We start from the raw sequence: 59,482 nt of genomic DNA, 5'->3' as shown, positions 1-59,482 counted from the left end.
ATCAGGCCACACCTGGCCCTATAAAAGGCCAGTGAGCTTTTAAGAGGGAAGGACCTGGCTGCTTGGGAGCTGAATAGGGACTTGAGGTAGGGCAGCATTAGGGGAAAGGCAAGAGGGGCTGGGGAGCTCCAGCCTGACAATCCCCCAGGCTGCAGGGCCTAAACCAGGTGCTGGGGCTGCAAAGGGGCAGCCCGGGGCGAGGCAGCGGCAGCAGGTCCTACCCACCCCTTGCCAATGATGAGTGGCTATTACAGACTGCAGTTGGCCCCAGTGAGTGGGGGTTAAATGATGACTGGCAGTGAGGCAAAGTGGGATTAGGGGGTTGGGGGCTCTCTGGGGAAGGGAGGTGAGGCCCAGAGACTGAGGGGATACTGCTGGGGCAGAACCCCCAGACAAAGGGGCACCAGGGTCTGGAAGGGACACAGTGGCCTGCAGAAGGTGCTCCAGAGCTGGAAAATGAGCTAATTCCCAGACAGCTAGCAGGAGGTGCTGCAGGGGTGAGTCATGCATCATTACTCTACTGTATTTCAATAGCCTTCCTGGACTTTGCATGACTTTGCCATCTTTAAAAAAGGGAAGAAGGAGGATCCTGGGAACTACAGGCCGGTCAGCCTCACCTCAGTCCCTGGAAAAATCATGGAGCAGGTCCTCAAAGAATCAATCCTGAAGCACTTAGAGGAGAGGAAAGTGATCAGGAACAGTCAGCATGGATTCACCAAGGGAAGGTCATGCCTGACTAATCTAATCGCCTTTTATGATGAGATTACTGGTTCTGTGGATGAAGGGAAAGCAGTGGATGTATTGTTTCTTGACTTTAGCAAAGCTTTTGACATGGTCTCCCACAGCATTCTTGTCAGCAAGTTAAGGAAGTATGGGCTGGATGAATGCACTATAAGGTGGGTAGAAAGCTGGCTAGATTGTCGGGCTCAACGGGTAGTGATCAATGGCTCCATGTCTAGTTGGCAGCCGGTGTCAAGTGGAGTGCCCCAGGGGTCGGTCCTGGGGCCCGTTTTGTTCAATATCTTCCTAAATGATCTGGAGGATGGTGTGGATTGCACTCTCAGCAAATTTGCGGATGATACTAAACTGGGAGGAGTGGTAGATACGCTGGAGGGGAGGGATAGGATACAGAAGGACCTAGACAAATTGGAAGATTGGGCCAAAAGAAATCTAATGAGGTTCAATAAGGATAAATGCAGGGTCCTGCACTTAGGATGGAAGAATCCAGTGCACCGCTACAGACTAGGGACCGAATGGCTCGGCAGCAGTTCTGCGGAAAAGGACCTAGGGGTGACAGTGGACGAGAAGCTGGATATGAGTCAGCAGTGTGCCCTTGTTGCCAAGAAGGCCAATGGCATTTTGGGTTGTATAAGTAGGGGCATAGCGAGCAGATCGAGGGACGTGATCGTTCCCCTCTATTCGACACTGGTGAGGCCTCATCTGGAGTACTGTGTCCAGTTTTGGGCCCCACACTACAGGAAGGATGTGGATAAATTGGAAAGAGTACAACGAAGGGCAACAAAAATGATTAGGGGTCTAGAGCACATGACTTATGAGGAGAGGCTGAGGGAGCTGGGATTGTTTAGTCTGCAGAAGAGAAGAATGAGGGGGGATTTGATAGCTGCTTTCAACTACCTGAAAGGGGGTTTCAAAGAGGATGGCTCTAGACTGTTCTCAATGGTAGCAGATGACAGAACGAGGAGTAATGGTCTCAAGTTGCAATGGGGGAGGTTTAGATTGGATATTAGGAAAAACTTTTTCACTAAGAGGGTGGTGAAACACTGGAATGCGTTACCTAGGGAGGTGGTAGAATCTCCTTCCTTAGAGGTTTTTAAGGTCAGGCTTGACAAAGCCCTGGCTGGGATGATTTAACTGGGACTTGGTCCTGCTTTGAGCAGGGGGTTGGACTAGATGACCTTCTGGGGTCCCTTCCAACCCTGATATTCTATGATTCTATGACTTTTAGCCCCATACAAAGCCTCTATTTCTTCTCTGGAGTCCCAGAATCTCCTGACATGCAACACAGGATGTATATGTTTATCTTTGCTGTTATACTGTCAATGCGCATCCAGCATTCCCACCCCCAACAGTTATTTTCTGTGTGTCTGTTGGAACTTCACTTTCACTCTGAGCCCTTGCATGTTTTAACACCTGTTTAGCAATTCTCTTTTGGAAATCCATCAAGTTTTTCCTATGTCTTCTAGAGTCTTTCAGTCTCTTCCTTTTCACTCTGCAGCTGTTTGAAGTTATGATTCTGCTTTGTCATGGTGTCTTCCAGCTGCTCTGAGTTGGCTGACAGTTGTCTCTTCACAGCCTCACTCTTTAGCCTCTGCTTTTGCAGAAATGTATTCCAAAACAATGTTGATCGCAAACCATGAAAGATCTCTCTTCCAGTTCTGCTTTCAAAGCACTGCAGTTTGGACAGGTATAAGCTCTCTTCTAATCATGTAAATAAGTTTAGCTTCCTCTTAGACAGCAGTGTCTTCCCTATAGCCACTGGATGACCAACCTGCAGTTCTTGCATGAAGGGGCCTATGAATGTTTAGCATATCTGGCACATAAATATCTTGCATTGCCAGCAACAAAAGTGCATGTGAATGTCTGGTCTCACTTTCTGGTGATCTTGTAAATAAGAGCAGCATTATCTCCTGTAAATGTAAACAAACTTGTTTGTCTTTGCGATTAGCTGAACAAGAGGAAGGACTGAGTGGATTTACAGGCTCTGAACTTTGTTACATAACTGCACTCAAAAAACAATCTACATTTGTAAATTGCACTTTCAAGACAAAGATTACACTACAGTACTTGTCTGAGGTGAATTGAAAGATGCTACTTGTTTTATACTGCAAATATTTTTTAATCAAATATATACACTTTGAATTAAATTACAATACAGAATACTATATGAAAATGTAGAAAAACATCCAAAATAGTTAATGTCAATTGGTATTCTATTAACAGTGATTAAAACTAATCACTTGAGTTAATTGTGTAAATTAACAGCCCTAGTTTTATTACATATATTAATTGTATGTTAATTAGTTTGTAGGATTATAAAAGTATAAGATCAGGATTTAGATGAATCAAGCATTGAATATGAGTAAGACAAGCTGAAAGACAAGAACCCATATGTTGAGCTCTGCAAGACTTTAGCTTAGCTATTTTAGACCTTGGAGATGAGAAATGATTTAAGTCAATGACTGAGAAATAACCCAATGCCCTAAGATTATGGGAAAAGAGGTACCAAGTGGTAATACTGTGCAAAATTACCCAGATTAATATTACATCATAAAAATACTGTAAAGGAGTATCTGTCTCAGACATACATCTTAAGCCATAGGATACAGATTGTGCATAATGCTAATGAGAACAAAGGGAACGTACACAGCCTATAGAAAATTGGGGTCCCTTAGGTTTCCAGGGGACAGAGGCCAATAAGAGAAAAGAGTTGACACTTATGGACACGTGCAGAATGTAGGTATAGACAGAATCACATTATAAAAAGGGGTTGCCCAAAATGGAAAAATCCAGCAGGAACCATCCCTCTACTGATCAAGCCATGAGAGACCCATCAGACTAACATTATTATTAAAGATGTGAGTAACTATATATTTTGTAATTTGTGCATAGGTCTGCATAGAATTTCTATATGCTTGTGTAATTTTAATTCTAACTTATAAAATAGACTAGACTTTGTACTGGTAAATGTAAGCATGGCCACTACTCCTGGTCTTTGTGTTCCTAGAGACTCTAACTCTAAAGAAAGTGGCCGAGGTGACTTTCACTCTGTTAAAGCTTTAAACTGTAGCTACCAGAGCTGAACCCACGGTGCTATACCACCATATTAGAAAATTCACTTGAAATAAAATAAAAGGCTACAACTGACTTAAGATGGAATTCTTACATCTGATATAGGCTGTTGTGCAAGACTTTTTTAATTTCTCATATTTGACACTCATTTCCAGATGCTGGACATACTGCGTATCATCCTGGATATGACCCATCCTTCTGTGAATGTTTTGTAATCTAGCCTCACTTCCTGAGGCTCAGCTTGCAGAAAGAACAGGCTTGCATGCCTCTAGCACACACAGGTTGTACATAGTTTTCCATAGTCGGAGGCAATAATTGTGAGCACATCACCCCTGTATGCCAAGCTCTCCACTTGCTCCCTACCTGCTTCAATTCTAGACTAGGACCAAGGCCATGAACGACAAAGTTAGGAAAGGTCAAGACGACTGCACTCCCCTGCAACAGTGCAAGTCACAAAGCTCAGCTGTGAAACAAGCTTTCTGAGCAGGCCAGCTTAATTTAGAATTGCATCTTCTTTAGGACACAGGGCAATACTCTCCTCTTTGAGAAAGCATTCCCACCTTAACCCAGGATGGAGAATAGCCTATAAATATCTGTCCCACGAACAACCCTTGGACCAAGGAATAGAGAAAAGCAAGAGTCCTTGAAGCCCTCCACTAAGAACCTAATCATGCAAAGCTAAAGTCCTGAGGAAGTGTTTTGATATTTTAAGGGGAACTATAGAAAACAGGTAGGCAGGCTGACTGACTATGCTACTAACATCATTCTAGGCAACTTTCCCTGGGAGAAACACAAACCACAATAAGGAGGGGTAACAGTAGGGCAGTCCCCCCCCATACAATTCTTTTTGTAGACTTTTACAATTAAATGCACCACTTTATTTGTGCCAACACATTTGCAACTTATGAAAGCTACTTGACCTGCCAAAATAAAAATTTCAAACTTGCACCATATATATTGTACCAGTTTGCATATGGCAAATCAGTTTCACTTGAACATGGATTTTTTTTTTAGGTACAAATACACATTCAGTTACCTGATTTGTCCATGCAAATGCTCATAGTCATACCCCATTATGAGATTTGTGCCTGTAAAAATCTGTGTACAAGTTTACATGCTCTCAGAGTCTCTACACCTAACATTGGCACAGTTGCTCAGCTCTTCCAACAATTACAATCTTATTAGACCCAGCATTCAAAGCTGTCTCTAGCATTTAAACAAAGTAATTTAGTGCTAATAAGTGGTAGATAGACATCCTCTGTTTAGCCACAAATCACAGAGCAAGGGAAATGGCAATGCAACATTCCCTATGCTGCCAACTTGCATGTGAGTCAACCTTGACTTGGAATGACTGACTCTTACAGGTGAGCATGAAGGTCATTTTCCATAGGTGTCTCTTTTAAGACTACCAAGAAGGGTCCTAATTATTGCCAATAATTATGATTTTTCTGTAAGACCCTTTTCCACTAGGAAAAAGACTGACTCATTGCCTGACACCCACCAGACTGCCCTCAGCTGACAGCAATTTTTAGTAACTGCTGACCTGTTCTGGACTGGAATGCCAGACTAGGGGGTGAAGAACTCTGCAGCCTGTTACCAGTCAAATCATTCAGTCTATTGGGTGCTAGCCACCAGACTGAGATTACCAATTCATTTAATATAGGCCAAGCATGTAACAGTCTATCAAACTAGCAACTGCTTGAAGAATCAAAAGGTATCTGATTTTGGAGAAATACCTTATTCTGCTACTGAATTTTTTTTAAAAACTCTCCCTCTTGACAAATGAGACTTTGAAACAGCCTGGAGCTATTATTGCATCTATTTGCTTAACTGACATGCAGGATTCCTCCACTTCCAGAGGTAGGAGTCATGGCTAACCTCAAGAGAACTCCCAAAAATAAATAGCTTGCGACAGGGGCTGGGCTTACCAGCAGCATTTCCTAGAGGTTAGGCTGCTGGGCTTTCACTTCCCACTGCCCCTCACGCACCACTCCACCAATACTGGGACAGCCTGCCTTGTGGTGGGTGGTGACTCAACCCCCAGCCGGGTCAGTTTAGCTCACCCACTTCCAGGGTAGCAGTGTTCAGAGAACTGTAGAGGGGCATCCTCTGGACAGGGAAGTACCTTCAGACTCTCTCTTGGCTCCAGTAGGGGGGCTTGTCCTTGCCACAGGGTTTTCAGTATCTCTACCCTCTTTTTGTTTCTGAGAGGGTGTGGAAGCAAGACTTATACCCATCTACAGTCAGGGTGTTAGGTAATGGAGCCCAGGCCTTCCACTCCACCTGGCTCCAACCCAGGGTCCTATGAAAGGCAACAAAGTCAAGCACCCTGGAGTGCCTCCAGACTGGCTCCCTGGGCCAGTTAGGCTTGCCAGGTGTTGAGTTTTCGACCGGAATGCTCAGTCAAAAAGGGACCCTGTGGCTCTGGTCAGCACAACTGATCAGGCCACTAAGAATCCATTTGGCCATAGCGGCCGACTCTATGCGGTTCCTGGAAGTGGCCGGCATGTGTCCCTCTGACTCCTAGGTGCGGACAGGCGGCAGCTCCGTGCACTGCCTCTGCCCACGGTGCAGGCGCCACCCTGAGCGCCAGCTCTGCAGCTCCCATTGGCTGAGAACTGTGGCCAGTGGGAGCAGTGCCTGCGCACAGGGGCGGCGCGCAGAGCCCCCTGGCTGTCTGTGCACCTAGGAGTCAGAGGGATATGCCAGCCACTTCTGGGAGCCACCCAAGGGAAGCGCCACCCGGAGTCCTCACCCAAACCCCCTCCCACAGCCCACACCCCCTCCTAAACCTCTGCCTCAGCTCTGAGCCCCCTCCTGCACTCTGAACCCCTCATCCCTGGCCCTACCCCAGAACCCCTCTGCCCCACCTCCAAGCCCCCTCCTGCAGCCCAAACATCTCATCCATGGCCCCACCCCAATCCCCAGGCCAGTATAAATGAGCAAGTGTGGGGAGTGCAAGTAACAGAGGGAGGGGGGATGGAGTGAGCAGGGGACGGAGTCTCAGAGAAGGGGAAGGGCCTCAGCAAGGGTGTATGGATTTCTGCCATGAGAAAGCTGGCAACCCTAGGGCCAGTTCCTACCATTCACTCACCTCGTCTCAAAGTCCAATGCAAGAAAGAAAAATAATTAAAAAAAGAGGAGGTAACAATGTTCTGCCTAGTTAGGCTCGGCTAATAGGCCCTTCCTTACACCAGGGGCTTCTATGGCTGCTTTGTTCAGATATCTTAACATAGACCCTTTTCCTCCCGTCTGCCCCCTACTGAGCTGTCTGGCTTCTCTTTAAGATCCTTCCTCCAGCTACAGCAAGCTCTGCAGGGACAGGAGGGGTGGAGATTCTAATTTGGTGTTTACATACCTTTGATACAGCTGTGTGATGGGGTATCAAACCTTAAGAGACACATAGGGGAATAACTTGGACTTGATTGGCAGGGAGAGAATGGTGAATTAACTCTCATTAGTTCTCCCTTTGAAGTTGCTAGACTCATCTGCTGTTATGATTGGTAGTCAGAGAGTAGGCAGATGCTGGGTATTTTTCTTTTTTTCCCCCTCTGTCTCTACACTTCCCCCTTCCCCCCCACTGCAAAATGCTAAAAAGTCCCAAGACTGCTGTGAGAACTGTGGGTGGTATTTTCAAAAGCACCTAAATCACTTAGGAACAAAAGACCCTTTGGCTTTCAGTGAGACTTTGAAATTGCTTAAGCACTTTTGAAAATCATTTTCTCTGGCTTTTGTTTCTCATACAGAGGCACTGATAGTGGGTGTACTGGCCTTCTGCTCCGGCTTCTCCTGGTTTGGAATTCAGTAGCAGCAATCAGTACCAAGAGGTTTCAGAGTAGCAGCCGTGTTAGTCTGTATTTGCAAAAAGAAAAGGAGTACTTGTGGCACCTTAGAGACTAACAAATTTATTAGAGCATAAGCTTTCGTGAGCTACAGCTCACTTCATCGGATGCATTTGGTACCAAGAGTCTCATCTTTCACGTTTTTGCATGAGACCTTCAAAATCACTATTCTGTCAGGTTCACTCTGATACCTTTACTCAAATATTTTCTTTCTCTTACCCTCACACGTCCAGTTTGCAAGCTGACAACAACTTTCCATTCAAGAGTTGGAAGAGGAAGGAAGATCCTGTGGAAAAAGCGCTAGACTTGGGTTCAGGAGACATGGGTTCACTTTCTAGCTCTAGGACAAATTTCCTGTCTGACCTTGCTTTCACAACTCCATCTGTAAAACAGGAATACTGAAACTTCCTCTCTCCCACCATTGCCTGTCTATTCTATTTGGAATGTCCACACTTTGAGACTGAGACTGTCTCTGTATGTATGTACAGTGTCTAGCACAGTGGGCTCTTGATCCAAGTTGTGGCCTCTGGGCCACAGATAAAAATTATCTGTATAAATAATACACATGGCAGCATTTCAGTGGCTTAGTGAGTATATAAAGCACTTTGAGATCCTTTGGGCTTAAGGTGCTATATACATGTAAAGTATTCTTTTGAGTGTGTGTGTGTATATAATAAAATCTTAAATTCCTTCCTTGGCATGTCACTATGCATCTTAAGACACAGCAGAGCTTTATGGCACACTGTGTCTAAACAGTGCTGTGCGTTTTGCTTAATTAAAACAAAACAAATATTTTAGTACAGAAATGAAAACAAAACTTGACCTATACATGGCAGGCCTTCCTGCTATTTTTAGAATGAGTTATCCTAGACTCCATATTTCACAGACCTGTGTATAATTAATGATGTGTGTCCTATCTTCCTCTGCTAATTGCACAATCTTTTGGGAGGTGTATGTCATTATTTAATGTAATCATGCAAAAAATGTGAATAGAAAAAAATATTTAAAAAACCTGTTGTCTTATCTCAGTTGAATTGGGATTTTCCCACTCCCCCATTAAGTTTATAAGTTCAGGGCCTTATATTGTCCCTGGAATCCCCACTCATTGAATATCTTTGCTCTTAAGCAAAGTAAGCAGTCATGGGATAAGCGGGAAGGTTCTCTCATGGATTGGTAACTGGCTAAAAGACAGGAAACAAAGGGTAGGAATAAATGGTCAGTTTTTAGAATGGAGAGAGGTAAATATTGGTGTCTCCCATGGGGTCTGTACTGGGCCCAGGCCTATTTAACACATTCATAAATAATCTGGAAAAAGGGATAAGAAGTGAAGTGCCAAAATTTGCAGATGATACAAAACTACTTAAGATAGTTCAGTCCCAAGCAGACTACGAAGAGCTACAAAAGGATCTCTCAAAACTGGGTGACTGGGCAACAAAATGACAGACGAAATTCAATGTTGATAAATCCAAAGTAATGCACATTGGAAAACATAATCCCAACTATACATATAAAATGATGGGGATCTAAATTAGCCGTTGCCTCTCAAGAAAGAGATCTAGGAGTTCTTGTGGATAGTTCTCTGAAAACATTCATTCAATGTGCAGCGGCCGTCAAAAAAGCAGAACAGAATGATGGGAATCATTAAGAAAGGGATAGATAATAAGACAGAAATATCATATTGCCTCTATATAAATCCATGGTACACCCACATCTTGAATACTGCATGCAGATGTGGTCGCCCCATCTCAAAAGAGATATATTGGACTTTGAAAAGGTTCAGAAAAGGGCAACAAAAACGATGAGGGTATGGAATGACTGCCATTTGAGGAGAGAATAATAAGATTGGGACTTTTCAGCTTGGAAAAGAGATGACTAAGGGGAGTTATGATAGAGGTCTATAAACTCATGACTGGTGTGGAGAAAGTAAAGAAGTTTTATTTACCCCTCATAACACAAGAACTAGGGGCCACCAAATGAAATTAATAAGCAGCAGGTTTAAAACAAACAAAAGGAAGTATTCTTTTCATACAATGCACAGTCAACCTGTGGAACTCCTTGCCAGAGGATGTTGTGAAGGCCAAGACTATAACAAGGTTAAAAAAAAACTAGACAAATTCATGGAGGATAGGTCCATCAATGGCTATTAGCCAGGATCGGCAGGGATGGTGTCCCTAGCCTCTGTTTGCCAGAAGCTGGAAATGGGGGACAAGGGATGGATCACTTGATTAACTGTTCTGTTCATTCCCTCTGGGGCATCTGGCATTGGCCACCGTTGGAAGAGAGGATCCTGGGCCAGACAGACCTTGGTCTGACCCAGTATAGCCATTCTTTTATGTTCTTATCCTTAGCCATTAGTTCTCTAATGGCTCTAGCCCTCCTTTACTTATAATCACTTGGTTGGTAATTGACATGAAAAAAATATTTATCTCTGTAGCAATCTCCCCTTGCATCTTGGGCTGCTCCTTCAGTCTGCTCCTCCACAATCTCCGTCTTCCTATTTTGGGTTGCAGGGTAGCTCTGTTGTCATCTGGAGATCACAGATTTCTTTGATCCCTGTCAAGATTAGAGGGGATCACAATGGTCCCTTCTGGCTTTAATAACTATGAGCCTATGAATTTAGCTTTTGACCTGGGTGTGGCAAGGAGACAGTGCCTATCTCTGTAGTGGAGGGTTACTATTGGTGATGAATGGTCAAGAGTTCATGCTGACTTTTTTTAGATTTCTCAAGTTTTGGTTTTGTCAATTCTCACTTGCAGGTCTTGGCTGGGTTGGACAGGCTCACAACAGCGGCTCTGTTCTGTTGTCCTGGAGAGAACCCAAAGGATAGCGCAGGGAATGCTACAACACCCACAGGGCATCCATTCCATCATCCCTTCTGGTCAATGGACATGTTGGGCAACTGTGGCGGGGGGGGGAGTGTAGGGATTTGGGGTGTATTGCTATCAGTAGGTGGATGACAAACAGTTCTATGTCTGTTTATTATCTAACCGAAATGGCGCAGTCTGTCCACTGTTTCAGCTTCTCACTGGTTCGTACCCTACTTGTTGCTCTTCCCCTAGCAAAGCACACAGTAGATAGGTAAGATTGATAGCGAACATTAAATTGTTCCTTTAGTTGTTTTTTCCAGTGTGGCTCCTCCATCTTCAGCTAATTTAAATCATACTTAAAGTACGCCTAAAACTACGTTTAAGCAAAACCAGTTACCATAGTAACACTGGAGGCTTTCTAAATGCAGTCTATGATGTAAACAGCTAAAATGACTATCACCCCAAATAGTTGTTTATTTCTTCTGCATAGTTTTATTATTTAAATCTGTTGTAGCACACACAGATTTACTAGTTTTAAGTATATCTTAGAAGAGTTGTACATTTCAGCAGATCTGTTTCCATGTCAACAGCTCACATTGATAAAGAACTGACATTCCCACTGCATTTGGAGATATGGGATACAAGGTGACTACTAGAAGAAATTAGTATTCTTACTGATTTTAGAGTTGTGCCAAATTATTGAAATTCCCATGGACATACATAGAAGCAGCTAAAGAAACTGTTTCTTAAGTTTGCACAGAAGCGAGATGGAATTCTCATAAGAATTGACTTTCTTGCAAGACTTAATTCCTTTCTGCTTACAGATGCAGAAATATTGAAAGAACAACCTCTCTCAGTTTTGGCAAATCAGCTTCCAGTACAGATGGAACCCAGATGCGCACAGAATACACAACAATATTAAAATATGACAAGAGAACCACATTTTTGGACGCTAAAATTGTTTTGCTTCACGTTTTGAGTTTAAATTTGGTGTTAGAGTCAGGAGGTTCAAATCAGGAAAATAACCAGAATTTTACTTATGGTAAATATATTTATTCTTGAAATCACAGAGAAACAACAAATATGGAGGCCTAACATGGCATTTTCTAAACTAGAGTTGCTGTTCAGAAATGATCTGCATTTTCACATTATGTGCTTTAAGAGCAAAATGGGACAGTACTTTTATCCCTGCAAGTGTAAATGACAGTCTGCCACAGATGAGGTATTATTATTATATATTTGTATTACATTATTGCCTGCATATTGTAATGTATTACATTATTCCTGTGGGTCCAGGGACAGAATAGGCCCCCTGTTCCTCCTGCATGTCGTAAGGGGCAACTAAAAGGGAGCTGCCTGGAGAGGGAGGGGCTCCGCCAGATAAGAAATTTGCCCAAGACCCACCATATGATGAGCAAGTCAACCATGTCCATTGATTGCAGCCCGGACTAATAATGACTGCGCCATCCGTCTCCCACCAGGGTGGATTCGACAAGTATACTACTGGTGCAACCCCAACAAAGATGATCCATGGAAGAGATCACATAGCCACATGGAATGTAAAGACATTGAGACAAATAGAGAAGTTGGAAGAACTCACGTACAAAGTGGAACAATACACCTGGCACCTCCTAGGAATCTCTGAGTCAGATGGAAGAACTTTGGAGAGGTACTAATGGAAGACTGTTATGTACTCTATTACAGTGGAGAGGACAAACGTCAATGGCGTAGGAGTTCTTGTGCCTTATCTTGTAAAGATATTAAGGATTCAGTATTAGGACACCACCCAATGTCCAGCAGGTTTATTTTCATCCATCTAAGGCAGTACCATTTAATATCACATTTGTACAAGTCTACACCCTTACAACAGACTATGACAATGAGCAAACTGAAGATTTTTACAATCAACTCCAAGACATCATTGATAAGGTATACAAGAAAGATATCCTGATTGTACAGGGAGATTGGAATGCTAAAGTAGGTACTGATGCACAGGGAAATTGGCGAGATTATTGTGCCCTTTCTGTAATGCGGTAACCAATGAGAGAGGATTGAGACTTTTGGAGTTTGCCAGCTATAACAAACACATTAGGAGCACACAAAGCATCCAGATGATCATTAGGTGCATGCCATATTGATCTACCTCACAGCCAGATTGACTAGATCATGGTGCAAATCAGATTTCATTCTGGGATTAACAGAGCTAAAACAAGGCACTTCCCCGGTGCTGATATTGGAAGTTATCATGACCTTGTGATGCTAAATTTTTGGCTGCGACTAAGGAAAATCATCAGGCCAAAGTTCACCATAACCAAGTTGACTTAGACTCAGAGACTGAAACATTGCAGAGTCATTCCAAGCAACGATATGTGGAAAATTTGCCCCGCTGCTTCCTCTAGAGGAAGACATAGAAACAATGACCAACAATTTCAATGCTGTAATGAATGAAGCTGCAACGGACAGCCTTAGGAAACATCATAAGAAGATAAAACCATGGGTCACAAATGAAATACTACAAATGTGTGACATTAGAAGAGAACTTAAGAGAGACAAGAACAACGCTGAGGGAGCTGATAAATACAGAGCAATTGGCACAAAGATCAAGAAAGGAATGAAGGTGGCCAAGGAGATATGGATTGAAAAACCATGCTCTAAAATTGAAGAGTGTATCAATAATAAAAATTGCCATCTCACTACCCATGGGCAAGGTTGGTGTTAACTCCGCCATCCCTGGAACAGATAGCCAACTGCAACCGCACATCATAGTCACCAACGAGGAACAGAAGAAGATAATCATGGTGGATGTCACAGTTTCCTTTGAAAACAGGACCCTGACCTTCCATGATGCCTGATCTCAAAAGCTGGAGAAATACACCCCTCTGGCCGACACCTTGAGCGCTAGAGGCTATGAGATTCAAACTCACATGCTGATCGTTGGAGCCCTGGGCACATGGGACTCCAGCAATGAGCGAGTGTTGAGAGAATGAGGAATTGGTCAATGCTATGCTCGGCTGATGTGGTGTTGGATACCATCAGGTGGTCGAGGGACATCTACATAGAACACATCACTGAACATCGGCAATACCAGGAGAGATGAGCTGGAGTGCCGATAAGAAGCAAAGTTAGGAAAGTAACTGAAATACTTCTCTGATGGATTGTATTTTCTAAGGGACAACCTATCCTAGTTTCTCAAATACCGAGGGACAATCTTCACTCATTGCCATATTTGCTTTTTACAGCCAACTCTCTCTGTATAACTTTTCATGAGTGATGTACCCAAATATTTGGATGCTACCATCTAAACTGTATTGTTAAATTTATTAATCTTATTGGTTTTTTTCAGATTATGTACTATATGTATTTTATGACTTTTAAAAAACCTATGTGTTTTTGATTATCTAAGCACTACACCCAGATGTATAGACACTCTCTTTTCTTAACCTGTGAATTATATAATTTTAACATTTCTGCAAACCAGCCATTGGCAAAGTACCATAATCTGACAGTCCAGAACTGAGGATCTCATAACTCATGTTTTACAATTGTCACTGAGGTAGTGCAACTCAAAATAAATGTTCCAAACAGAGGATTTGCAGTCAAGTAACTCTGTTTGGGGCCTGTAATTGCTTTATTAACTGACAACACAAACAACAAAACAGCTGGATGTAGCTCCACAATTTACTAACAAGGATAATAAGTTGTTGCTCCCTCTACTGAACAAATCTATGGAGCCTCCAGACTACCTTACAAATTGTACCTTCCCTATTTCTTTACACCATTTCTTACCCCAGTGGTGCGCAAAGTGTTTGCCCCTGGAGAACTGGCTAGCTACCTGCTAAATTGCATTAAACAGCAGACAACAAAATTATATTACAGTCTTCCCTAATATTACTTTCCCCTGTAAGCAATTGCTCTCCTTACCACAGGGATGTTATTTGACTGCCAACATGGTGGGAGGTAAACTATACAGTCATGAATGGAATGGAAGATGGCCCACAAGACAATATCTCTGTGAAGAGGTGGCCCATAGAGTGAACCAGCTTTGGAAACCCAGGCCAAATCAATAGTAATAAATTTCTAAAGAATAAAAGGATGTTCCCAGACAGTTTTATATAAATGTTAACCCCAACATGACTAATATGGGACCAAACACAGAGTTCAACCAAAGAAAAGTTGTAATCTGGACCCAGAAACACTGAATTAAAGGTGAAATCATAATGTGAGAAAATGACCCCCATTCTTGAGACGTAATTGAGAAATCAATAGTCTTTGTGCAAAATAGAGAGAGCAGTGTATGAGCCATAGATGTCAAACTGTATTTGGCTATAATTGGATACATCATGAATGTGGTTAAAATGTCAGCCTAACTCTGTCCCAAGTCTAAAAACCAAATCTTGCTTTCATAACCTATTAAGATTATTCCTTCTAAGCCTAGCTGACCTGCAGGTGAGTACCAATAATTGGAAATAAAGTATAATAATAGTTCAATAAACCTTTTTGTCACCAAATGTTGTACAATAGCAGAAAGGGGAGGAGGAAGAAGACTGTTAGCTTTTCATATAAAAAGCAATTGGGTGGGAAATAAAGATAAAAGTAGGTTCTTTAATAAAACAGGTGTATAAACCAGTAATATCTTCTGCCCTGCTGAAAGAGTGACAATCTCTTGCTTTCTTCTAACAGACATCATCATCTTGTGGGGTTTTAATGGAATTAGAGAGGTTATTTCCTTGCATTTGGGGCTGATAATGTAGCAAAAATACAGGGTGTTACTCCCAGCTCCAATTGGTTTCACTTATTGTCTGACTAGCCTTCAAGTGGGGTGCAAATCCCACTGAGTGAAACAATGCTTACACTGTGCAGTGAATAGATGCCTAGAAACAGCAGCGTGCTGCCTGAGACAGTACCCCAGTGGTTAACAAAACATATAAGCATGCACATTAATAACAGTGAGTCGTGGGCCCTTTTCATGCACAAGAGTGAAGGCAGTGTTTAAGATTACTGAAAGGACATGGTAAATACATGTCAACGGTACTTTAGACCTGGTTGGAACATGCAATCTAACAAGTTTTCACTTAGTAATGAGGGGAGGGGGGCTGTTAATGGAGACATCTTCTAGTCACCCTGCACATCAGTTTGACAAACTGACCCCCCACCTTCCCCAGACATTGAGCAGGACCCTATTCTACATGCAGGAGGCCTGGGATGGGATGCGCAGCAGCTGGGGCTCCCAAAAGTGTCATCTATATCAGCCAGCATATTTTACAGGATTTCCCAGGGCAGCACTCTGGAGCAACAGTTCTGTTGACCTACTGAAGGGTTCAGGACTCAGATCCGTAAAGGTATTTAGGCTCCTAACTTCCATTGACTTCAGCCCAGATTGCTCACCACTCCCTGCCTGGCCAGTTCTGGTGCAGATAGATGGACAGACAGGTCCATAGCTTTATCTCATCCTCTTTCAGACAGCTAGGATGCCTGGGGGTGTTAGCAAAGAGCAGGCACTAATGGGCCCATGTGCTAGGACATAAGATAATTCACAAATACTCTTTATGTCCTTTTCTCCCTTTTTAGCCATACATGGATCAGACAGTATCTAGCCCTTTATTTGGAGTTCACAGCAGAAGAACCAGAGCTAGGTCATTATCCCGCTGGGTACTCTGTATATTCTCATTATCTGCATATGATTAGGGAACCCCTGGTTGGAGGTCTTCTGTGGGACTACACATTAATAATACAGGGCCAACATCTTTACTCACCCTTTAAGGCACTTTGATGGCCTGGCTGGAAGCTCCTCTGTCAGTTGTCCCCTCCACCTCAGATTTAGCAAGACTGCTGTGGCCTGAGACTGGATTGTAACTGCAGCTGTCATCTCAGTGTTAAACGGAGAGTCATAAAATATCTCCTCGCACAGCATTTATTATTTTAAACCCATCGTGGGACACTCAGCTCAACTACTCAGAAGCATAGAGGCATTCCCCTTCTATTGATTACACTAATCTAGTTTTAGGACTTAATCAAGGGAACAGTCACCGTTGTAAGCATGTACTTTCTTGATCAAAGACCACTAATTTTAATACCATGCAAAGGATAAAATGACAGTATAATAAAAGTTCTCTTTTTCAGATTAAAAATATGTGGGCTTGATTGTGCCCTCCTACAGAAATCCCATAAGAGGGATCTAGGGTGAGGAAGATCCTGGGATTGTTTCAGGATTGGGATTGTCCCCAGTTCTGCACTGGAACGCACAGGAGGCCACAGCACTGTGAAACCATGGTGTCGGCCTGTCAGACGGCAATACCCAGGAAGATCCTGTGAACGAACCAGCTCTTGGTCCCCTTTGGCCCCTCCTGCTTCCAGGCAATGTGAATCCATTGTAGCTATACTGCTGGGAAAACTCCAGCCAGTGACTCTGTCTGCCAGCAGTTGGGACTGGATAACAGGGGATGGATGACAGAGACAGAATACAGGGTTAGAAGGAACCACTGGTCTGACCCACTATGGCTGTTCTTATGATGACTCCTACCATGAAAAAGTGAATGTGCTTTCAGACCTTTTCTACAGGAGAAAGTTGCACCAATTTTACTAAAGGTGTGATTTTTAAGTCAATTTAGTAAACTGGTGCAACTGGCTGTGTGAACGCTCTCCTTACATCAAATAGGCTTATTTCAATTTTGTTCAAGTTGATTGGGAATTGGTTTAAGCTAAACTGCACTAAGCCCCTCATAAACCAAAATAAGAGTATCCACACAGGGGTACGCACCAGTTTAACTTGAAATCGATTAAAATCAATTTAAGTTAAACCAGTGCAACTTTCTTGTGTGACGAGGCCTCAACAAGCATTAACTTTTTTGTCTTTTTCACAGAACAGAGGCCCAGATGGCTCTCTTTAGCTCTGCGGGAGTTAAATTTTATAGAATAAATGAGTCACCCATTCCAGGTATTAATAAACTCTGCAGGTCCAGAAAGAACCACAGAGGGCAGGGACTAAATGGGCCAAGGAAAATGGTGAGGAAAGGGGGCTTGCGGATGTACATGCACATGTCATGAAGATGCTTCCTTGGAATGTTTGTAGGACCAGTGCTTCCTATGGACTGGGCCAGCTGGAGAACCTAGTTCACTAGACCCCCAAATGTCAATTCTTTACCAATTTTAAGAGCAAAGATGCCTTTGCCCTTACAGTCAGGGCACTTTGTGGGGCTGGAGCTTTTGGGGATAGAAGAGGCCACACCCTTGACTGTGCACATGGCTGGTGAAGGTGGACCTCTCCACCTACTCCCTTCTCCCGCTTACAAGGGGACTCCTCATTGGATGATTTGCATAATCTGTAACAGGCAATGGGATTGGCTGCCTGTGAGATGAAACAGTCTATAATAGGCCTGGCAGGGAGAAAATAGGTGATTTCCTCTTCCCCTTGTATCAATCATCTCTTCTAGCAAACTGGGAAATGGTGTTCAAAACAGCCCTTTATAGGATTCTCATGCAGAGCTAAGTGATTGTCAGGTACATGGAGAAGGATCCTTCTAGAGACATATTCTTACGTCCAACTTCACCAGGAAGTCACATGCCATATGAGGGATGGAATTTGTTTTTATCTATTCAAGAACAAGATTCTACATCTGTTCCTAATTACAGGTAGGGGTCTCAAAGGACGCCTGAGCTACAGTATATGTGGATATCAAAATGCATAACTCATTACTTGAATAGATAAATAATTTTATTCATGATTTGTGAAGGGACATAGACAGCATAGCCCAGGAGATGCTGACAATTAACTGCAGTCTAGTTTGCATTATTAGCTACTGATATCTTCGTGCCTCTTAACAGTAGTTTAATGCTGAGTAGAGACAGTTTACAGAAAAAGGGATTAATGTTTTATTTTTAAATAAAGCTTTTGTAAAATATTTCTATTTTTAACTGACAATGCATATACATTGTTATTTTCAATAGAAATGTGTATTTGTTTCATTACTTTTCTGGTGGGGATGGAATACCGAGAACCCTCTTCAAAATACTGACACCCCTTAACTCACGTTTGACTTCACTGGGAGTTGAGACTGCTCATCAACATCTTAAGATCATTTCCCACATCCGAGATACATAGACTCTCTGGAGCCACAGATTAAAGTCTTGGAAGAGTCAATTCAATTGCTCATCCTTCTGAGAGTCACAAACTGAGTTCTATACTATATATCATGAAGATCCCATGCCTCTTTTGTAACTGCAGAGATTTGATGTCCTAGGACATGTCTTTTTTGTAGAATGGATTCCTAGTCGGAATCAGGTAGACCAGTCTCCTTCAGCTACACGAGTGCCCAAGCCACTAGCCTATTACCTATGCTAGGATGGCACACACTTTTGGCACACAAAATTGTTATCAAAAAATTCCCAGTCAACAAGTGATAACTCCAGCTGTAGCCTATACCCCCCGGACAGGCCAGACAACTTAAGTTGAAGGCACCATCATACTCAAGGGTTTTGTGTGGATGGCACACAAATTAGGGTCAACACTCAAGTTAATGGTCTCCTATGTCCCAGGTAAGTGTCCCCTAATGCACAGGTTATTCTGGGGTTGATGGGTCTCTCTTCCCTTTTTCAACAAACAAAAAACAACTTGAAAAGGTCTTGATTTCATCCTGATACAGGACAGGAAAAAAATTGGAAAGCTCCAAAATTTTTGTGGGGCAGAAAACCATTTCCTACCTAGGTCTAGCTAGCACAACCTGGCAGTGGCCAATACAACCACTCTATATAGCTCAAATGTTATTGCTCTCATTCTAGCTAAGCTAACTCAAGGCAAGTTAATGCAAATGTAGGCAACTGAAGTTAACTCTGCATTGAAAATTTACCATTAGTCAGAAATTCCATGCCCACCCCAATTTGGTGTTTAAGAACCTTTAGATTTCTATCAATGTAAAATATTATTTTCATATTATTGGAATTGCTAAGTGTTTGTTGGTGCAAACAGCAATTATTTTGAAGAGGACAGAAATGGGACAGCCAGGCAATTACAGACCAGTCAGTTCAAGTTTAACATAGTACCCAGTAAGTTGTTGACGCTGTTAGTAAAATGATCAATATGGAAGCACAGAAAAATAAAGCAATAAATAGCCAGCAACAGGGTTGTGTTAAAAGTCCAAACTCATGATTTCTATCTCTGATAGGATAAAAAGCTTAGAGGAGAAGGGAAATGCACTGGAAGTAATACATCTGAACTTTGTAAGACTTTGGATACAGTTCCAAATAGGACTCTCATAGGGAAATTAAAAATGTGAATTAGACATCACTTTTATAAAATGGTTACCCTTTAAATATAAGTCTTAAATACGTGTGTGTGAAGTATATCTGAGGCACATGTCACGTTGGTGTCTACCCATATTGATGGTTCAATTTCAAATGAGAAGGGAATTGTCTTTCAGGAATCAATTCTGGGTCCAATACTAGTTAATGTGCTCTATTTTCATTAATGATTTTGGAGGTGGACTTGAGAGTTCACTAATTAGTTGTGCAGATGATACAAATCTGGCTGGGATTGCAAATATTTTTCAGGTCATAGTTATAGTTTTATTGATAGATACACCTACCATGCCCAGGGGTCACAAGGAAGCATGCAAGTGATTAGGCCACCTGGAGTTTCATCCATAAAAGGGAAATCTCTATTTGTTATATAAGCTGGTGTCAAGGAGTTGCCCCTATATCTAGAATTACATAAAAAATCTACATTAAAAGAACTTTCAGGTGGCAAAGTCAAGCAATCAAAAGTTATGTCAGATTGAGGTGACCTGTACCACCCTAATCATGTGCATGTGCATTCTGATGCAGTCTTTAACTACAAAAGCACATACTATTTTTTCCAACAGAACCCCTTGTGCTGGCCTTCTGCACAGGGGTAAATTTCACCCACAGTGAATATTTTTTCCACAAAATTTCTCAAAAAGTATTCTTTAATTTCATTCCAGGTCACTTTGCATTCCCAAAATTTCTGGGGCCCTTTTTTTTCTTTTTCTTTTTGGAGGGGGGTGGTGGAAAATGGAAGTTTTCACATGAAAAACATCCAATATATTAATCGCAACATTTTTTAAATTGTTGATAATTTTACTATAAAACCAACTAGTTTTTGAGTGGACATTTTGCGGGGTATTTGTGGAATGTGACTGTTTTTGCCAAACCACACTGAAATATAAAAATGTAAATGTTAAAGTTTTACTGTAGGTATTTTGCATGGTCCTGATTTGAAGTCACAATATATATCTGTATGCACTGTAAATTTTATTCCAATGACTTAAAGGGTTCACTATTTGCATTAGATGCACAATAATTAGTCATTTTCATTTCATTAATATTTATTTTCATAGTTTTAAATGCCTTTTTAATAGTATTCTTTAATTAGCATATATTAAAATATTGTATTCCTCTTCCCTAGAAACAATTTTCATTAATTTAACCTGGGTTTTACTATTATACTTTTGATAGGGACAAAGGAAAGTTGTTTGATTGCTAGCTTGTGGTTTTCATATGGCTATTTGTTGTACTAAGGAACCCAGTTTGAAACATGGAGCCATATTCTGTATTTATTTACACCAAGGTAAATGAAATCAGTACCTGGAAAACTATTTTCTATTATTATTATTATTGTTGTTGTTGAATACTTCTATTGCAGTAGTTCCCAGAGGTCAAAGTCAGATCCCAATGTGCTAGGTACTGTACTAACCAATAGGAAATTACAGTACATTCCCAAAAGCTTACGTTTTTGTATTATAAAGTGCTCAGTCACATCCTGCCAAATCATAGCAAAGGGCACACCAACATTCTAAGAGCTTCGTTCCAAGATATTAAAGTAGGATCAATCCTTATGCTACACAATCAATTAGGGAAGTGAAAGGAAACCTCCATCTACAGAAATGTCTTTCTGTGTGAAAGCGCTGTAGCTGTGGCATAATTACATCTATTCAGGATCCAAAATATAACTATTGGGAAACTCCAGGGTCTGATTGTTATTATGATATATGAAACTATATCTATGTATAATACAAATAATTTAATAGAATGCATACAGTGCCTGGCACAATGTGGCCTTATGCATGACTGGGTCTCTAAGGTGTTATCACAATACAAATAATAAAAAATAATAGTAAATAAATGAAGAAAACAAACATTAGTAATTTCATGGATTTAGCAGACAACATTTTTTGTGATGGTAGGTGTACTATAGTCTGAAATAGTTCTCATTTCATTAAAAAATTGGAAAAAACTTTTAAAGTATCTCATACTCAGGAATTCAAAGGCATTGTAAACAGTTGAGAAATCATTCATATTCAAATGTAGACATCACACCTACAATGGGATTTTCAGAAGTGCTCAGCATCCACTTAACTCTGCTCCCACTGAAGTCATTAGGAATTAAGCCAAAAATGGGTGCTTTTAAAAATCTCACCTCTAGAATATGCACAGCCATCCAAGTTCTAAGATACTTATCCTTCACGGGCTTCCAAGTTATTTGGGATTCCAAGTCTGTAAGGAAGATTTTCACTTGCATCTAAGGGATTTAGGAGCACAATTCAATTGGACTTTCAGAGAGACTTGTGCTTCTAAATAACTTAAGCACTTCTGAAAATCTCCTGCTAAAGCCCTATGATTCAGCTGCTGGTTGAAGCCTCAATACACGTCTCCTCAGATAAGAGTAGGTGGATTTTAGTGAGAGGCATATGATGAAATTTTTGTGCAATTAGATGATACAACCAGAGAAGAGGATGTCAAATTATCTTTAGTTACAAATCAGAGGCACTGTCACGAGGAACATTTGAACATCATGGACTATCCCACAAAAGGATGCTGCTGAAATCTTGTGAAGAGTGATGCTAAGTCAATGCCAAAGAGCGCAGCCTACCGCTCTAACTCAAATAAGAATTGCATAACTCAACAAGCAGTGCCTTGTACGCAAACAGGGCTGCTTGGGGAGTTAGGTACTATTCAATATGAATACTGGTGGGAGAATCTGACCCAGACTTAGGTATGGTCTATACACAATTCTTATAACTGTATCAGTTCAGGGTGTGATCTTTTACTGATATAGTTCAGTAGGTACAACCCCTATGGTAAGTGCAGTGATACTGATATAGATTATTTCCCTTCCCATATGAGAATAACTATACCAGTATAGGTCCTTTTATACTGGTATAACTGCATCCACACTAGGGGAGGGTTGTACCACTTTAACTATGCCAGTACAGTTAATGTGGGACAACTTTTGTATGTAGACATGCCCTCACTCTTTCTGCTGGCAAGAGATGACAAAAAAAAAAGTGCTGCTACTCTCCTGAATCTTGTGTGTGAGAGAGAGGGAATTCCATCCTTTCCCCTTGAAACTTGTAACAGTTCGGGAAAGAAAGCAGAACTGTTTGTTGGACCCATAAGTGCATTTTGTACTAGCAAATGGGGTAGAGTTTCACCTGTTCGGATGAGAAAGGGTTCAAGGTTGAGTGCTTCTCTTTGTAACATGGTGACTGATGCTACTTCCTCTCATAGCAGTTTAGCTGGAGAGATCACTAGACTCAACAGGATAGTACTGAGAAAGGGGTTTGAGGGGCAAGTGAAATTCTCTTTTTATTTTCTCCTTGCCAGTTAAGAAAAACACACACACTTCTAAAGGACATAGCTATTCAGTACTTAATATTGATAAGAGCTCCCCAGCCTGTGTCTTTCTGGAATTATAAAGGTAAATCACTCACCTGTTTGGGAAATTCCAATTGCTGCTCACCTGAAGTTCACTGATCTCGTTGTTGTTTACACAAATTGTAGCTCCAGAACCTAATAGGCAAAGGACCCTTTTAGAGAAAATACTAGGCAAATGATCTCTTCACATTTATCCATGCACCCTCTCTTGATGGCAATGGGAGCTGCAGGACTGCAATAGAATAGTATTTCTGCAGGTTTTTGAATATACCGGTCAACATTTGAAAGCTACTGTACATATGAGGGCACTCAAGGAGGTACCTAGGTATGTATCTTATCTCCACTGAAAGACATTAAAGTAGGTGAACTTTCTGGAGGATGAGAGTTGGAAAGTGACAAACATTTTGCTTTAAACCAGAGACCCTGTGCCTGCTAAACAGGGATAAATTGGTTTGTATGATTTTAATGTCTATTATGGCATGTTGAAGAAAATGCTCCGCAAGGAAAATAAATGTTAGAGTTTTAAATTATTATTACTGACAGTTGCAGCAAAATTGCTAAAAATGAAAGAGAGAGAGAGAGAGAGAGAGAGAGAGATTGCCACAACCCTTACTTAGGCTTACAGAGGGGTGGGGACAATGGAGTAAGACCTCTCTGCCCCAAGCCTCTGCCACCCTTCACTCCCCTGCTCACATTCTATTCCAGCCATAGGGAAGAGAGCAGGGACTACTTGCTTAATACTGCCCCTCCCATGAGCAACTGGAGTGGGAGGCAGAGCTGACCTTACGATGAGGTGAACTGAGGTGGCCGCCTCAAGTTCCAGAATGTGTGGGGGCATCACTAGGACCCAGAGTGTAGAAAATTGTGTCTGCTACTGGTGCATATGTAGTCTCTCTGCTCTAGATGCACAGAGATGGTGGAGTGCTGTGCTGGAGGAAGGAGGACACAAGAGACATAACAGACAGGCAGGAGAAAAGGTGAGAGGGAAAGCAGCAGCACTGTAGGGAGAGAGAGGAGGAGAAGCCTCTTATGTACCTCTCTAGCACCCCCAGGAGCCTGGACTGATTAACACCAGCTTCTCCGGGAGCTTCCTGTTTCCTGCTGCTTCCCTGAATCCACTTAAGGAGAACAGGCAGTCAACTGAAGTAGTAGGAGCCAGTTAGGCCCTTAAGACACTGATATCTTCCCTCACTCAGGGCCTGCTACCAGCCTGCTTATTTGTCCCCTTCAACTGAGTGTTGAGAGCCACTATAGTTGGCACAGAACAGCAGTCATGAGTGAAAGAAGAAAATGCCCCTCTGGGGCAGCATTCAGAAAAAAGAAAGAAAGCAAAGGAAGCTTTCCTATCTAAGCAGGAAGGAGCTCTCCTGAGATACATAAACACAAATGTTCACGGTGAGTCTTCTGGCTCCAGTGAAGATGGGAATGATGAGGAGATGCCTGATCTTCCAGTTAGTCAGAGTGCAGGTGACCTGGCAGCTACTGCAGCATCCATATCTCCATCTCAAATGGATGTAACCATGCACATTCCTGAAGAAAAGTGTAGATCAGAGAAGAGTGTGGTGGAGGCGCAAGAAACAGCTGCTACTGAATTTAGTTCCTTAAGTATAGATGATCCAGAACTGTGGATCCACTTGAGCAGTAGCCTGAGGGACCTCCTTGTACTGCATGGGCCAAGGCAAGTGAAAAACTTCATGTTCTCCAAAGACAATGAAAAAAAAAGTTTCCATCCAACACATTACTGGCATGAAATCCCCAATGGTGACAAAGTAGAGAGGTCATGGCTTATGTACTCAAACCCCCAGAATGCTGCATACTGTTTTTGTTGCAAACTCTTCCAGTCTAATGTTCCAAACACATTGGGTTCTACAGGAACAAAGGACTGGAAAAATCTGGCTAGAAATCTGGCATGCCATGAAAAGGCAGCAAATCACCAGAGAGCATTCCATAGTTGGAAAGAGCTTGAGATGAGACTAAGGTTAAAGGCCACCATAGATGATCAGTGTCAAGAGAAGATTGCATCAGAGTCTCTTTACTGGCAAAATGTTCTGAAAAGGCTCACTGCCATTGTAAGAATGCTTGCTACCAATAACCTAGCTGTGCGTGGCACTTCAGATCATCTGTAGGTGCCAAACAATGGAAACTTCCTTAAAATTGTGGAGCTGATGGCTGAATTTGATGCTGTACTCAGGAGCATCTAAGAAGAGTCACCACCCAAGAAATGTACACACCCCACTACCTTGAATTGAAAAACAATTCAAAATGAGATCGTTTAGTTCCTGGCAATAAAAGTCAAACAGAAGATTGTGGCAGATCTGAACTCAGCAAGATATTACTCTGTTATTCTGGACTACGCACCTGACATCAGGCATACAGAACAAATGACTTTAATGGTGTGTTTTGTAACAACAACAGAACCTAGTGAAAATGTCCCTGCAGTGGTGACTGTCAGAAAGCATTTTCTAGAATTTATTGACATTGATGATACTACAGGATAAATGATAAATGCGCTTCTTAAAAAGCTGACATGAGAGGTCAGGGCTGCGATAATGTTGCCAACATGAGAGGAAAGAACAGAAGAGTGCAGACATGGATCCGAGAGTTAAACCCTCAATCTTTTTTTGTCCCATGCAGTTCTCATTCATTGAACTTGGTGGTCAGTGATGCAGCATCAGCTTCTAGTGAGGCTGCTGAATTTTTTAATGTAATTCAAAGCATCTATGTATTTTTCTCTGCATCAACTTATCAATGGCAAATTTTGAAGTAACATCTGGGAACATCCTCTCTGACACTGAAACCACTAAGTGCCACACGATGGGAAAGTTGAGTGGAGGCAATAAAGCCTAACACACACCAAATTGGGAAGATAGATGTTGCCACAGTTGCCATTATGGAGGATAATGCTATGAGAGGAATTGTTTGTGGAAGAACAGTGGCAGAAGGAAATGGAATCACCAGAAACATACATAACTTCAAATGTCTGCGTGGCTTAGTGTTGTGGCATGACATATTGTTTGAAATAAATGTTGTAAGCAAGAAACTCCAAGGTGTTGACCTTGATATATCTGGAGCAATGGAACAACTGGACAAAGCAAAGTCATACCTACCGTCTTACCGGTCAGATGAGGGATTTCAAAATGTTCTGAAGAGTGCAGAGAAGTTGGCAGAGGAACTTCACACTGAAGTTATTTTCCCACCCATTCAAGAATACAAGAGTCACCAAAGAAGACAACATTTTGACTACGAGGCACAGGATAATCCCATAAGAGACCTCAAACAACAATTCAAAGCTGAATTCTTTAACCAGGTGCTAGATTGTGCAATACAGTCAGTTGAAGAATGTTTCATGCAGCAGCAGTATATTTGGGATGTTGTACGATATTCCAGTACTCCTCACTATACCTGAAGAAGACCTACACCAGCATTGCAGAGCACTAGAGTCAGTGTTGACACATGATGACATGCACGATATTGATGCGAGTGATTTAGGTGGTGAACTGAAAGCCCTTTCAAAATACATTTCAGCAGGATCAACTCCAAAGGCTGTCCTGGAATATATGTACACAAATAAGATGACCACCCTCTTTCCAAATGCTTTTGTTGCTCTGTGCATACTTTTAACACTTCCTGTAACAGTTGCCAGTGGAGAACACAGCTTCTCCAAGCTGAAGTTAATAAAAACACATCTACACTCCACAATGACACAGGAGAAGCTGGTCGGCCTTGCAACCATCTCAACAGAGCATGAGCTGGCCCAGATTGTGGACCTTCAGGAAGCAGTTCAAATCTTTGCAACCAAGAAGGCACAGAAAGCACCTCATTATTCAAACAGATAAAAATGCCAGTGTTTACTATGCAGACAAGAAAAGTTAACTTTCAAATGCCTGAACAGCAAATGTAAGTGTTAACTTAAAATTTTTGAACAAGGCATTTTAAGTTGTTAGTGCTCCTTTATTTGGGTAGGTAGCAAGCAGTACCATGAGAGGAGTAGAACAGGAAGAAGGCAGAATTGAGACCTTTCGAAATTTTGGCCCAAGCGAGGGGGCATGGGGGCGTCATTTGAGCTCCCTGCCTCAGGTGCCAAAATGTTGTGGGCCAGCCCTGGTGGGAGGAGCCCTGGCCTGGTGCATAGAATCACAGAACTGGAAGGGACCTCGAGAGGTCATCGAGTCCAGTCCCCTGCACTCAAGGCAGAACTAAGTATTATCTAGACCATCCCTGACAGGTGTTTGTCCAACCTGCTCTTAAAAATCCCCAATGATGGAGATTCCACAACCTTCCTAGGCAATTTATTCCAGTGCTTAACCACTCTTGACAGTTAGGAATTTTTTCCTAATGTTCAACCTAAACTGCCCTTCCAGCAATTTAAGCCCATTGCTTCTTGTCCTATTCTCAGAGGTTAAGAAGAACAATTTTTCTCCCTCCTCCTTGTAACAACCTTTTATGTACTTGAAACTGTTATCCTGTCCCCTTTCAGTCTTCTCTTCTCCAGACTAAACAAACCCAATTTTTTTTATCTTCCCTCATGGATCATGTTTTCTAGACCTTTAATCATTTTTGTTGCTCTTCTCTGGACTTTCTCCAATTTGTCCACATCTTTCCTGAAATGTGGCACCCAGAACTGGACACAATACTCCAGTTGAGGCCTAATCTGCGTGGAGTAGAGCAGAAGAATTACTTCTCGTGTCTTGCTTACAATACTTCTGCTAGTACATCCCAGAATGATGTTTGCTTTTGCAACAACGTTACACAGTTGATTCATATTTAGCTTATGATCCACTATGATCCCCAGATCCCTTTCCACAGTACTTCTTCATAGGCAGTCATTTCCCATTTTGTATGTGTGCAACTGACTGTTCCTTCCTAAGTGGAGTACTTTGCATTTGTTCTTATTGAATTTCATCCTATTTACTTCAGACCATTTCTCCAGTTTGTCCAGATCATTTTGATTTTAATCCTATCTGCCAAAGCACTTGTAACCCCTCACAGCGTGGTATCATCTGCAAACTTTATAAGTGTACTCTCTATGCCTTTATCTAAATCACTGATGAACATATTGAACAGATCCAGACCCAGAACCAATCCCTGCGGGACCTCACTCATTATGCCCTTCCTCGTGACTGTGAACCACTGATAACTACTCTCTGGGAACAATTTTCCAATCAGTTATGCACCCACTTTATAGTAGCTCCATCTAGGTTGTATTTCCCTAGTTTAGTATGCTGGGGAGCAAGCTGCTCCATAAAAAGAGGTGAAGTACTAATTCCCCAACCAGAATAAGGAAGGAGGTTTTGTGACTTGGAGTCACAATTCACTGTGCTCTGTTCCTAGGGCTGGGCAGATATGCATTGCCCCTTCCTCAGTGCTAATTGTAAAGTTACAGTCCAGCCCAGCCCAGAATGATCATTTGTACTGTATAAAACTTAAACAAAACCCACAAATACCAAAAATGTTTTTCCTGGCCTAGGGAAGGGAAAATAACCAGAGCATCCCTTGAGGCCATTTGCATGTTGGTGCAAATCCAGGGGCTCTAATGTTGGATCACCTTTGCACCCACCTGTTTTGAGTTGCTCTCAGCATTCTTTGTCTGGAGATGTAGATGAGGGGTACTTTGTATACATGTACTGCTAAAGGGAAATAGCGGAATAGGGTGTATTTTCAACTGTTCTCTTTCCTGACGTAATCATATACTGTTAAGTTTTACACACCAGTACACATATTTACTAGTACTTACCAGAAAGCAGGATGAACAGGCTGGCAACTGCTCTGAGGCACGAGGAATACACTGGCAATTGCTCTGGAGCACGGGGAACATAGAGGTAATTCAATTCCCAACCGGTGTCCAGGCAGGTGCTACCAATTAAAATTAAAAGAATAAAAGGCTGAAAGCTTGGAACTGATGATATGCTCTGGAGAGAGAAGTTGCCAGCAGCTAGCGCTACAAAGCTCTTTTGCTGGATTTCAAATGGTGAGAGAAACTCAGGGTAACAGATTATTCTTTTTTTCTGGTTTCCCTGATTTTGATGTACTCAGTCATGCAGCCAAAATCTCTACAAAGAGAGATGAGATTGTTCCCCTTGAATTCCAAGCAGCAAGCCAACGTTTTGAGAGCCAGCAGTCAGCTAAACCTTGGAAGTGAGGTTTGGAACTGAGCATCAGGTCTCTGAGCGCAAGCAGATGACTGCTGTAGGGTGTGCTTCCAAGCTAACACCATTCAAATGATCTATTAACGGGAGCACTGTTCACAGATTTTTAAAAATTGCGTGTTATGATGAAAAGATTTTCCTGATCCGGCATGTCTGTCATAGTCATTCCTTTGGCAGAACTCCCCTTCTGGAGGAGAAGACTGGCAAGATTATTAGATGTCTATGGGGTTTGTCCAGCCCAACGTTTATACTGTGATACCGGAGCAGTATACTGAGGAGGCAGTAATAAGTGGGAGAGTTGTAACTGCAGTCACCACAGGGCTTGGGAAGTCCTATAATCTAACCCATTATTATTTGCTAAGCCTGAGCATTCTTCCCTCATTCTCCTAAGTAGTTTAATTAATGTTAATGAGCTACTCCAGTGAGTAAGGGCTGCTGGATTTTTACATAAAGCCCAGCTGCTTGTGAATCATAAATTTGATAAAACATGAAGGAACAGAGGCCAGTCCATGCTACAAGACTTTGAAGTTACTGGAGTCTCAACGAGCTGCTACTAAAGCCCAGCAAAAATGTGTATCACCCAAACTGGTATCAACCATAATGGAAGCAATGTGAATGTGTTATCTACCAGCTGCTGGTGGAAGTGTGTGACTTTAATCAGGTCAGGAAGATTGGATTTGATGACAGGCACCAAGAACGGTTTGTATTGCGCCATGCATTTTATCCAGGGGGGAATCTGTCTTCCCAAACTTCCTATTAAGGAGAAATGCTGCAGTGACCCCCTGCCTTTCAGTTCCCTCCTAATAGGCATATTGCATGTTTATAGAATCACCAGACTAACATTCCCACCTGGTAGCAGCACTTTAAAGTAATCTTGCATCAACAAACTTCAGCAAAATATAGGTTTGCTATCTGAAGAATGCACAGTATTCCTTTCCGATCTTACAGCAGGAACTGTACTACCGGGTGAAGAATGGCATCATTCATTATTGCTTAGTTGAATAACCTTCATCTTAAATTATGATGCCAATTGCAATGTTGAATGGAAAGGCTAAGTGGGCATTATAAATCTGTGCAGAAACCAGAATTTCCATTCTACAGGAAATTCTGTGATGTTTTTGTTCTGAATCTGAACAATTTTTTTTATTTTTCCACAAAACTAAACAAAAAATAATTTTGATTTTGACTTTTTAAAAAATAAGTTTCTAAACAAAAAGTCATTTCAAAACAAAAACAGTAACATTTAGTTCTAGTGAAATCAAAACAGATTTGATGAAATCGACTTTTCTGATGAAAAAGCTTTCCATCAGGATATTTTCAACCGGCTCTAGCCATTATTGTATTTGGCATTTAGACAGTATTGTGACATTTTTACACTGATTACACAATATGTCATACTGGTTATTTTAGAACAACATTAAATACATTGTTAACTTCAGAAACACCCTGGCACTTTACTTACTTAGATTTTGAGCTAAAAAATCAAAGACACTCTGCAAAAAAGGGTTTTTGGAGTTCTCATAAGTGCTGGAAGTAGGGACAGCACCCCTGGCTTGAAGTGGTTTTCATTATATACAGGGTTTACAGTTTGATTCAATGGCTGTCAGCACCCCCACTATACAAATTGTTCCAGTACCCCTAAGTTCAGGTCAGTCTTAACATATATTTCAAAACATAATTCAACAGATACAATATGTGCAATAAAATATAATATAGCAAAAATATATTTATATCCTTGTTAACAAGTTTTACAGAATTATACTGACAAGATAAAAATGTCTTCTCTGCCCTCCTTTCCCTTCCGCCCCCCCCCACAAACAAGCAATAAAAACGTTTTTGCATAAACAAATTCCAAATTATAACTAATCATAGGAAAGCTGACAAATGTATGCTATACTACACTGTGAAAATACTAATCAAAGCAGCCTGTCAATTGTTAAAGTTAATGATTTAGATATGCAAAGCTCTGACTAAATTTTTGTGGATAATTACATAATTATGCCTGGGTTAACACAATCAAAAATAGCAATTGCACGCTCAGTCTTTAAATCATATCATGGCAGCGCACTCCTACTTTTTAAAGGCCTATATGCTCCCCCTCACAGTGTAGCGTGGAAGGAAGAAAATTGAGAGAGGAAAGGTAACAATACCAGATCCTCGCTCCTGCAAAACGTATCTGTCACTTTACCCTCTGCAAAATATTCAAATAGTCATCAGAGCACAAGTGGGGAGTAGGACCAGGAAAAGGTGGGAGCTGGTCCACAGCTACTGCAAGCAACATGTTCTCCCTCTACAATGGATTCAGAGACATTTGAAAACCATCCTTCCCTTTAGGAGGGTGGTCATATTGTTCTCATTATTTTTCTTTTCATCTTTGCTCTCCTATAGAGTTGTCCATTAAATGAACAAATTAAAGAAAAATGTACTTTGAAGAAAAATGGAATATTAAATCCATTCCAGTCGAGAGATGCATAAAAAGAGCCAAGGCCCAGCTTTTCAAAAATAGGTACCCAAATATTGGCTCCTAAATCCACACTTAGGTGCCTAAATATGCAGATTGGTTTTCAAAAGTGGTGAGCAACCAGGCACCACTTGTGTACCCAGGAACCGAACTTTAGACATCCATTCTTAAAAAATAATTGACTCAAGTTTTCAAAGTGGATTCACAGTAATTAATGTCATGGTGTCAGTTATTGTTTTGATTGCATACTCAAAAGGAAAGAAATAAATTTCCTTGGCTGGCTGATCAACATGTAATATAGGCCAAATAATGGTCACTAAATAATAGTCTATTTCAGTGTCTGGATGGGACTTAAAGTATCCTTTTTTGGAAATGTAGAAAGCACCAGAAGCTCCAATGATTGAGCCTCCATAGATGCTGGAACTAGGGGTGCTACCGCACTCCCTGCTTGAAGGGGTTTCTATCATATACAGGGTTTACAGTTTAGTTCAATGGCTCTCCGCACCCCAACTATACAAATGGTTCCAGTGCCCCGTCAGGGTCTGAAAAGCATTCCTCCAGTGTCTATTTACAGACTATTTCTGTAGTGCTGATGGAGGCAAAAACCACCAGCCGTCCTATGCCTAGGTGGATTTAAAACATTTTCATGCAAAAACACAAACCAAATGGAATATTTTCACAGCTGACACCAAATGTCACAGGTTTTATGACTCCTATGATATTGTGATTTATACAGGGATCCTCTTGTTACTTGCCACTGAAGCTTTTGAACACTGTTTGGGTCAAGGGACTGTATTTGCTGTGTGAAATGTGAAGTATCAGAGGATTTAAATGATAATTTTACAACATGCTCGTTTCTGCATCTAGACACTAAGGAAAACGTTAGTTAAAGGTACAGTGATCCAAAATGAAGGAATAAGATTTGTTATTTATGCCTCAGAAATAATCATTTGAAGAAACAAAAATTCTTCCAAAGACAATGAGCTCAAAGCAATGCCCCATTCAAGTAGTCAATAGCTTTGTTAAATAGCTCATTTTCATGCAAACCTAAATCAAGAGGACATTTTATACAAAAAGTAATACTCAGCAATTCATTTTCTCTATTCCCTTTACTATTAATTCAGATGTTTATGTCTGAATCAGACTGTTGTCTTCATCCAGCTTCTCCCGAACCTGTGGGGAAGTCACAATCTTCTGTTTTTGATACAATCCTCTGTTGCCAGAAAAATTAATGTGATGCCACATATTTATCTTTACAGTAAAATTTCCGGTGTAACTGCACTGCAGTCAATGCCAGCTCAGAGTTTGGTCCAATGACATTCCTGTAAGAGCTCACCTACACTTAAGATTTAGATCGACTGAGCTGTGCCACTCAGGGGTGTGAAAAAATTAAGATGAGCTAATCCCCAGTGTAGATGCAACTAAACTGACAGAAGAATTCTTCTATCAATTTACCTACCACTGCTGGGGGAGCCTCTATGCCAGTGGTTCCCAAACTAGGAGCGCGGCTTGTTCAGGGAAAGCCCCTGACAGGACAGGATGGTTTGTTTACCTGCCACGTCTGCAGGTTTGGCCGATCACAGCTCCCAGTGTCCGCGGTATGCCGTTCTCAGCCAATGGGGCTGCAGGAAGCAGCGCGTGCCAATGGACATGCTGGCCAGCTTCCCGCAGCCCCCGTTGGCCTGCAACGGTGAACCGCGGCCAGCGGAGCCTCAATCAGCTGAACCTGTGGATGCAGCAGGTAAACAAACCGGCCTGGCCCGCCAGGGGCTTTTCCTGAACAAGAGGTGCCTCTAGTTTGGGAACCACTGCTCTATGCTATGGTACTACACCAACGCAGCTGCAATGCTCTAGCTGTGCCTCTGTCATGTGTTTAGCATAGACATAGTTTATGATTCAGAAAGAGGACAAATGCAACTGCCTATCTGTTAAGTTGGGGTTAGCCAATGGAAACATATGACATCAGTACTTCAGAACTGCAGTGGCTTCCTATTTGCATATAATTAGGGATGCTTATTTCATTTTATACATGTGCCCTGAGGTCTATAGAAGGGCTCATGTTATAAATCAATGAGTAAATAGTGAGTCAAATCCTGGCATGACAGCTCCCTATCCTGTAGCCAGCCTAAAGAGCGTAGATGTGAAAAGAGAGTGTGTCTGGGGTTCTGTTGTGCCTTGCTTCCTTTTTGGGGTCTTTCAAAGCTTGCATAAGTTAAAGCAGCCTTCTGTCTGCTATAATTTGCACTGAGGGATGGGGCTGGCACAGTTGCCCAGGATCAGAGGAGTACTAATGTATCTCAAAGCCACCTTTGCTCAGCCACCTGTTGTGAGCTAAGGAACTCTCCAGCTGCTCAGGCATGCAGCCCCCTCTGGAGTGTAAACCCAAAATTATACCATCTTGCACTGCACAGGGAACTGTACAGCATAAGCTCATGAAATTCACCACTTCCCTCAATGTGGGGAGGAATATACCCAGCTTTCTGCCCCAAGTTATGACTCCCACACACACACCGGTTTTAGATAAAGCAAAAACAAGTTTATTAACTACAAAAGATAGACTCTAAGTGAATATAAGGGATATCAAACAGATCAAAGCAGATTACTTAGCAAATAAAGAAAACACACAAACTAAGCATATATACTAAAGAGATTGGATATGAATAGCAAATCCTCACAATAAATGATGATCCAAGTAGGCTGCAAGTTCTTAATGGGCAAGCTGTGTAGAAACCCCAGGCTAAAAATCCCTTTAGCCTGGGTCCAGCACTTCCCCCAGTTCAGTCTTTGTTCCTCAGGTGTTTCCAGGAATCTCTTTGGGCAGAGAGTTAGTGAAGAACCTCAATGATGTCACTCCCCTGCCTTAAATAGCTTTTGCATATGTCAGGAACCTTTTGTCTCAAAGCTTGGTTCCCACTCCCGGTCAGCGAAAAAACACTGGTATTCCAAGATGAGTCCAGTACCAGGTGACCTGGTAGTGTCATAAGTCATGAGTCAGAAGCTGTTTACCACATCCTCAGGAAGGTTTCCCAGAGGGAAATTAGCTGTTTCTAAAGTCTATTGTTTTCTCCTAATGGCCCATTAACATGAACGGGTCCTTCCCAGCCAACCATCTAGACTGATAGTCTTTTGCCTAATGGGAGTTCTCCAGGTGTAAACACTTTTGTAATACAGATATATAGTCACTATTCCTAACCTCAGATACAAAAAAGATACATGCATACAAATAAGATAATCATATTCAATAAATCATAACCCTTCCAATGATCTCACATGACCTAGCTTGCATAAGATACATTATGATGTCATATGCATATAATATCTCTATGAAGAATATGGGGTGCAGCGTCACAGGTTCCATCACTGGGTCAGTGGGGATCCAGCCAAAACACGCTGGCCTAGATTCAGGCAACAATACAACTGGACTATAGTCTAGTGTCCCTGGGCTACTTCACAGAACCCCTTCATTTGGTACCTCGGTTCTGTGGGTGTCCTCTGTCTCCCCAGGGTAGACAGCCAGCAGCAGTCCCAGCAGCTCCTTGGCACCTTGGTTGGCCGGCAGCTCTGGCAAGTCCTCAACAGTGGAGGGATCCTCTTTGGGCTCCACCTTTTATACTTCCTGTCCTGCCCCTCTGCTTCCGGCCGGCGGGCGTGGGTGTCCTGGCTCTGTCCACCAGGGGGTGGTGAGGATTTCTCCCTATCAATCTCTGAGGAAGGCCATGCCTCCTCGCTACAAAGATGAAACAGCAAAATGTAGAAGTATTTCCATATCTCTGTGGTTTTTATTACCAAAATAGTGTAATATAATCTATTGATGTCTCCAAAACCCACTTTAGTTCTAGTGGCTTCTATTAGAAATTAGCATTCAGACAAAACAATCAGTGATAACATATGTAAAGAATTGGGGGAGAGAATTACAGTTTTGAATTTTTTGTACATATTTATAGTCTAGATTTGAACAGGGTGAAAAGCTGACAGTATGTTAAATAAAAAGATGGTAATTCTCTAATTTTTTTCCCCTTTGACTTTTTTTAAACCATCTGCTCTGTGTACAAGAAATCAGTCAGTAGATTTCAATAGTATATTTGTCATCTTGTTTATGCCCTAAATTCAACAGTTTTAAAAAGCAGAATGTAGATTTGATATTAAGATTAGCTTGTGCTATTTGAAATAAATCCACGTTCCACTAATTTCAAAATCCCATTAGCTCAGAAAGATTTTGGAATTTGTGCTAATCGATTCTCACTTACCATGCAGGAGCAGGAGACTAATATTCAGTCCTTCCTCCTACCAACAAGACAGCAGATGAAATTCAGGAAATCTATTTTAAATATACTGCAGCATTGTTGTCACAGGCTGGGCAAATGTAGCCTGATCCTGCAAGGTGCTTCCATAAATTTCAGTGGAAGACAGTTCTCACTAGGCATTTATACCCTAATTTGGCACAGTGCACAGGGACATGCTGAAATTTAACCACATGCATAGTCCATTTGAAGTCAAAGGGATTACTTTCATGTTTACATGCTTTGCTGGTTTGGAGCCTTATATTGGTCTTCTAACATTTGAAGGCACTCACAGCACCTTGTACAACAGGGCTGCTTATTTTGGGCCTGATCCAGTCCCACAAGGGTGACCAGATGTCCTGATTTTATAGGGACAGTCCCAATATTTGGGGCTTTGTTTTATATATATGTTTTATATGTCCTGATTTTTCACACTTGCAAAATGGTCACCCTAAGTGCCACTGAAGTCAATAACAAAACTCCCATTGATTTCCATGCTGCTAGATCAAGTCCTAACTGAAAGCCACAGCAGAAATCTGAATCTGCTGTCCTTGTTCAGGCACAAGTCAGGCTGGAGTCAAAAATAGGAGTTATGCATGAAATAAAGGATGTCAATATCTGACCCATAGCCCATTGGGATTTGGGATCCAATCTGGCTCACTGTATTTTAGTAAACAGTCTCACTAGCTCGTGTGAGTAAGGCAGGCCAGTTTTGACTCAGCGTATTGATTTTTACAGACTAAACAGATTGCTGAGCTATCACTTCATGGGGATTAATGAATTCTTGTGCCACAAAATTTATTCCTCTGGGCTGTATCTGATTATTTGATAAAAATAAATGATCAGTTTAAAGAATAAATTACGTGAATCTTGTTTTCTTCTTTTGTTGATCACCTTTGGTGCTTCTTTTTGTTCTGGTTCCGTGTCATAGTTTGGACTTCAGCATCATATTTTATATTTTTTCACACTTCTCTGGGACCTTAGAAAAGTTAATTGAAGAGCCTGGTTACAAGATAGGTGCCTTTTCATTCACAACAAAGTTGCTTCAAAGTCTTTTAACCATTGTCAAATGTTCTGTCTTATCACTATTGAATTTGGGAGCAATTTATTGTACATAAATTAAAACTCTCCATGCTGCTGCTAATATATTGTATTTACAGGAGTCTTATGTTGTTTTATTTTCCATAGATGATCCATTTTAATTGCTGGTTTTTTTTGCACAATGCTGTTATAAATACGATCTTCTAGTTAAATTATACCACCAATTAATGCAAAGAGTCTATAACCTAAGCTATCACTTTGAGATGTGCAATAAGAGGCTAGGCTAAAAGTAATGGCAATATCCTTTATCATTTCATGGGGTCTTCTAAGGAAATGTGCCAATTTTATGGGGACTCCTAGGGAAAAATTCTGATTTAATGTGAATTCAGATGAAAAAGTTAATTTCATGGGATTTCTAAAAATGGCTGGATTTCCCTGAATCCCTGAAATCTATGACAGCCATAGAAAAATGCACAGTTGTTGTCATGGAGTAAATTTTCATTGCAGTCAGCAAAACTTTATTTTCTATGTACATCCATTCTTCTGACACACAGTATACATTTTGGACCCTTTCCTCATCTTGTAGGCTCTTCCAATGAGTCTTCTACACTCTTCTATGGGTGCATAGTGCTCGGATATTCAGATTATAGATTTCTATGACTGCCTACTAACATAGCAGCAGTAGGTTTGTTGTGAGCATGGAAAAGAGGAGAATTTATTATGATCCTGGGGATTCTATTTTTTATGATGACAATGCCATCTTATTTTATGCAATCCAGGAGAAAATAGATCAGGAACAAGGAATGTGACTGGATTTCCCATGCATTGTATTTAGTGTGATATTTAAGTAGTGTACTCCCAAAACTAACAAACTCACTATGAGTGAAATTCACTCCTATGGAGAGGGCCCAGCACAAGGCCTAAATACCATGTAAGTTCCACTTAAGCCTTCAAAATAGGATGATTCTATTGTGGCTTCTCAACATCTCTTGTAAGTTATATGTTCTCTGGTAAGACAGTCCTGTGACGTCTGCACGCTCACCCTGCTCTCTGCCTTGAGAGAGGCAGCCATGCTGTCATGCACCACACTTTTTCAAGGAGAGAAAAATGAAGATGCAAAGGCAAATGAGAAAAGAGAAAATTGAAGGTGAGATGAGGTAGGGTTATACAAGAAGGCTGCTCCAGGAGATGCTGAGAAATGACAAATAAGAATCAGTACTAGACGAATGGAGGGAAGAGAGAAGGGGAAGAAAGTGTGTGAGATAGATTAAGCTAAATCTATGGACAGTTTTAAAAAGGAAGAGAACAATTTTGGACTCCATATTGAAATGAATGGGGAATGAACTGATTGGCTTAGAAGGAGGGTGATATTTGTTGACCTTCTTTCTATATCTGAGAAGTGGCAGCATTCGGAACAGGCCACTGAGAAGGGAAACATAGTGGCCAGAGTGAGAAAAGATGAAAGCATGTGGGAAGATGTCACCACCATGCAAGCTAAGGCTGTAGCGTGCCCGGGTTTTGTTGCAGAGGCAGAGACAGGCATGCTTGTAGACACAGGAGAAGGAAAGCTGAGGTTCAAGGATGATGCCATGTAATATTATTCTACATATTATTTAATTTGGGCAGCATAATGATGAATTTTAGGCTATATGTTAGAGGGAATAACATGCTTGCCTTGGACTGTGTTGAGAGAACACAGTGGTGTTCTCAGAGGCCGCATGAGTAGTGAATAGGAACATCTGGTGTAAGTGAGATTGCAAAAGTGAGAGCTTGCCAGTTAACTTCAATGTACACAAGAGACTTTTATTATGTGTTGCATTGCTCTTTATTACCCATTACCATCTTTTTTGCTTGAACCTAATATTTTACTGGCGTGTGCATTCCCTCTGGCTCTGTTTTGTAACTGCCAAAAACATTTCTGGTATGTGAAAACTTTTTCAAAGGAAGTATCATCATTTTTCATTTTACTATTTTGACGGAGTGTTGCAGGGCCTACTGGCATCCTCCTTTTCTCCCCTTCAGAGGTTCTGCATCACACCCATACTCCTCCGCAGCGAGAAGGACTAGCTGCAGAGTCTGTCAACACCACAAGTAGGAACCAGACGGGGTCACTCAAGAGCGATTCAAAACATGCCCCCCTCCATCCCAGGCTTGAGGGAGCAAGGGAATTTGAGATTAATCATCTTGTGGTTGGATTCTCAGAACAGCAGTATATGGTTGACCCCTCATGTAACTTTCATTACAAATCTGTGAACTGTATATGTTGCTTTGTCTTCACGAAAGATTTAACTCATTGTGAATCATGAGTTTGCTTGTTAATATGCTTTGCATTCAGAAACTAACCTCCTTAGTTGTACCATTATTGTACAGGACCACAAATTAGCTCTGAGGTACAAGGTAGCTTTTTGGGGGTTTTGCTAACTTGAGGTGTCTGTAATGGAAATGCACAGCCACAACCCTTTGATGGGAGATGGTATGCCAATCTCTTCTCACAAGCCTCCAGGGCACCCAGTTCTGTGTTCTATCTTGTCATCTGTGAGGGGTGTCCACCCCACACTCACCCTGAAGAGGTTAATGGAAGCCAGGATGGGCTAATTAACTTACTCGGTTGAAAGGAAAACCTTCACTAGAAGAAGCTCACCTGGGCACAAGTCTATACAGGCCGGGAAGCTGGCAACAGAAGGGGCTGCTGGGAAAGGAGGCAGTCACTCCCTGGGAAGAGGCAGGTGTGTTTGGAGATTGCAGAGACATGTAGCCTGCAGTTGCTCCCTGGGAGGAGGGAGCAGTGAAACTGGCAGACCCAGATGAGGAAGGGAGAAGAGCCAGAAGGTTAGGAAAGGGCTCAGGGAAATGCATCAAGGTATGGTGCAACAGACCTTGACTGCTGACTAGAGCATCCCTGAGCTAGAACTTGGAGTAGAGGGAGCGCCTGGGTTCCCCAACCAGCCATTGCTGAAGTGGCAATGGCAGGGCAGTGCATAGGAAGACTGCCTGAGCCTGACTGGGTGAAGAGATTCCCTTTGCCTTGGAAGGGGAAACCACAATCGTGACCTAGCCAGAGGACTAAGTCACAAAGAGGTAGCAGAAGCTCCTGGAGTGAGAGAGAGTGGCAGCAGACAAAGAAACAGAGGTGGAGGGATGGCTTGCAACCACAGGCAGAGGCGCTGACCTGGTGGAGCTATTCCTCAGAAAGTCCAGCAGGCATCATATCTGCGGTGAGCAGAGCACCCGTCACATCATCTATCTGTGCTCTGTCACCTGACTGGAAGTCATCTTCCTTCATGTGCCTCCGCTCATCTTCCTCAGTCCCACACTGCGTTAGTAACTTGAGCTTCAATAATTTCTGGTCTCTAATACAGCAGTAAGAAGAATGCCTGGTATAAAGCTCATGTATCAGCATGCAGCCAGAGGCTGACACCAAAGCTCTGGTTGACCTTTCAGCTAACATGAGCAAAATGCATGACTTTGGGATCCAGAAGAGGAATTTTCAGCAGAATGACAATATAGCTCAGAAACTGGTTTATCATAGGATTGACCAGACTGGGTAGCAATGCAAGGAGAAGATAAAGGGGTTCAAGGTAAGCAGGTGGAGGGCCAAGGGAAACCATTCCAAGTCTGGCATACTCCAATGAGCTGCCCATTTTACAAGAAACAAGAAGCTGGACTCCATGCTGAGCAGTGCCCTGGGCAAAGAGCCCCATTTCAGCCTGTGCTCATCTATGAAGTCAAGATGGGTGCAGGTCCACAACATGGATGTCTTCAAGGACAGATGCTATGTAAGGTCTGGGAAAATCCCTGCTACCATTTCATCTGTAAGGTCAGAATAGTACCTCTCTCTACAGCTATTTTTGAATTCCTCACAATTTTCTTTTACTATACTGACTTTGGAATTTTCCTGCTTTGTTTGTTTGGTTTTTGTTTGTTTGAGAGGGATAAGAATGAAGAGAGTTAGTTCCCTGGTATGTTTTGGAATACTGTTCTCTTATTTCTCAGAAAAAGTTCATGTGACATTTTATCTCACTTCCTCTACCAACTGAATATTTTGGGACGTATTCTACAATCTTTACTTACATTGAGTAGTTCTCACTCATTAAAAAGCCTCAGCAATGTCAAGGTTTCAGAGTCTGGCCATATATTAGTGCATTAACACATTAAATAAAGAATACAGAATTTGGAGATGCGCAGTACAAGGGCATGTACTGGATGATATGAGAGAGAGAGAGAGTGTGTGTGTATGTGTATGTGTGTGTGTGTGTGATGGATTAGTGTCATCACATAATCATATAATCTTACCTCTCAACTCCTTTGCCAGAGTTTCAGGAATGGAATCCCAGAAGATCCACAAAGAATCACCAGAATTTGGGATGCCTTATTTGCATATACAAATATGCAAATTACATTTGAAGTTGTTGTTGTTTCCCTTAATGAGGAATTAAATAGCAACACGGGTATTTTATGTGCGGTCCATGACTTTCAAAATAGACAAATTCAACTGGATTTGATGAGCTTCTGATGCCCTGCTGTTTTCATTTTTCTGATATCATAATTTCATCAGCAACAGTACCTGGCAAAATTAAATTAATTTAAAAGAAATGAAGCATTTAGACTGAACCTGACATTTTCAGGATTCCAGGACATTGCGTTCCCAGATCAATATGTTGATTTAGTAACATAACTTATACATAGGCAGGCCATGTTACCTTCTACATCCATCCATCTTTCTAACTAGCATTTGCATTGGAGCTGTGCAAAATCCTTTTCCATGTGGTTTAAAACAGATCTGAGAATGTTCCCCATTAGAAACAGATCATGTGGATTTAAAAACCCTGAAGTTAAAAAAAAGTGGATTGAAAAAACTTGTTTCTTCGTATGAAAGTCTCCTTTCAAGCTCTTAGACAAGGTTTGCTCCGTATTGTGCATAGTTTCTTACAGTTTTGCAAGCACTCAAACATATTTTTGCATGTCAGCACAGGTTTTCAGAAGGAATTGCTATACTAGGCTACAGCCTGCGCAAAACAGACACACACATAAATGGCAGGCCTGTCTAGGTATAGCTAGACTATAGATTTTGCTCCTGTTTGAATTGCCAATTAAATTCAGTTAGCTAACACCTTGGCAAAATGCTAATTTAGACACTCCATATGCATTTATTCCAGGATACTGTAGGAATGCATGGCCATCCCTCCCTGCCAGTCTTGGAGGGAGGCCATACCCCCTCACTCCTGGGTCCCTCGCAAGGCAACGATTATTGGGGAATTAGCACTTTCTAAGTCTCTGGACCTCTAGGCAGGGTCGAGCAGCAAGTAGTCCAGGGCTCTGGCTCTAGGTCAGGCAGAGCGACAAACAAACAGTCTGACATCCTTGCTCTGGCAGACCAAAAGAGGTCTGCATTTGTCTAAGGGGTAGGCTGGCACCCAAGGGGTGAGATTGGTAGCAGAGAGTAGGGAAACCCAGGCCCACCCTACTCCACTGGGTCCCAGCCCAGGCCCTAACAGTGGCAGAGGGTTCTGCCACTGGATCAGCAGGGATCCAGCTGAAATATGATGACCTGGATTCAGGCAATAATACAACCAGACTACAATCTGGTGTCCTTGGGTGCTTCCTACACTCCCCTCATGGTGTACCTGTGTCTCAGGGTTGTCCTCTGTCTCCCCAGAGTACATGGCTAACGGCAGTCCCAGCAATTCCTCAGTATCTTTGGTGGCAGGCATCTCTGGCAAGTTCCTCTTCAGGCTCCAGCCCCAGGAGCAGGACCTGCCTTTTATACTTCCTGACCTGCCCCTTTGCTTCCGGCGGGATGGACATGATGTCCTGGCTCTGCCCACCAGGGGGTTGGCAGGGGTTCCTCCCAATCAGTCGCAGAGGGAAGACACACCCCATTGCTACAGATACAAATATTAGTGCTTTAGCCCTGTACCCGAAGGCTCAGTTTAGGGTAACAGAAGTAAAGCATAGTAAAAATGTCTTTTTGTCAGTAAATTAACAGATGTAGCTCTGAACATATATAGAACACAGATCTGATGAGTAAGAAGGTGCCATTTTTAATAGTCATTTTTCAGATTAGAAAGCGTACTTTAAGAAATTTTCAAGCAGACTAAGTGCAGATACTCTCTCTCTCTTACTTCTGTTCAAGTCAGTGGTAAATTTTGCCATTGACTTCAATGGAACAAGGATCATGCTCACACTTCCTACATTTGCCTATACTAAAAATAAACAGGCACTTATTGTCTTTGGATCATTTTGACTTCTAATGCATTATGAGAAAGAAAAACAAGATGGGTGAGGTAATATATTCTATTGGGCGAAAGGTACAAGTTTTCAAGCTACTCAGAGTTCTTCTTTATTATGTTATTTCCTGTTTGACGGCTATGGGCCGGCCCTGCTGACCTTACCCATACAAACAGTCACAGTGAAATCAGTGTGACCACTTGTGTCAGTAAGGCTGAGAGTAGTTTCTGGACCAAGCTTTATATTACTGCAAAAGTCTGAAATATTTTGGAAAAATGAAACAATTGCTTCTACCCTCTATCATTAGATCTCTTACATATACTTATACAGATATAACACATACACTTATAAACGTGTAAACTCTCACACACAGAGCTGACAGTTGTCATCTCATGAAGTTTTTAAAATATTTTGCTTTTAAGTGATATTTATGTCAAAGTGCATTATAAATGGAAAAGATCTCATTAAAAACAGTGAATCATCCTGCAGAACAGAGAAGGAATTAACTTAGGCATTTATATCAGGCAGGGTTGCCTGCTTCATAATCCAAAAACATTTATTTTAACATGTTCATCCAATTTTGCTTATTTCCTAGTAAGTTTCTGAATTTCTCAATACCATACTATCAACCTATAGGGACACCTGCTGGGCTGTCACTTTAAAAACAATGCAGCAGGAGTTCAGTTTCTATACATGGAATAGCATAGAATTTGGTTTTATATAGTGCCTTTCATACTCCAACTATCCAAAAGCAATTCTGAAGCCACTGAAAATGCAGCATCCATTATATGCACAGTAACAGTTCATGCACAACCCTGAATATTAGAACCCTTTACACTGAGAGGGTAAATTGGCCAGGATATCACTAAACAAAGAGGCAAAGTTTTTACTGTTCTACACACAGCACTTATTTTAGTTAGGTGTTTTCAAGGTTATAGTGTTCCTTTTAGCCTACTAGTTGCCAAGTGGCGTAGAGGGTGTAATATAAAGTATGTTGTAATATGCTGTGATCTTTTATTTTCTAAACACAACCCAAACTGTTGTACCACAACCAAATAGCACTTCCTGAGGAAGTTCCTATGCCACATATATTTATTGAAGTATATTAACAGTCAAAGCAATTTAAAGGTATGTGGTTAATTGGGACAGCTGGCTTAATAGGCAATGTTGGGTGAACAGATCTCTCTCCCAAACTATTAATGGTGCAACTTTGTTTTGTTGGTTTAATGAGGCACTTATGAACAAAATCATGTATGCAGGTTTGGATTGGTGATCTATTTCCCCATATCATTTGCAATTAGGTAAGTGATATGGCACATGATTTGAATCACCTGTCAATAAATTTTGTAGTAAGTTTCCATTGACTAATAGAGACAATATTCTTTAGGCATCAGAGCCCTACTGCTTTCTTGTCTCCAATTCCTAATCAAAGGAGCACCTCCAAAAGCCAAATTGGTTATATTAGAATAGAAATGAACAGATATACGAACCTAAACACCCTACAGGCCATTGTTTTGATCAGTTGGTTTAATTTCCGTAAATTACAGCCCTTCAGTTCCTCCTAAAACCTTTCCCACTTCCTGCATCTTTCAGCCTCTCTGCTCAGGTTCTTGCCAACATTCTCCTTGACCATTCTACCACTTTGGAGTCTGTAGATCACAATCTCTTTATTGACACTAGTCCTCCTTTGACTTTCACAAAATTGTGTTCTCCCAGTTTATAGAATATCAGGGTTGAAAGGAACCTCAGGAGGTCATCTAGTCCAACCCCATGCTCAAAGCAGGACCAATCCCCAACTAAATCATCCCAGCCAGGGCTTTGTCAAGCCTGATCTTGAAAACCTCCAAGGAAGAAGATTCCACCACCTCCTGAAGTAACACATTTCAGTGCTTCACCACCCTCCTAGTGAAAATGTTTTTCCTAACATCCAACCTAAACCTCCCCCACTGCAACTTGAGACTATTACTCCTTTTCTGTCATCTGGTACCACTGAGTCTAGATCTATCCTCTTTGGAACGCACTTTCAGGTAGTTGAAAGCAGCTATAAATCCCCCCTCATTCTTCTCTTCTGCAGACTAAACAATCCCAGTTCTCTCAGCCTCTCCTCATAAGTCATGTGCTCCAGCCCCCAGTCATTTTTGTTGCCCTCCGCTGCTGCCTTTCCAATTTTTCCACGTCCTTCTTGTAGTGTGGGGCCCAAAACCCAGTACTCCAGATTAGGCCTCACCAATGTCGAATAGAGGGGAACGATCACATCCCTCAATCTGCTGGCAATGCCCCTACTTATACATCCCAAAATGCCTTTGGCCTTCTTGGCAACAAGGGCACACTGTTGACTCATATCCAGCTTCTCGTCTACTGGAACCCCTAGGTCCTTTTCTGCAGAACTGCTGCCTAGCCATTTGGTCTCTAGTCTGTAGCAGTGCATGGGATTCTTCCATTCTAAGTGCAGGACTCTGCACTTGTCCTTGTTGAGCCTCATCAGATTTGTTTTGGCCCAATCCTCTAATTTGTCTAGGTCCCTCTGTATCCTATCCCTACCCTCCAGCGTATCTACCACTTCTCCCAGTTTAGTGTCATCTGCAACTTGAGGGAGCAGTCCATGCCATCCTCCAGATCATTAATGAAGATATTGAACAAAACCAGCCGCAGGACTGACCCTTGGGGCACTCCACTTGATACCAGCTGCCAATTGAACATGGAGCCATTGATCAGTACCCATTGAGTCCAATGATCTAGCCAGCTTTCTATCCACCTTACAGTCCATTCATCCAGCCCATACTTCTGTAACTTGTTGGCAAGAATACTGTGGGAAACCGTATCAAAAGCTTTGCTAAAGTCAAGGAATAATACAGCCACTGCTTTCCCTCATCCACAGAGCCAGTTATCTCGTCATAGAAGGCAATTAGGTTAGTCAGGCATGACTTGCCCTTGGTGAATCAATGCTGACTGTTCCTGATCCTCTCCTCTAAGTGCTTCAGAATTGATTCCTTGAGGACCTGCTCCATGATTTTTCCAGAGACTGAGGTGAGGCTGACTGGCCTGTAGTTCCCTAGATCCTCCTTCTTCCCTTTTTTAAATATGGGCACTACATTAGCCTTTTTCCAGTATCCGGGACCTCCCCTGATCACCATGAGTTTTCACAGATCATGGCCAATGGCTCTGCAATCACATCCGCCAACTCTTTTAGCACCCTTTGATGCAGTGCATCTGGCCACATGGACTTGAGCTCGTCCAGCTTTTCTCTCCTGTTGCTGCTCCATTAGCCTCTCTTTTGATGAATTCTCTTCCTCCCCTCTCCCATTTTCTCTGGAGATGTGTAAGAGCTCTCTCCCTAGGTCTCCTCCTCTTTTCTCACTAACTCTGAGATCTTAACTGCTCACAAAGTTTCCGCTGACATCTCTGTATCCTGACATGTCTCCTTCCATCCAATGCCACATCTTAGCCTGTTTATCTGGATGTCTCACTATTAAGTCAAATTTATAATGGCCAAAATTGCATTTCTTATCTTTCCTCTAGAACCCTACCCCCACTACTTCCCGTACCAGTCTCTGTTGCTGTTGAACACACCACCCTCATCCTAGTCACTCAAACCTATAATGCGATCACCTTCAATTTCTCTCTCTCCCTTGCCTTAGATATCTAGGTGGTATCCAAACCTTGACTGACACTTCTTCCTACACAATATTTCTCAGATTCAATGTTTTTCTCTCTGTTTATGCTCTAAAGGTTTCATTAAGGGGCTCATAATCTGTCTTCATTTCCTCCCCAGATAATATGTGTTTACCATTTTTCCTCTTTTAAAAAAAAAGACATTAAATTAAAAAAAATAAGATCTGTATTAAGGTTGCAAAGTCAAGCACTCAAAAGTTAGGAATCATAAGGTTTACGATTGTCCATGCAACTTCAATTCTGCTCTTTTGCATATATGCATTATTATATAGTCTTTAATTACACAATCACATACTGTTTTTTTCACCGAATCCCTGCCTCATATGCTGTACAGAAAAGATACACAAGGGGGCATAATTAAGGTTACATGGGCTACCATAAATTTGGCATTTCCTGTATTTTGAGTGCTTGACTTTGCAACTTTAATATAATTTTAACTTAATTTTTATATGTAATTTTATTTTATCTTATGAGTTAGCTGCTAATTTATATGAATGGGAAGGGTGATATGTTGAGAGGGACAGGTATAAGGACACAAACTGCTGGAGATTGCTATGTGGTGAAAGGTGAAGGGAAGATGGGGAGAGGGAAATCTAGTATGTGTAAACTAAAAACAAACCACTAACAAGCTTTTAACTGATGAGCCGCATACTTATCATCATTTTGATCACTTTACTTGCATGTTGTATTCCCTTAGCAGCTCCTTTTGTCTTCCAGATTAAAACTTTAGGCAGATTGGTTTGGAAATAGTCACCATGATTTTTATATCGTAAGTTCTTTGGGGCAGGAGCTGTCTCATTTGGTGTTCAGTAGAGTGCCAAGCACATAATCAGTACTTAATTAAATAATATTGATTACAGTAAAAATATTTTCTGATAACCCCATAAAATGATATGGTCTACAGGCAGTTATGCTTTTCATCTAAAAATTGACAAATCTGTTTGTGGCATTACTGGGCCAGTCACTCAGGTATATTTCCAAAATGTCAGTACATCTCTGGAAATAAGGAACCAAAGTCACACTCATTGTAGCTACTAATGTACAAGAGATTAATTTGGCCAAATGGAAAAATTGATTACAAATGCAAAATACTTTCAAAATACTCTTCAGCACTATGTAAATTATTCTTCAAAGTAATCTCATGAAAATAGCATTGTTACTGTGATCCTTGGATTCCTGTATTCAATGTAATAAATATAAACCAGCTTAGTTAGGCCCATTGAAGTCAATGGGGATCTTTCCATTTAGTTCAGTGGGATTTGGATCAGACCTTGAATGAACATCTCTTGGTATCTTAGAACAGCATCAAAAAAGATTCACATTTAGCTGATTGGGAAGACTTCTAGGAGATAAAATAGGTTGGAAAGTACTCCCTGAAGGAGATCATTCACACCTACCATTCTGTACATACTTGTCTCGGAATGACCTGAACCACGGGGAAGACTCAATGTCCAATAGAGCTGTAGAGATCAAGATTTGGCCAAACTAAAAAAAAGTGGCTGCATATACAAAATGGATTCTATGAGTGCCCAAAATGATGCTCACTCTCCTCACAAGATTCTACAGGAGGCAGCTGACTGAAGCATTCCGGATTGGGGAGAACCAAAGAATTTATGAAACAAACTGTGTCAAACAAAAACCACAAAATTAATGCATCATGTTAATTTAACATTGCCCCTACTTTGGGCTAATTAGCACAAATTACATCTTGCACTTGTCAGCCTTAACAGTTTGTACACCATGTATTGCATTGAGATTATTTTGGAGACACACAATGTGAAAATAGTGTGAAAATATTTTTATTTCAATTAGTGGTAGTTTTACAGTCATTAAGAGATTTCTTTAATAGGCTTAGACTCCCATGGCCTGTACAGCTGCATGAGGTCTGGTTTTATTTAAAGTTAAAAACACAGTGGGAAGGGAGATATTAGGTTGATTGACTTTACCTAATTACCCCCTTCTCTCCATTGTAAAACACCAAACCAGTCTAACTTTAGCCATCAGAGGCAATTGTCTGATTACAAAGAAAACCCCCGATACTTACAGATTCAAAAGCCCAATAGATTTATTTCTGATGAACCAGGAGGCTCCTTTAACAAGGATTCAGAGGTGCTCACCAGGATTAGATAATACTGACAGCTATCAAAAGTCCAGATTCTAATACTTTGACTTACACAGAGTAGAAACTTCCTGCACAAGTAGTCCTATTGTTTTCCTGGGGACTGTATGATGGGTAAGGTACTCCTCAGTTGGTCAAATTTATCCTTAACCACCCTGGGTAATATTTTACCACACAAATAATCCTATTGATTTCAATTGGACTGACTGAGAGTTAAATGCTACTGAAGGTGAGAAAGGGTATTCAGTCCACCCCACTGTGAGTAAGGATAGCTGAATTTGGCCCTAAGCAGGCACAGGAAGAAAACACAGTATCTACTGGGCTGTGATGAAGCCATGAGGTAGGATAAAGGATGGGATTTTTAAAGTGCCTACAACAGGTAGATGCTCAACTCTAATTGACTTTGAATGGGAGTTGGGTGCTTTAGAGGCTTTTGAATATCCCACCCTATATGCAGATGAGAAGGAGCACATCAAAATTATCTTGCACCAGTGGCAGAACTAACACTGACACAAAGCACCAGGCAAGGCAGCTGACATTTGTTTTGTAATGTTGACAGAAGAAAGCATAAAAATGGGATTTCCTCCCTACATTATTTATTTCCAAGCTACCTTAAAACCATTGTGCACAGGAAACATGTTCCAAAGTGTCTGCTAGTCCTAAGCAATACTGTCAGGGCTGAAATAAGAGATATTTTGCTGAAATATTAAAAGTCAAACAGGACTTGGAATGTAACTATAATGTTTCAGCTGCTCACAAGCAAGAAAAGAAGATTAAATATTTTAATGAGTTCAGCAAAATCATGAAGTGGATCAGGACATAAAGGGTATGTCTACACTGCAGTTAGACACCAGTGGCTGACCCACGTCAGCTAATTTGGGCTCAGAGGCCTTGGTGTAGATGTTAGGACTCAGGCTGGAGCCCAGGCTCTGGGACCCCACAAGGCACTGTATACACATATAATAGAGAGAGAGTTCCTGCACCTATAATCTAGTGCATGTGATTTCACCATCACCCATAGTGTAAGCAAACGCACAGTCTGATTCTTCACTTGGATCTTCCTTTCACTCCTTGCTTCTCTGTTCCTTCAAATAAACTGCTAACACATGACCCTCTTCATTTTCTTTAGGTAGGAGGGTAAATAGTACAAACTGATCCAAGATCAGAGTATTTTTTTCTCCCACAGGTCAGTACCTCTGCCTCAGGATTTCTTCTGTAATTTGCCTTCTCCATTGTCTGAAGTCTCTCCTATTCTTAGGTTTCTTAAACTGGGAGCTGATATTCTCTGTTGACATCATAAAGATCTGTAGTCAATTTTTTCTTAATTGCAAAGTGGCCACTAACATACTATCCTGTCACAGCAGTTCTAATATTGACAAGATAGGACATGGGTGGAATAATGGGTAGCTGCATGGTTTTAAAATGCCTGTACCCTTTGTATGAAATGGCTGTTACATCTTCTGAAAAGAGACTGGGCCTCTAGGGCACTCCTCTCTTTCTTTTTTCTCCATGATCTCAACTCTTGTATGGGGGATAGCTGGTGTAAACTGCTTTATACCAGTTGAAGTGCTGGCCTCAAATTCTTAAAAATACATACTATCTGCAAAATATATATTCATTCTCTAGAATCTTGTGTGTGCCAGCTTGAATGTCTTCTGGGGCCATATGTTCCTGTTACCATTGTGACTTGTTCTTTATGGAGTCAAACAATCTCCAATCTGTCCATGGGGAATTAGTACATATCAAGTCCCATTAAAGTTAATGGGAGTTCCTACATAAATCCCCTGTACACAGAGTGGAAAATGAGCCCCTCTGTTTCAGAGGAAGTTGCTGGATTTTTTGTCTGTTGTGGGATTTAAATGAGATATTTTTCCCATTACTGACAAATGTTTACCCCTTTAAAGTTAGTAGACCTTTTCTTTTTCATATTCCTTTCTAATCGGTTTAAATGACCTCAACTGGTTTATATTTTTCAGTTTCTCATCCTCAACTGCTTAGTTTTTTCAATATATGTTCTACTCTGCACCCTGCTAAGGCTCTCAATTTAGCTCCTTTTGTACTGCATTACGTTGGGCTGGATTTGACACTTTTACTCACAGTAAATAATACTTTAATCTGTAATCCACTGAAATTAGTGCTCAACATGATCAAGGATATGAGAATCTGGCCCAATGTTAATAAGAAACTTTGGGAACTCCTTTTTAATATTTGTATAAAACTCACTTTTTCTTCCAAATTCGTAAACTCCACAGAATTATATCTTGCTCAGCATGGTCACTTTCTGGAGAGTGATAGTCTATAAACGACATCTTACGTTTTCATTTCTTTCCAATCTATCCACCATATGTTTTCCTTGGGTAAAAGAAATAAAATACCAGCATAAAGCTTCTTCCTCTCGAACCTAGTCTGAAGCACATTTATCAATGAATCTTCTTTCATGAATGTTTCATCTCAATAAACCAACAATTCCAAAGAATGCTGTCATTAAAATATCTTCAAGGAAAGTGATTATCATGGTACTGTTAAGTATCCTGAGGAATATCATAGGTTAATAGAATAAAGAAATCTTAATGTGTTGTCCTTTGACCATATTTGGACTTGAAAAGAAATACATATGTTCATTTACAGGCATGTAACTCATCATAGATAGAAATACAGGTATATAAGAGTTTGTTTCTTCAAAGAGATCATTTTTATAACATTTTTAAACTATATAAAACAACAATGGCCAACTAATGTTTAGGCACTGAATTTCAAGGAGTGTATTATTTGCTCTGACAGCACCTTTCATTTACAGATCTTAAAGAATTTTGCAAGCATTATTTAAAAAACCTTTAAAAATCCTTATGGGATAGGTAAGTATCATCATCCCCATTTTACAAATGGGTAAACTGAGGATCAGACTAATTGAATGACTCGCCCAACTTAATACAGCATTTCAGTAGTAAAATGAGAGCTAAAGGCTGAGTCCTGACTCACAAGTCCCCTATTCTAGGTCCTGATCTAGAGCCCACTGAAGTTAACAGAAAGATTAAATAGTTTTTGACTCAGGCCCTTTTCTCAAGACTACTTGAAACAATAATCTTTATTGCTGCCTTCCTACATGCTTTGACAGAAACCCTTTTCTCTATTTGAGATCCTATGCAAGTTATAGGACCCTGCTCATATTGAATCAGTGGCTCATAATCATTAGGTGAAGAATGATGAAAGTTCACATTTATCACAGAATTCTTGTATGTTCTTCCTGTCCCTACTCCTCCTGCCAGCGCAGTAAGTTATCTATTTTATTTATTTGTAAGAAGCAAAGAATACACCTTCTACCGTACATTCAGGCTGCATATTGGATCTACTGCAGCTTTTTACAGATCACTGGGAATAAATAGAAAGCAAATTCACGGTGGTCCTCTACTGAGAAAATTACCTAAATTGCTCTTCTCCTCTTCCTACCCTTTTATGCTGAACAATCCCAGGAAATGGCAACAGAACATCCAATCTGCCCTTACTAGCATCAATATGAAAGGATTTAGTGTACTGAATCAGAATGGTGATCCATCTAGTCCAGTATCCTGTCTCCGACAGTTGCCAGCACCAGATGCTTCAGAGGTGCGAGAAACCCCATAGTTGCCAATTATGGAACACCCAGCCCATAATGTAAATTTTGTCCTAGTGCCTGTGAGATAGTGGTTGTTTTATGCCCTGAAGCATGAGAGTTTATATCCTTTCTACATTTTTATCCTAACAGCTGATGCTCTTATTACCCTCAAATGTCTCATCCTTTTTTGAATCCTAAGATCTTAGCCTCAATTGTATTCTGTAGCAATGAGTTCCGCACGTTAGCTATGCATTATGGACAGAAGGATTTCCTTTTAACAGTTTTAAATGTCACCTTTCCCTTGTATTTATATTATGACAGAGAGTAAATAGGAGTGCCCAATTTACCTTGCCTATCTCATTTATTATTTTGTATACCTCTGTCATGTCTACTGTCATCTTCTCTCTGAACTAAAATAGACCCACTCTTTTCAGTCTTTCCTTATATAGAAGTCTCTCTATGCTTCTAATCATTGTGGCCTATTTCTGCTATACCTTTTTCAGACAGGGTGACCAGAATGGAACACAGCGAACTAGATACTCATTGATTTTAAAGGAAGTTTTCCTATTTACAACAATATATTCCAGGTGAGGGCATACCATTAATTTATGTAAATGCATGACATTATTAGTCTTATTTTATATTCCCTTCTTTATATATTTTGTTTGAGGGTTTGAAGGTTGCTGCAGATTGAGCAGTGGTTTTCACTGAGCCATCCACAATGATACCTACTTCTTTTTCCTGAGTGGTTACAGTTAATTTAGAACTCAGTAAAATATATGAGCAGCTCAGATCATTTCTTCCAATCTTTATTATCTTGAACTTGCCTTCACCGAATTTAACCTGCCACTGTGCTGCACATTCACTTAGCTTTGTTGGGTCCCTTTGAAGTTCATCAGTGTTTTTTAGTGTTGACTAAGCTAAACAACATTGTGTCATCTGCAAATTTTGCCACTTCCTTGTTTCCTCCCTTTTCCATACCTTTAACAAATATATTACACGAGACACATCTTAGTACAGATCTTAGGGACAACCTGAGTTAACCTTTTGCCATATTCCTGCTCTTTGTTTTCTATCTCTTAGCTACTTTCTGATCCATGATAGTACTTTGCATCTCTCCCCATGCAATACAGTTTCCTTGATAACCTCTTGTGGGGGAATTTGTCAAAAGCTTTTTGAAAGTCTGGTAAAGTATGTCAGCTGGTGTTCCATGATCTATTCTTTTGCTGAAAGGCTTAAAGAATTCTAGTAGATTAGACAGACATGATTTTCCCTTACAGAAGCAAGGCGGCTTTGTCATAATCATATCATTCATCTAGGTGTTTGGTTGAAATGATAATTGGAAATAGATTTATCAGTCTTCCGGGAATTGAAGTAAAGCTTACTGCTCTGTAATTCTTGAGCATCTTTTAAAAAGACAGGCAAGTATTGCCACTCTCTCGTCCTCTCATATAGCTGTTTTTAATGAGAGATCACATATTTTTGTTAGCAACCCAGCTTCTTCATTCTTCAGAACTCTGATGTTAAACCATTCAGTCTTGGTGATTTGTTTGTTAGTTTGTTCCATCACTTTCTCTTTTGATACCTCTAACAATACCTCATCTTTACTATCTGAAAATAATAGGTGTCTCTACAACATTCTCTTTGGTAAAGATTGATGCCAAACAAAAATTTTAGCCTCTCTGTAATATAGATAGTGTGTGTGTGTGTGTGTGTGTGAGTAAAAAAATAATATGGCCTCAATCCTGGAACTTCTTGCAGGGTGGAGGCCGCTGCACCCACTTGGATCCCCCTTGAAAGATTGGGGCTTATGTAATAATCCTCTAAAATGAACCAAAAAAAATCAAAATAAAAAAGGCAAAGCGGGGTGGGGATGGAAGGAATTACCAGGGGACTACTTTTGGAAAGCTCAGACAGACCAACAATTCACAAATCTTGTGATAGTATTTATTGTATAAGAAAAATCTAGACTGAAGCTACTTTAACAACAAAAGATGGAAAACAATGGGGAAAAGGTAACAGGTAAAATTTTCAAATGCACCTAAGTGACTTAGAAGTTGAAGTTCATTGCAAGTCAATGAGAACTTTTGTTTCAGGATTTGTAAGTACAGGTTGAGGTCACTGCATGTTAGCCTCAGACACATGAACTGAGAGCATCCAGGACCTTAGCAGCCAGATGTTTTCTTTAAAACATGAACACTTTGATTTTATAGAACTAGAAGGCAGCATGAAAGAGTTGCCGGTGTGTTTTGTGCTAGCCCCATCCTAGCTCTGACCGTGGTAGCTGAATAAGACTGTCCAGTAGGGGTTTGGTCCTGCAAAGTGCTGAACACGCTGGCTTTGATCCAGCAAAGCATGTAAGAATATGTTCAACTCCGAGCCTCTGGACTGATTTCAGTGGGACTTTTACAGCATTCAAAGTCAAGCATGTGCATAAAATTCTTTGCTGTATTGGGACTTATACCAGTTTAATTTTTAAGGCCCACGATTTGGGGCCAATGTTCTCCATCTACACAGATTTTATCATGTTAACCTTGGTTATTTCAGTCTTCAGGTTCTTAAAACCAACTATAATGTACATCCTACTGAGGAAAGTAGAAAGGAGCATACACTCCTGCAAGTCAAGTGTAAAAATATAATTAGGCAGGCCAAAAAAGAAATTGAAAAGCAACTAGCAAAAAACTAACACCAAAATATGTTTTAAGTACATCTGAAGCAGGAAGCCTACCAAACAATCAGTTGGGCCACTGGAAGATCAAGGTGCTAAAGGAGCATTCCAGGAAGAAAGGCAATTGTGGAAAAGTTGCATGAATTCTGTGTGTCCGTCTTCACTGCAGAGGATGAGAGGGAGATTCCTACATCTGAGCCATACTTTTTAGGTGACAAATGTAAGGAACTGGCCCAGATTGAGGAGCGAGTAGAGGAGGTTTTGGAACAAATTGATAAATTAAACAATAATAAGTCACCAGAACCCAAGAGTTCTAAAGGAACTCAAATATGAAAATGCAGAACTACTAACTGTGGTATGTAACCTATCACTTAAGTCAACGTCTGTACCAGATGACTGAAGGATAGCTAATGTAAGGTCAATTTTTTAAAACAGTCTCCAGAGGCAATCCTGGCAATTACAGGCCAGTAAGCTTAACTTCGGTATCAGGCAAATTGATTGAAACTATAGTAAAGAACAGAATTATTGGAGATATAGATGAACACAATTTGTTGGGGAAGAGTCAAACCGGCTTTTGTAAAGGAAAAATCATGCTTCAACAATTAGCATTCTAATCAACCAACATGTGGACAAGGGAGATCCAGTGTCCGTAGGCCTCTGAATGCCAGATGCTGGGACTGGACAACAGGGAATGGATCACTTGATCGCCCTGTTCTGTTTATTCCCTTTGAAGGATCTGGCATTGGCCACTGTCAGAAGACAGAATACAGGGCTAAATGGACCATTGGTCTGACCCAGTGTAGCCATTCTTATGCCAAACTTAAAGTTTTAAAACAAAGCTTATTTTGAGTTATCCAGGTGCAAAAAACCCCAACAACCCTACACTCGATAACTGGTTATAAAGCACTTTCCAAAGGTATCAATTCTGGATCAATACCAAGCATCAGAAGTTTCACCAGAAACAGCCATATTATGAGAAAATCAGAAGCAACTGAAAAGATGAAGATAGGATAGTGCTCTCTTAACCATGACAGTAGTGGTGCTGCCATGATTCTATAATAATTTATTGTTACAGATGATGTCACCATAGAACCCAAAATATTTTAAGGAATTTCAGTTATATATTGCAGCAGAAGGTCTTGGAAAGTACTCAGATTTACTAGCTTTTAGGAGATTAGACAAAAAGTGTGCAGCTGATGAAACAAACATTATGAAAGGCAGTAAGTGATGTAAAATGTTAAATTAGAATGATCAGCTTTTTATATTTTTTGTTGCTATCCATGAGTTATTTTAAAAAGCCTTAACTATATAAAATCTTCTCAATATACAGTATAAGGGAATATTATTTTACCTATGAGTTCTGGGGATATTTACAAACAACTCAGACTTTACTCTCATGGTTTATATTGTAACCAGAAAAAAAATCTTACACTTGGGTATAGTTTATTTTCTCTATATTATATGTTGTATGTTATGGATGTGTTTTCTGGACTGTGCATATGATCAATAATTTAAAGGTTCACTATATAGAGAAATGCTGAAGTTGTTATGGGAGTCCAATAAAGAAATGAAGATGCTACATCTATTACTTATATCTACGATCAATTGTTCTGATTCAATTACTTTGGGCTAAGGCAAAAAAAGAGAGATGCCTTATGAGGAAAATTGCTGCTACAGCTGACAGCCAGAACTCATTGGGACAGAGATTTCATATGATTATTTGTTATCCATGGTGAAGTGCTACATGGTATATATGACTATGAAGTTTAATTTACATATGTTATGGTACAAATAAAACATGTTTCTGGGTCATCATAATTGGACTAAGTTGTTAACTCTGGCAGTTTAATAACTTTTTTTCAAATGTAGGTGAAAAGGGACTGGATGGTTTGGTGCACTGGTGATGAGTTAAAGGGGCCTTTCATAGCTAGGTTACCACTTTGAATTCAGGCAGTGGGTAAAATTTTCAGATGTGCCTAGGTAACTTAGGAGCCTAAGCCCTGTTGACTTCAATGGGATTTAGGCTCCTAAGTATTTCAGGTACTTTGTCAGTGATTACCAAAAGACATTGTAATCTGATAACTGTGTAGTGGTCTATATGTGTAGTGGCCTAAGTAGGTTATCTCACGTTATGTCCACAAGGGGTGCTGGAACAATTTTTGTAGTGGGGATGCTGAGGGCAGAAACCATGTATTTGGGTTATTACTAGTGCAAGCCAAGGGGTGCAGCAGCACTCCCAGCACCAGTACCTATGATGTCTACACTGCAATCACGGAGTGTGATTGCAGCTTTTGTAGACATGCTCAAACTAGCTTTTATTTAGCTATCTTGGGTACTGGCAGCAGTGGGCTCATTAATGTAGACTGTACAAACCTGCCTGAACCCCTGAGTAATTACTCACGTGGCTAGCCCATTCTGAATGACTTCATGGGGGCCCCACATTTGTCTGAACTGACCCAGTTTCTCTCACTACTTACATGGAGGATGTAGGCAGGATTTGAAGTGCTGCATGGCCTGTATTTTGTATAAATGTTAGCAGTGGTAAAAACAACAGTTCCAAGTTCTACTCTCACTAATACCAGTGCTTCTCTGAATTCAATTGAGTGGAGGGAAGGTAGCTGAAAGCAGAGTTTGGCCATTTATTTTTCTTCAAAAGTCACAGTTCTTAATTGTAGGGGCCTGATCCTGTAAAGTGCCCAAAATCTCAGCACCTCCCAGGAGACATTCAAACCTCCACAGGATCAGGCTGCAAGATAGTAATCAATTCTAATGAGGGCTAAGTAGGTTCAGGGTGAGATATTATTAGTACGGAGGTAATTGGGTAATGCAGTGGAAGAATTTGGAATTGCTGGCTCTGTTATCAGCACTGGGGATTCTGGCTCATTCATCCTTAAATAGAATCTTCCCTGCCTGTAACTAATCTGCAGAATATCTACCAACGTGATTGTTGTTTGTAAATTTCAGCTCTTTCCCTTCCTACTTCACCACTGTAGACTTTCTCCCTTTCAATGGATAGGACTGTCACTATAAAGCATTACTTTTCCGCTGTATCTCTCTATGTAGAGCAAGTTGCGACACTCAAGGTTGTAGCAGGGCTTGAACAGTCCAGATGTGCACCAACATTTTTTCCTGTAGAAGGACATCACTCGAGAGCCCTACCTTAGGAGGTTTTGTCCTGCCTGCAGCGTTGTAACCTGAGAGAGAAAAAGAGGGGGATAAGGCAGGGTGAACCAGGGAGGAAACAAAGGAATGATCAGGGAAGTCCAGGGAGAGAAGAATGAAGCAAGAAAACTAAAAAAGAGGGAGGAAGGAAGGAAGAAAGGGAGTGGATTCACAACCTGACTGTTGGGCCAGATACTAAAATGGGAAGTTGGATTGACAATAAACCTGTTGAAAGTGAGAGAACTGGTTGCCAGAGCACACAGCACGGGAGAGGTTGGCAATCAGAGGGAGGGAATTTGCTATGAAGTTGGAGGGGTCAGGTTGGGTTGCTTTCTCAGGGATTGAGCAATAGTTTGGAAGGTGGAGGGAGTCTGTTTTGTCATGAGGCTGGAAAAGAAGAGACCGTGGATCTCAGGGTAGAGAAAGGAAGGGATTTTGGTGGGAGAGGACGGGCTGAAGTACTGATCATAGCCAAGACTTTCAAAAGTGAGTCGATGACTTCATTAGGACCTGTTGGATGCTAAGTAGTTGTGAAAAATCAGGCCATATATTTAAATGCCAAAATATGGATTTTGGAATGTAATTTTTGGCGCGCATTTTAAAATCTTGGTCCATGTGTCTATTGTTCTCACTGTTGTAACTATTCAAAACAAAAACAAAAAAATCTTAGTAGAATTACAGCCATACATTACTCTTTATATGATAATAATATTGTTACAGGATTAATATTTCATCTTTAAGAACAAAGGTCCATCATCTCAGCTGGTTTAGGGTAAAATCAGTGGAGCTATGGTGATTGCACCAGCTGAGAATTTGGCTAAAATATTCTAGCTATGTCTAGGTTTGCTTTTTCTTCTAATAAATATTTTGACAATCTTTATCCAGCAAGAAGTCCCTGTTCACTGTCAGTTTTCTGTTCTATTGGCAATATCTCTATTATTTCCTATTGTAACTTACTTCTTCTCGACCTAACCAGCTCTCCTCTTGA

At 41.0% G+C, this 59,482-nt stretch overlaps 1 long non-coding RNA gene across 1 annotated transcript; it reads right to left on the bottom strand.

Moving 5' to 3' along the window:
* Window positions 1–36,896: 36,896 nt before the first annotated feature.
* Window positions 36,897–42,799, bottom strand: LOC122459886. The gene is made up of 3 exons (XR_006280844.1): window positions 42,678–42,799; window positions 41,347–41,421; window positions 36,897–36,991 (listed from the first exon to the last, which is right to left on the bottom strand). It is a non-coding gene; the product is annotated as an uncharacterized LOC122459886 (long non-coding RNA).
* Between the last annotated feature and the right edge of the window lie 16,683 nt (window positions 42,800–59,482).

Source organism: Dermochelys coriacea, chromosome 4, assembly GCF_009764565.3.
Source record: "Dermochelys coriacea isolate rDerCor1 chromosome 4, rDerCor1.pri.v4, whole genome shotgun sequence".
Lineage (NCBI taxonomy): Eukaryota > Metazoa > Chordata > Testudines > Dermochelyidae > Dermochelys > Dermochelys coriacea.
This window is presented reverse-complemented; position numbering and strand designations above follow the sequence as displayed.